This window comes from Lissotriton helveticus, chromosome 7 (genome assembly GCF_964261635.1).
Source record: "Lissotriton helveticus chromosome 7, aLisHel1.1, whole genome shotgun sequence".
Lineage (NCBI taxonomy): Eukaryota > Metazoa > Chordata > Amphibia > Caudata > Salamandridae > Lissotriton > Lissotriton helveticus.
Window position 1 is genome coordinate 35,876,484 of NC_136068.1, and position 70,080 is coordinate 35,946,563.

Genomic DNA, 70,080 nt, shown 5'->3' on the forward strand with positions numbered 1-70,080 from the left:
GCAGTCTTGGGACCCCTGAGCTCAGTCAGTGTGCATCCCTCGGGCCCCTGGAGTGCAGTCTTGGGACCCCTGAGCTCAGTCAGTGTGAATCCCTCGGGCCCCTGGAGTGCAGTCTTGGGACCCCTGAGCTCAGTCAGTGTGAATCCCTCGGGCCCCTGGAGTGCAGTCTTGGGACCCCTGAGCTCAGTCAGTGTGCATCCCTCAGGCCCCTGGGGTGGACTCTTGGGACCCCTGAGCTCAGTCAGTGTGCATCTCTCGGGCCCCTGGAGTGCAGTCTTGGGACCCCTGAGCTCAGTCAGTGTGCATGCCTCGGGCCCCTGGAGTGCAGTCTTGGGAACCCTGAGCTCAGTCAATGTGCATCCCTCGGGCCTCTGGAGCGCAGTCTTGGGACCCCTGAGCTCAGTCAGTGTGCATCCCTCTGGCCCCTGAGCTCAGTCAGTGTGCATCCCTCGGGCCCCTGGAGTGCAGTCTTGGGACCCCTGAGCTCAGTCAGTGTGCATCCCTCTGGCCCCTGAGGCTCAGTCAGTGTTCATCCCTCGGGCCCCTGAGCTCAGTCAGTGTGCATCCCTCGGGCCCCTGGAGTGCAGTCTTGGGACCCCTAAGCTCAGTCAGTGTGCATCTCTCAGGCCCCTGAGCTCAGTCAGTGTGCATCCCTCGGGCCCCTGAGCTCAGTCAGTGTGCATCCCTCGGGCCCCTGGAGTGCAGTCTTGGGACCCCTGAGCTCAGTCAGTGTGCATCCCTCGGGCCCCTGAGCTCAGTCAGTGTGCATCCCTCGGGCCCCCTGGAGTGCAGTCTTGGGACCCCTGAGCTCAGTCAGTGTGCATCCCTCGGGCCCCTGGAGTGCAGTCTTGGGACCCCTGAGCTCAGTCAGTGTGCATCCCTCGGGCCCCTGGAGTGCAGTCTTGGGACCCCTGAGCTCAGTCAGTGTGCATCCCTCGGTCCCCTGGAGTGCAGACTTGGGACCCCTGAGCTCAGTCAGTGTGCATCCCTCGGGCCCCTGGAGTGCAGACTTGGGACCCCTGAGCTCAGTCAGTGTGCATCTCTCGGGCTCCTGGAGTGCAGTCTTGGGACCCCTGAGCTCAGTCAGTGTGCATCCCTCAGGCCCCTGGAGTGCAGACTTGGGACCCCTGAGCTCAGTCAGTGTGCGTCCTTCGGGCCCCTAGAGTGCAGTCTTGGGACCCCTGAGCTCAGTCAGTGTGCATCCCTCGGGCCCCTGGAGTGCAGACTTGGGACCCCTGAGCTCAGTCAGTGTGCATCCTTCGGGCCCCTGGAGTGCAGTCTTGGGACCCCTGAGCTCAGTCAGTGTGCATGCCTCGGACCCCTGAGCTCAGTCAGTGTGCATCCCTCGGGCCCCTGAGCTCAGTCAGTGTGCATCCCTCGGGCCCCTGGAGTGCAGTCTTGGGACCCCTGAGCTCAGTCAGTGTGCATCTCTCGGGCTCCTGGAGTGCAGACTTGGGACCCCTGAGCTCAGTCAGTGTGCATCTCTCGGGCTCCTGGAGTGCAGACTTGGGACCCCTGAGCTCATTCAGTGTGCATCCTTCGGGCCCCTGGAGTGCAGTCTTGGGACCCCTGAGCTCAGTCAGTGTGCATGCCTCGGACCCCTGAGCTCAGTCAGTGTGCATCCCTCGGGCCCCTGAGCTCAGTCAGTGTGCATCCCTCGGGCCCCTGGAGTGCAGTCTTGGGACCCCTGAGCTCAGTCAGTGTGCATCCCTCGGGCCCCTGAGCTCAGTCAGTGTGCATCCCTCAGGCCCCTGGAGTGCAGACTTGGGACCCCTGAGCTCAGTCAGTGTGCATCCCTCAGGCCCCTGAGCTCAGTCAGTATGCATCCCTCGGGCCCCTGGAGTGCAGTCTTGGGACCCCTGAGCTCAGTCAGTGTGCATCCCTCGGGCCCCTGAGCTCAGTCAGTGTGCATCCCTCGGGCCCCTGGAGTGCAGTCTTGGGGCCCCTGAGCTCAGTCAGTGTGCATCCCTCGGGCCCCTGGAGTGCAGTCTTGGGACCCCTGAGCTCAGTCAGTGTGCATCCCTCTGGCCCCTGGAGTGCAGTCTTGGGACCCCTGAGCTCAGTCAGTGTGAATCCCTAGGGCCCCTGGAGTGCAGTCTTGGGACCCCTGAGCTCAGTCAGTGTGAATCCCTCGGGCCCCTGGAGTGCAGTCTTGGGACCCCTGAGCTCAGTCAGTGTGCATCCCTCGGGCCCCCTGGAGTGCAGTCTTGGGCCCTGAGGCTCAGTCAGTGTGCATCCCTCGGGCCCCCTGGAGTGCAGTCTTGGGCCCTGAGGCTCAGTCAGTGTGCATCCCTCGGGCCCCCTGGAGTGCAGTCTTGGGCCCTGAGGCTCAGACAGTGTGCATCCCTCGGGCCCCTGAGCTCCGACAGTGTGCATCCCTCGGGCCCCCTGGAGTGCAGTCTTGGGCCCTGAGGCTCAGTCAGTGTGCATCCCTCGGGCCCCTGGAGTGCAGTCTTGGGACCCCTGCGCTCAGTCAGTGTGCATCCCTCGGGCCCCTGAGCTCAGTCAGCGTGCATCCCTCAGGCCCCTGGAGTGCAGTCTTGGGCCCTGAGCTCAGTCAGTGTGAATCCCTAGGGCCCCTGGAGTGCAGTCTTGGGACCCCTGAGCTCAGTCAGTGTGAATCCCTCGGGCCCCTGGAGTGCAGTCTTGGGACCCCTGAGCTCAGTCAGTGTGCATCCCTCGGGCCCCCTGGAGTGCATTCTTGGGCCCTGAGGCTCAGTCAGTGTGCATCCCTCGGGCCCCCTGGAGTGCAGTCTTGGGCCCTGAGGCTCAGTCAGTGTGCATCCCTCGGGCCCCTGAGCTCAGACAGTGTGCATCCCTCGGGCCCCCTGGAGTGCAGTCTTGGGCCCTGAGGCTCAGACAGTGTGCATCCCTCGGGCCCCTGAGCTCCGACAGTGTGCATCCCTTGGGCCCCCTGGAGTGCAGTCTTGGGCCCTGAGGCTCAGTCAGTGTGCATCCCTCGGGCCCCTGGAGTGCAGTCTTGGGACCCCTGCGCTCAGTCAGTGTGCATCCCTCGGGCCCCTGGAGTGCAGTCTTGGGCACTGAGCTCAGTCAGTGTGCATCCCTCGGGCCCCTGGAGTGCAGTCTTGGGCCCTGAGGCTCAGTCAGTGTGCATCCCTCGGGCCCCTGAGCTCAGTCAGCGTGCATCTTTTGGGCCCCTGGAGCCCAGCTTGTGGTACGTTCATCAGATGACTCCATGTCAATGACATCCTGCTCCAGTCCTGGACTTCCGTTTTACTGATCATTGTTTTCAGGTGTCTTGGTTCAAGTGGGTCATCTGAAGTGAACCACGACTACAACTCCCAGAATGCATTAGGCTGTTCAATGCTGGAGCCCTGCGTCCTTGGTGACATGAAGTCATTTGGCATCCTCTGGAGTCTGAGCGGGCGCTCCCATGCCCCCCGCCTGGCACAGGCCTCTCCTGTGCGCCCAGAGCTGAGGTCAGGGGCCCGTGAAAGGCCCTTTGTGTGGGGCCGGGAGGGAGCACAGCCGGCCGGTTTCCTGTCGTGGGGGGGGGCGCAGCTGGGCACTCTGGGGAGGGCTCCTGCTGTCGGGCGTGACTCCCTCCACACCCCCGGGAGGGCTCTCCACGCAGCAGGTGGGGAGGGCTGCAGACACACACAGAGGCGTAGTTACCGGTGCAGCAGGAGCAGTTGCACCGGGGCCCAGATGTGACCGTCTTTTTCTGCTCGACTGTTGATGGGGCCCACTATGGAAGCCCTCGCCTCACCCCTGCCTGGGAGGGGGCAGCCTGTCCTCTCGGCCAAGCATTGCTCATGGCGTCACCATGGCCTCACTGTTGCTGTGTGTTTCCCTCGTTGTGTTCTGTGTTGTCTGTGTGTTGGTGTTCTGAGGCTGCTGTGAGTGTTTGTTGGGCAGTGTTGTGTCTTTGCTCAGACAGTGGCTTCTGTTCCTCACTGTTGCTGTGTGTTTTCCCTCGTTGTGTTCTGTGTTGTCTGTGTGTTGGTGTTCTGAGGCTGCTGTGAGTGTTTATGTCTGTTGGGCAGTGTTGTTGTGTCTTTGCTCAGGCAGTGGCCTCTGTTCCTCACTGTTGCTGTGTGTTTTCCCTCGTTGTGTTCTGTGTTGTCTGTGTGTTGGTGTTCTGAGGCTGCTGTGAGTGTTTATGTCTGTTGGGCAGTGTTGTTGTGTCTTTGCTCAGGCAGTGGCCTCTGTTCCTCACTGTTGCTGTGTGTTTTCCCTCGTTGTGTTCTGTGTTGTCTGTGTGTTGGTGTTCTGAGGCTGCTGTGAGTGTTTATGTCTGTTGGGCAGTGTTATTGTGTCTTTGCTCAGACAGTGGCCTCTGTTCCTCACTGTTGCTGTGTGTTTTCCCTCCTTGTGTTCTGTGTTGTCTGTGTGTTGCTGTTCTGAGGCTGCTGTGAATGTTTATGTCTGTTGGGCAGTGTTATTGTGTCTTTGCTCAGACAGTGGCCTCTGTTCCTCACTCTTGCTGTGTGTTTTCCCTCCTTGTGTTCTGTGTTGTCTGTGTGCTGCTGTTCTGAGGCTGCTGTGAATGTTTATGTCTGTTGGGCAGTGTTATTGTGTCTTTGCTCAGACAGTGGTCTCTGTTCCTCACTCTTGCTGTGTGTTTTCCCTCCTTGTGTTCTGTGTTGTGTGTGTGTTGCTGTTCTGAGGCTGCTGTGAATGTCTGTTGGGCAGTGTTATTGTGTCTTTGCTCAGACAGTGGTCTCTGTTCCTCACTGTTGCTGTGTGTTTTCCCTCGTTGTGTTCTGGGTTGTGTGTGTGTTGGTGTTCTGAGGCTGCTGTGTTTCATGAAGTATGTCTGTTGTGCAGTGTTATTGTGTCTTTGCTCAGACAGTGGCTTCTGTTCCTCACTGTTGCTGTGTGTTTTCCCTCGTTGTGTTCTGTGTTGTCTGTGTGTTGGTGTTCTGAGGCTGCTGTGAGTGTTTATGTCTGTTGGGCAGTGTTGTTGTGTCTTTGCTCAGACAGTGGCCTCTGTTCCTCACTGTTGCTGTGTGTTTTCCCTCGTTGTGTTCTGTGTTGTCTGTGTGTTGGTGTTCTGAGGCTGCTGTGAGTGTTTATGTCTGTTGTGCAGTGTTATTGTGTCTTTGCTCAGACAGTGGCTTCTGTTCCTCACTGTTGCTGTGTGTTTTCCCTCGTTGTGTTCTGTGTTGTCTGTGTGTTGCTGTTCTGAGGCTGCTGTGAATGTTTATGTCTGTTGGGCAGTGTTGTTGTGTCTTTGCTCAGACTGTGGTCTCTGTTCCTCACTGTTGCTGTGTGTTTTCCCTCGTTGTGTTCTGTGTTGTCTGTGTGTTGGTGTTCTGAGGCTGCTGTGAGTGTTTATGTCTGTTGGGCAGTGTTATTGTGTCTTTGCTGAGGCAGTGGCCTCTGTTCCTCACTGTTGCTGTGTGTTTTCCCTCGTTGTGTTCTGTGTTGTCTGTGTGTTGGTGTTCTGAGGCTGCTGTGAGTGTTTATGTCTGTTGGGCAGTGTTGTTGTGTCTTTGCTCAGGCAGTGGCCTCTGTTCCTCACTGTTGCTGTGTGTTTTCCCTCGTTGTGTTCTGTGTTGTCTGTGTGTTGGTGTTCTGAGGCTGTTGTGAGTGTTTATGTCTGTTGGGCAGTTTTATTGTGTCTTTCTCAGACAGTGGCCTCTGTTCCTCACTCTTGCTGTGTGTTTTCCCTCCTTGTGTTCTGTGTTGTCTGTGTGTTGGTGTTCTGAGGCTGCTGTGAGTGTTTATGTCTGTTGGGCAGTGTTATTGTGTCTTTGCTCAGACAGTGGCCTCTGTTCCTCACTGTTGCTGTGTGTTTTCCCTCGTTGTGTTCTGTGTTGTCTGTGTGTTGGTGTTCGGAGGCTGCTGTGAGTGTTTATGTCTGTTGGGCAGTGTTATTGTGTCTTTGCTCAGACAGTGGCTTCTGTTCCTCACTGTTGCTGTGTGTTTTCCCTCGTAGTGTTCTGTGTTGTCTGTGTGTTGGTGTTCTAAGGCTGCTGTGAGTGTTTATGTCTGTTAGGAAGTGTTGTTGTGTCTTTGCTCAGGCAGTGGCCTCTGTTCCTCACTGTTGCTGTGGGTTTTCCCTCGTTGTGTTCTGTGTTGTCTGTGTGTTGGTGTTCTGAGGCTGCTGTGAGTGTTTATGTCAGTTGGGCAGTGTTGTTGTGTCTTTGCTCAGACAGTGGCCTCTGTTCCTCACTGTTGCTGTGTGTTTTCCCTCGTTGTGTTCTGTGTTGTCTGTGTGTTGGTGTTCTGAGGCTGCTGTGAATGTTTATGTCTGCTGGGCAGTGTTATTGTGTCTTTGCTCAGACAGTGGCCTCTGTTCCTCACTGTTGCTGTGTGTTTTCCCTCGTTGTGTTCTGAGGCTGCTGTGAATGTCTGCTGGGCAGTGTTATTGTGTCTTTGCTCAGACAGTGGTCTCTGTTCCTCACTCTTGCTGTGTGTTTTCCCTCCTTGTGTTCTGTGTTGCCTGTGTGTTGGTGTTCTGAGACTGCTGTGTTTCATGAAGTATGTCTGTTGTGCAGTGTTATTGTGTCTTTGCTCAGACCGTGCTCTCTGTTCCTCACTGTTGCTGTGTGTTTTCCCTCGTTGTGTTCTGTGTTGTCTGTGTGTTGGTGTTCTGAGGCTGCTGTGAGTGTTTATGTCTGTTGGGCAGTGTTATTGTGTCTTTACTCAGACAGTGACCTCTGTTCCTCACTCTTGCTGTGTGTTTTCCCTCGTTGTGTTCTGTGTTGTCTGTGTGTTGGTGTTCTGAGGCTGTTGTGAGTGTTTATGTCTGTTGGGCAGTGTTGTTGTGTCTTTGCTCAGACAGTGGCCTCTGTTCCTCACTGTTGCTGTGTGTTTTCCCTCGTTGTGTTCTGTGTTGTCTGTGTGTTGGTGTTCTGAGGCTGTTGTGAGTGTTTATGTCTGTTGGGCAGTGTTATTGTGTCTTTCTCAGACAGTGGCCTCTGTTCCTCACTCTTGCTGTGTGTTTTCCCTCCTTGTGTTCTGTGTTGTCTGTGTGTTGGTGTTCTGAGGCTGCTGTGAGTGTTTATGTCTGTTGGGCAGTGTTATTGTGTCTTTGCTCAGACAGTGGCCTCTGTTCCTCACTGTTGCTGTGTGTTTTCCCTCGTTGTGTTCTGTGTTGTCTGTGTGTTGGTGTTCTGAGGCTGCTGTGAGTGTTTATGTCTGTTGGGCAGTGTTATTGTGTCTTTGCTCAGACAGTGGCTTCTGTTCCTCACTGTTGCTGTGTGTTTTCCCTCGTTGTGTTCTGTGTTGTCTGTGTGTTGGTGTTCTGAGGCTGCTGTGAGTGTTTATGTCTGTTGGGCAGTGTTGTTGTGTCTTTGCTCAGGCAGTGGCCTCTGTTCCTCACTGTTGCTGTGTGTTTTCCCTCGTTGTGTTCTGTGTTGTCTGTGTGTTGGTGTTCTGAGGCTGCTGTGAGTGTTTATGTCTGTTGGGCAGTGTTGTTGTGTCTTTGCTCAGGCAGTGGCCTCTGTTCATCACTGTTGCTGTGTGTTTTCCCTCGTTGTGTTCTGTGTTGTCTGTGTGTTGGTGTTCTGAGGCTGCTGTGAGTGTTTATGTCTGTTGGGCAGTGTTATTGTGTCTTTGCTCAGACAGTGGCTTCTGTTCCTCACTGTTGCTGTGGGTTTTCCCTCGTTGTGTTCTGTGTTGTCTGTGTGTTGGTGTTCTGAGGCTGCTGTGAGTGTTTATGTCTGTTGGGCAGTGTTGTTGTGTCTTTGCTCAGGCAGTGGCCTCTGTTCCTCACTGTTGCTGTGTGTTTTCCCTCGTTGTGTTCTGTGTTGTCTGTGTGTTGGTGTTCTGAGGCTGCTGTGAGTGTTTATGTCTGTTGGGCAGTGTTGTTGTGTCTTTGCTCAGGCAGTGGCCTCTGTTCCTCACTGTTGCTGTGTGTTTTCCCTCGTTGTGTTCTGTGTTGTCTGTGTGTTGGTGTTCTGAGGCTGCTGTGAGTGTTTATGTCTGTTGGGCAGTGTTGTTGTGTCTTTGCTCAGGCAGTGGCCTCTGTTCCTCACTGTTGCTGTGTGTTTTCCCTCGTTGTGTTCTGTGTTGTCTGTGTGTTGGTGTTCTGAGGCTGCTGTGAGTGTTTATGTCTGTTGGGCAGTGTTATTGTGTCTTTGCTCAGACAGTGGCCTCTGTTCCTCACTGTTGCTGTGTGTTTTCCCTCCTTGTGTTCTGTGTTGTCTGTGTGTTGCTGTTCTGAGGCTGCTGTGAATGTTTATGTCTGTTGGGCAGTGTTATTGTGTCTTTGCTCAGACAGTGGCCTCTGTTCCTCACTCTTGCTGTGTGTTTTCCCTCCTTGTGTTCTGTGTTGTCTGTGTGCTGCTGTTCTGAGGCTGCTGTGAATGTTTATGTCTGTTGGGCAGTGTTATTGTGTCTTTGCTCAGACAGTGGTCTCTGTTCCTCACTCTTGCTGTGTGTTTTCCCTCCTTGTGTTCTGTGTTGTGTGTGTGTTGCTGTTCTGAGGCTGCTGTGAATGTCTGTTGGGCAGTGTTATTGTGTCTTTGCTCAGACAGTGGTCTCTGTTCCTCACTGTTGCTGTGTGTTTTCCCTCGTTGTGTTCTGGGTTGTGTGTGTGTTGGTGTTCTGAGGCTGCTGTGTTTCATGAAGTATGTCTGTTGTGCAGTGTTATTGTGTCTTTGCTCAGACAGTGGCTTCTGTTCCTCACTGTTGCTGTGTGTTTTCCCTCGTTGTGTTCTGTGTTGTCTGTGTGTTGGTGTTCTGAGGCTGCTGTGAGTGTTTATGTCTGTTGGGCAGTGTTGTTGTGTCTTTGCTCAGACAGTGGCCTCTGTTCCTCACTGTTGCTGTGTGTTTTCCCTCGTTGTGTTCTGTGTTGTCTGTGTGTTGGTGTTCTGAGGCTGCTGTGAGTGTTTATGTCTGTTGTGCAGTGTTATTGTGTCTTTGCTCAGACAGTGGCTTCTGTTCCTCACTGTTGCTGTGTGTTTTCCCTCGTTGTGTTCTGTGTTGTCTGTGTGTTGCTGTTCTGAGGCTGCTGTGAATGTTTATGTCTGTTGGGCAGTGTTGTTGTGTCTTTGCTCAGACTGTGGTCTCTGTTCCTCACTGTTGCTGTGTGTTTTCCCTCGTTGTGTTCTGTGTTGTCTGTGTGTTGGTGTTCTGAGGCTGCTGTGAGTGTTTATGTCTGTTGGGCAGTGTTATTGTGTCTTTGCTGAGGCAGTGGCCTCTGTTCCTCACTGTTGCTGTGTGTTTTCCCTCGTTGTGTTCTGTGTTGTCTGTGTGTTGGTGTTCTGAGGCTGCTGTGAGTGTTTATGTCTGTTGGGCAGTGTTGTTGTGTCTTTGCTCAGGCAGTGGCCTCTGTTCCTCACTGTTGCTGTGTGTTTTCCCTCGTTGTGTTCTGTGTTGTCTGTGTGTTGGTGTTCTGAGGCTGTTGTGAGTGTTTATGTCTGTTGGGCAGTTTTATTGTGTCTTTCTCAGACAGTGGCCTCTGTTCCTCACTCTTGCTGTGTGTTTTCCCTCCTTGTGTTCTGTGTTGTCTGTGTGTTGGTGTTCTGAGGCTGCTGTGAGTGTTTATGTCTGTTGGGCAGTGTTATTGTGTCTTTGCTCAGACAGTGGCCTCTGTTCCTCACTGTTGCTGTGTGTTTTCCCTCGTTGTGTTCTGTGTTGTCTGTGTGTTGGTGTTCGGAGGCTGCTGTGAGTGTTTATGTCTGTTGGGCAGTGTTATTGTGTCTTTGCTCAGACAGTGGCTTCTGTTCCTCACTGTTGCTGTGTGTTTTCCCTCGTAGTGTTCTGTGTTGTCTGTGTGTTGGTGTTCTAAGGCTGCTGTGAGTGTTTATGTCTGTTAGGAAGTGTTGTTGTGTCTTTGCTCAGGCAGTGGCCTCTGTTCCTCACTGTTGCTGTGGGTTTTCCCTCGTTGTGTTCTGTGTTGTCTGTGTGTTGGTGTTCTGAGGCTGCTGTGAGTGTTTATGTCAGTTGGGCAGTGTTGTTGTGTCTTTGCTCAGACAGTGGCCTCTGTTCCTCACTGTTGCTGTGTGTTTTCCCTCGTTGTGTTCTGTGTTGTCTGTGTGTTGGTGTTCTGAGGCTGCTGTGAATGTTTATGTCTGCTGGGCAGTGTTATTGTGTCTTTGCTCAGACAGTGGCCTCTGTTCCTCACTGTTGCTGTGTGTTTTCCCTCGTTGTGTTCTGAGGCTGCTGTGAATGTCTGCTGGGCAGTGTTATTGTGTCTTTGCTCAGACAGTGGTCTCTGTTCCTCACTCTTGCTGTGTGTTTTCCCTCCTTGTGTTCTGTGTTGCCTGTGTGTTGGTGTTCTGAGACTGCTGTGTTTCAAGAAGTATGTCTGTTGTGCAGTGTTATTGTGTCTTTGCTCAGACCGTGCTCTCTGTTCCTCACTGTTGCTGTGTGTTTTCCCTCGTTGTGTTCTGTGTTGTCTGTGTGTTGGTGTTCTGAGGCTGCTGTGAGTGTTTATGTCTGTTGGGCAGTGTTATTGTGTCTTTACTCAGACAGTGACCTCTGTTCCTCACTCTTGCTGTGTGTTTTCCCTCGTTGTGTTCTGTGTTGTCTGTGTGTTGGTGTTCTGAGGCTGTTGTGAGTGTTTATGTCTGTTGGGCAGTGTTGTTGTGTCTTTGCTCAGACAGTGGCCTCTGTTCCTCACTGTTGCTGTGTGTTTTCCCTCGTTGTGTTCTGTGTTGTCTGTGTGTTGGTGTTCTGAGGCTGTTGTGAGTGTTTATGTCTGTTGGGCAGTGTTATTGTGTCTTTCTCAGACAGTGGCCTCTGTTCCTCACTCTTGCTGTGTGTTTTCCCTCCTTGTGTTCTGTGTTGTCTGTGTGTTGGTGTTCTGAGGCTGCTGTGAGTGTTTATGTCTGTTGGGCAGTGTTATTGTGTCTTTGCTCAGACAGTGGCCTCTGTTCCTCACTGTTGCTGTGTGTTTTCCCTCGTTGTGTTCTGTGTTGTCTGTGTGTTGGTGTTCTGAGGCTGCTGTGAGTGTTTATGTCTGTTGGGCAGTGTTATTGTGTCTTTGCTCAGACAGTGGCTTCTGTTCCTCACTGTTGCTGTGTGTTTTCCCTCGTTGTGTTCTGTGTTGTCTGTGTGTTGGTGTTCTGAGGCTGCTGTGAGTGTTTATGTCTGTTGGGCAGTGTTGTTGTGTCTTTGCTCAGGCAGTGGCCTCTGTTCCTCACTGTTGCTGTGTGTTTTCCCTCGTTGTGTTCTGTGTTGTCTGTGTGTTGGTGTTCTGAGGCTGCTGTGAGTGTTTATGTCTGCCGGGCAGTGTTGTTGTGTCTTTGCTCAGACAGTGGCCTCTGTTCCTCACTGTTGCTGTGGGTTTTCCCTCGTTGTGTTCTGTGTTGTCTGTGTGTTGGTGTTCTGAGGCTGCTGTGAGTGTTTATGTCTGTTGGGCAGTGTTGTTGTGTCTTTGCTCAGGCAGTGGCCTCTGTTCATCACTGTTGCTGTGTGTTTTCCCTCGTTGTGTTCTGTGTTGTCTGTGTGTTGGTGTTCTGAGGCTGCTGTGAGTGTTTATGTCTGTTGGGCAGTGTTATTGTGTCTTTGCTCAGACAGTGGCTTCTGTTCCTCACTGTTGCTGTGGGTTTTCCCTCGTTGTGTTCTGTGTTGTCTGTGTGTTGGTGTTCTGAGGCTGCTGTGAGTGTTTATGTCTGTTGGGCAGTGTTGTTGTGTCTTTGCTCAGGCAGTGGCCTCTGTTCCTCACTGTTGCTGTGTGTTTTCCCTCGTTGTGTTCTGTGTTGTCTGTGTGTTGGTGTTCTGAGGCTGCTGTGAGTGTTTATGTCTGTTGGGCAGTGTTGTTGTGTCTTTGCTCAGGCAGTGGCCTCTGTTCCTCACTGTTGCTGTGTGTTTTCCCTCGTTGTGTTCTGTGTTGTCTGTGTGTTGGTGTTCTGAGGCTGCTGTGAGTGTTTATGTCTGCCGGGCAGTGTTGTTATGTCTTTGCTCAGACAGTGGCCTCTGTTCCTCACTGTTGCTGTGTGTTTTCCCTCGTTGTGTTCTGTGTTGTCTGTGTGTTGGTGTTCTGAGGCTGTTGTGAGTGTTTATGTCTGTTGGGCAGTGTTATTGTGTCTTTCTCAGACAGTGGCCTCTGTTCCTCACTCTTGCTGTGTGTTTTCCCTCCTTGTGTTCTGTGTTGTCTGTGTGTTGGTGTTCTGAGGCTGCTGTGAGTGTTTATGTCTGTTGGGCAGTGTTATTGTGTCTTTGCTCAGACAGTGGCCTCTGTTCCTCACTGTTGCTGTGTGTTTTCCCTCGTTGTGTTCTGTGTTGTCTGTGTGTTGGTGTTCTGAGGCTGCTGTGAGTGTTTGTTGGGCAGTGTTGTGTCTTTGCTCAGACAGTGGTCTCTGTTCCTCACTGTTGCTGTGTGTTTTCCCTCCTTGTGTTCTGTGTTGTCTGTGTGTTGGTGTTCTGAGGCTGCTGTGAGTGTTTATGTCTGTTGGGCAGTGTTATTGTGTCTTTGCTCAGACAGTGGTCTCTGTTCCTCACTGTTGCTGTGTGTTTTCCCTCCTTGTGTTCTGTGTTGTCTGTGTGTTGCTGTTCTGAGGCTGCTGTGAATGTTTATGTCTGTTGGGCAGTGTTATTGTGTCTTTGCTCAGACAGTGGCCTCTGTTCCTCACTCTTGCTGTGTGTTTTCCCTCCTTGTGTTCTGTGTTGTCTGTGTGTTGCTGTTCTGAGGCTGCTGTGAATGTTTATGTCTGTTGGGCAGTGTTATTGTGTCTTTGCTCAGACAGTGGTCTCTGTTCCTCACTCTTGCTGTGTGTTTTCCCTCCTTGTGTTCTGTGTTGTGTGTGTGTTGCTGTTCTGAGGCTGCTGTGAATGTCTGTTGGGCAGTGTTATTGTGTCTTTGCTCAGACAGTGGTCTCTGTTCCTCACTGTTGCTGTGTGTTTTCCCTCGTTGTGTTCTGGGTTGTGTGTGTGTTGGTGTTCTGAGGCTGCTGTGTTTCATGAAGTATGTCTGTTGTGCAGTGTTATTGTGTCTTTGCTCAGACAGTGGCTTCTGTTCCTCACTGTTGCTGTGTGTTTTCCCTCGTTGTGTTCTGTGTTGTCTGTGTGTTGGTGTTCTGAGGCTGCTGTGAGTGTTTATGTCTGTTGGGCAGTGTTGTTGTGTCTTTGCTCAGACAGTGGCCTCTGTTCCTCACTGTTGCTGTGTGTTTTCCCTCGTTGTGTTCTGTGTTGTCTGTGTGTTGGTGTTCTGAGGCTGCTGTGAGTGTTTATGTCTGTTGTGCAGTCTTATTGTGTCTTTGCTCAGACAGTGGCTTCTGTTCCTCACTGTTGCTGTGTGTTTTCCCTCGTTGTGTTCTGTGTTGTCTGTGTGTTGCTGTTCTGAGGCTGCTGTGAATGTTTATGTCTGTTGGGCAGTGTTGTTGTGTCTTTGCTCAGACTGTGGTCTCTGTTCCTCACTGTTGCTGTGTGTTTTCCCTCGTTGTGTTCTGTGTTGTCTGTGTGTTGGTGTTCTGAGGCTGCTGTGAGTGTTTATGTCTGTTGGGCAGTGTTGTTGTGTCTTTGCTCAGACAGTGGCCTCTGTTCCTCACTGTTGCTGTGTGTTTCCCTCGTTGTGTTCTGTGTTGTCTGTGTGTTGGTGTTCTGAGGCTGCTGTGAGTGTTTGTTGGGCAGTGTTGTGTCTTTGCTCAGACAGTGGTCTCTGTTCCTCACTCTTGCTGTGTGTTTTCCCTCCTTGTGTTCTGTGTTGTCTGTGTGTTGCTGTTCTGAGGCTGCTGTGAATGTTTATGTCTGTTGGGCAGTGTTATTGTGTCTTTGCTCAGACAGTGGTCTCTGTTCCTCACTCTTGCTGTGTGTTTTCCCTCCTTGTGTTCTGTGTTGTCTGTGTGTTGCTGTTCTGAGGCTGCTGTGAATGTTTATGTCTGTTGGGCAGTGTTATTGTGTCTTTGCTCAGACAGTGGTCTCTGTTCCTCACTCTAGCTGTGTGTTTTCCCTCCTTGTGTTCTGTGTTGTGTGTGTGTTGCTGTTCTGAGGCTGCTGTGAATGTCTGTTGGGCAGTGTTATTGTGTCTTTGCTCAGACAGTGGTCTCTGTTCCTCACTGTTGCTGTGTGTTTTCCCTCGTTGTGTTCTGGGTTGTGTGTGTGTTGGTGTTCTGAGGCTGCTGTGTTTCATGAAGTATGTCTGTTGTGCAGTGTTATTGTGTCTTTCCTCAGACAGTGGCTTCTGTTCCTCACTGTTGCTGTGTGTTTTCCCTCGTTGTGTTCTGTGTTGTCTGTGTGTTGGTGTTCTGAGGCTGCTGTGAGTGTTTATGTCTGTTGGGCAGTGTTGTTGTGTCTTTGCTCAGACAGTGGCCTCTGTTCCTCACTGTTGCTGTGTGTTTTCCCTCGTTGTGTTCTGTGTTGTCTGTGTGTTGGTGTTCTGAGGCTGCTGTGAGTGTTTATGTCTGTTGTGCAGTGTTATTGTGTCTTTGCTCAGACAGTGGCTTCTGTTCCTCACTGTTGCTGTGTGTTTTCCCTCGTTGTGTTCTGTGTTGTCTGTGTGTTGCTGTTCTGAGGCTGCTGTGAATGTTTATGTCTGTTGGGCAGTGTTGTTGTGTCTTTGCTCAGACTGTGGTCTCTGTTCCTCACTGTTGCTGTGTGTTTTACCTCGTTGTGTTCTGTGTTGTCTGTGTGTTGGTGTTCTGAGGCTGCTGTGAGTGTTTATGTCTGTTGGGCAGTGTTATTGTGTCTTTGCTCAGGCAGTGGCCTCTGTTCCTCACTGTTGCTGTGTGTTTTCCCTCGTTGTGTTCTGTGTTGTCTGTGTGTTGGTGTTCTGAGGCTGCTGTGAGTGTTTATGTCTGTTGGGCAGTGTTGTTGTGTCTTTGCTCAGGCAGTGGCCTCTGTTCCTCACTGTTGCTGTGTGTTTTCCCTCGTTGTGTTCTGTGTTGTCTGTGTGTTGGTGTTCTGAGGCTGTTGTGAGTGTTTATGTCTGTTGGGCAGTGTTATTGTGTCTTTCTCAGACAGTGGCCTCTGTTCCTCACTCTTGCTGTGTGTTTTCCCTCCTTGTGTTCTGTGTTGTCTGTGTGTTGGTGTTCTGAGGCTGCTGTGAGTGTTTATGTCTGTTGGGCAGTGTTATTGTGTCTTTGCTCAGACAGTGGCCTCTGTTCCTCACTGTTGCTGTGTGTTTTCCCTCGTTGTGTTCTGTGTTGTCTGTGTGTTGGTGTTCGGAGGCTGCTGTGAGTGTTTATGTCTGTTGGGCAGTGTTATTGTGTCTTTGCTCAGACAGTGGCTTCTGTTCCTCACTGTTGCTGTGTGTTTTCCCTCGTAGTGTTCTGTGTTGTCTGTGTGTTGGTGTTCTAAGGCTGCTGTGAGTGTTTATGTCTGTTGGGAAGTGTTGTTGTGTCTTTGCTCAGGCAGTGGCCTCTGTTCCTCACTGTTGCTGTGGGTTTTCCCTCGTTGTGTTCTGTGTTGTCTGTGTGTTGGTGTTCTGAGGCTGCTGTGAGTGTTTATGTCTGTTGGGCAGTGTTGTTGTGTCTTTGCTCAGACAGTGGCCTCTGTTCCTCACTGTTGCTGTGTGTTTTCCCTCGTTGTGTTCTGTGTTGTCTGTGTGTTGGTGTTCTGAGGCTGCTGTGAATGTTTATGTCTGCTGGGCAGTGTTATTGTGTCTTTGCTCAGACAGTGGCCTCTGTTCCTCACTGTTGCTGTGTGTTTTCCCTCGTTGTGTTCTGAGGCTGCTGTGAATGTCTGCTGGGCAGTGTTATTGTGTCTTTGCTCAGACAGTGGTCTCTGTTCCTCACTCTTGCTGTGTGTTTTCCCTCCTTGTGTTCTGTGTTGTCTGTGTGTTGGTGTTCTGAGACTGCTGTGTTTCATGAAGTATGTCTGTTGTGCAGTGTTATTGTGTCTTTGCTCAGACCGTGCTCTCTGTTCCTCACTGTTGCTGTGTGTTTTCCCTCGTTGTGTTCTGTGTTGTCTGTGTGTTGGTGTTCTGAGGCTGCTGTGAGTGTTTATGTCTGTTGGGCAGTGTTATTGTGTCTTTACTCAGACAGTGACCTCTGTTCCTCACTCTTGCTGTGTGTTTTCCCTCGTTGTGTTCTGTGTTGTCTGTGTGTTGGTGTTCTGAGGCTGTTGTGAGTGTTTATGTCTGTTGGGCAGTGTTGTTGTGTCTTTGCTCAGACAGTGGCCTCTGTTCCTCACTGTTGCTGTGTGTTTTCCCTCGTTGTGTTCTGTGTTGTCTGTGTGTTGGTGTTCTGAGGCTGTTGTGAGTGTTTATGTCTCTTGGGCAGTGTTATTGTGTCTTTCTCAGACAGTGGCCTCTGTTCCTCACTCTTGCTGTGTGTTTTCCCTCCTTGTGTTCTGTGTTGTCTGTGTGTTGGTGTTCTGAGGCTGCTGTGAGTGTTTATGTCGGTTGGGCAGTGTTATTGTGTCTTTGCTCAGACAGTGGCCTCTGTTCCTCACTATTGCTGTGTGTTTTCCCTCGTTGTGTTCTGTGTTGTCTGTGTGTTGGTGTTCTGAGGCTGCTGTGAGTGTTTATGTCTGTTGGGCAGTGTTATTGTGTCTTTGCTCAGACAGTGGCTTCTGTTCCTCACTGTTGCTGTGTGTTTTCCCTCGTTGTGTTCTGTGTTGTCTGTGTGTTGGTGTTCTGAGGCTGCTGTGAGTGTTTATGTCTGTTGGGCAGTGTTGTTGTGTCTTTGCTCAGGCAGTGGCCTCTGTTCATCACTGTTGCTGTGTGTTTTCCCTCGTTGTGTTCTGTGTTGTCTGTGTGTTGGTGTTCTGAGGCTGCTGTGAGTGTTTATGTCTGTTGGGCAGTGTTATTGTGTCTTTGCTCAGACAGTGGCTTCTGTTCCTCACTGTTGCTGTGGGTTTTCCCTCGTTGTGTTCTGTGTTGTCTGTGTGTTGGTGTTCTGAGGCTGCTGTGAGTGTTTATGTCTGTTGGGCAGTGTTGTTGTGTCTTTGCTCAGGCAGTGGCCTCTGTTCCTCACTGTTGCTGTGTGTTTTCCCTCGTTGTGTTCTGTGTTGTCTGTGTGTTGGTGTTCTGAGGCTGCTGTGAGTGTTTATGTCTGTTGGGCAGTGTTGTTGTGTCTTTGCTCAGGCAGTGGCCTCTGTTCCTCACTGTTGCTGTGTGTTTTCCCTCGTTGTGTTCTGTGTTGTCTGTGTGTTGGTGTTCTGAGGCTGCTGTGAGTGTTTATGTCTGCCGGGCAGTGTTGTTGTGTCTTTGCTCAGACAGTGGCCTCTGTTCCTCACTGTTGCTGTGTGTTTTCCCTCGTTGTGTTCTGTGTTGTCTGTGTGTTGGTGTTCTGAGGCTGTTGTGAGTGTTTATGTCTGTTGGGCAGTGTTATTGTGTCTTTCTCAGACAGTGGCCTCTGTTCCTCACTCTTGCTGTGTGTTTTCCCTCCTTGTGTTCTGTGTTGTCTGTGTGTTGGTGTTCTGAGGCTGCTGTGAGTGTTTATGTCTGTTGGGCAGTGTTATTGTGTCTTTGCTCAGACAGTGGCCTCTGTTCCTCACTGTTGCTGTGTGTTTTCCCTCGTTGTGTTCTGTGTTGTCTGTGTGTTGGTGTTCTGAGGCTGCTGTGAGTGTTTATGTCTGTTGGGCAGTGTTATTGTGTCTTTGCTCAGACAGTGGCTTCTGTTCCTCACTGTTGCTGTGTGTTTTCCCTCGTTGTGTTCTGTGTTGTCTGTGTGTTGATGTTCTGAGGCTGCTGTGAGTGTTTATGTCTGTTGGGCAGTGTTGTTGTGTCTTTGCTCAGGCAGTGGCCGCTGTTCCTCACTGTTGCTGTGTGTTTTCCCTCGTTGTATTCTGTGTTGTCTGTGTGTTGGTGTTCTGAGGCTGCTGTGAGTGTTCATGTCTGCCGGGCAGTGTTGTTGTGTCTTTGCTCAGGCAGTGGCCTCTGTTCCTCACTGTTGCTGTGGGTTTTCCCTCGTTGTGTTCTGTGTTGTCTGTGTGTTGGTGTTCTGAGGCTGCTGTGAGTGTTTATGTCTGTTGGGCAGTGTTGTTGTGTCTTTGCTCAGGCAGTGGCCTCTGTTCCTCACTGTTGCTGTGTGTTTTCCCTCGTTGTGTTCTGTGTTGTCTGTGTGTTGGTGTTCTGAGGCTGCTGTGAGTGTTTATGTCTGCTGGGCAGTGTTATTGTGTCTTTGCCTAGACAGTGGCCTCTGTTCCTCACTCTTGCTGTGTGTTTTCCCTCGTTGTGTTCTGGGTTGTCTATGTGTTGGTGTTCTGAGGCTGCTGTGAGTGTTTATGTCTGTTGGGCAGTGTTGTTGTGTCTTTGCTCAGACCGTGCTCTCTGTTCCTCACTGTTGCTGTGTGTTTTCCCTCGTTGTGTTCTGTTCTGTGTTGTCTGTGTGTTGGTGTTCTGAGGCTGCTGTGAGTGTTTATGTCTGTTGGGCAGTGTTGTTGTGTCTTTGCTCAGACAGTGGCCTCTGTTCCTCACTGTTGCTGTGTGTTTTCCCTCGTTGTGTTCTGTGTTGTCTGTGTGTTGGTGTTCTGAGGCTGCTGTGAGTGTTTATGTCTGTTGGGCAGTGTTGTTGTGTCTTTGCTCAGACAGTGGCCTCTGTTCCTCACTGTTGCTGTGTGTTTTCCCTCGCTGTGTTCTGTGTTGTCTGTGTGTTGGTGTTCTGAGGCTGCTGTGAGTGTTTATGTTTTGGGCAGTGTTATTGTGTCTTTGCTCAGACAGTGGCTTCTGTTCCTCACTGTTGCTGTGTGTTTTCCCTCGTTGTGTTCTGTGTTGTCTGTGTGTTGGTGTTCTGAGGCTGCTGTGTTTATGTCTGTTGGGCAGTGTTGTTGTGTCTTTGCTCAGACCGTGCTCTCTGTTCCTCACTGTTGCTGTGTGTTTTCCCTCGTTGTGTTCTGGGTTGTCTATGTGTTGGTGTTCTGAGGCTGCTGTGAGTGTTTATGTCTGTTGGGCAGTGTTATTGTGTCTTTGCTCAGACAGTGACCTCTGTTCCTCACTCTTGCTGTGTGTTTTCCCTCGTTGTGTTCTGTTCTGTGTTGTCTGTGTGTTGGTGTTCTGAGGCTGCTGTGAATGTTTATGTCTGCTGGGCAGTGTTATGTCTTTGTCCAGACAGTGGCCTCTGTGCTGCTCTGAGTGCCTGGGTTTTCGCATTGACATTTGTGTCTGTGTTTTTCATCAGCGTGCTTCTCTGTTTCTCTGTGACTTGGTGTGTCTGGAATACTGTCTGCTATTTGTTTTAATGTTATACAGTGTATATGCGCGGCAGTCTCAGGCTGTGCCTTCTTTTCTCAGTGTTTGGTATTTTAAACTGTGTTTCTGTGTCTCCATGCGTCAGTTTGTTTCTGTTTGTCTGTGACGGAGAGTGCCACTGTCTATGTTTGTGTTGTTCTGTGTTGCTGTAGGGGTGTTTGTTCTCCGCTTGTTCTGTTTGTGTCTGTGTCCGTGAGTGCTTCTGTTTCTAGTTTACTCTGTCTGTCTTCATGTTGCTGTGTGTTTCTCTGCTTCTTTATGATTATTTTAGTATTTCTCTTTGAGCATGTGCTGCTACTTTTATTTGCGTGTATTCCTCCACTTGTTTCTGAATGTTGTACTGTTTCTCTTCATGCAAGTGTTGTTCCTTGGGTTTGATTTTCTGTGTGTTTTTTCCACTTGTCTCTGACTTCCTGTGTTTTCCTTTGTGCAAGTGTGTTTCCTTGCGTTTTAGTTTGTATGTGTTTTTCCTCTTGTCTACGACTGTTTCTGTGTTTTCCTTTGTGCAAGTGAGTTTCCTTGTGTTTGATTTTCTGTGTTTTTCCCACTTGTCTCTGATTTCCTGTGTTTTCCTTTGTTCAAGTGTGTTTCCTTGTGTTTGAGTTTCTATGTTTTTCCACGTGTCTCCGCCTGTTTCTGTTTTCTTTGTGCAAGTGTGTTTCCTTGTGTTTTAGTTTCTGTGTTTTTCCACTTGTCTCTGACTGTTTCTGTGTTTTCCTTTGTGCAAGTGAGTTCCCTTGTGTTTGATTTTCTGTGTTTTTCCTCTTGTCTCTGACTGTTTCATTGTTTCTCTTGGTGCAATTGTTGTTTCTTTGTTTGAGGTTGTGTGTTTTCCTCCTGTCTGGCTGTTTGGGTGTTTCCCTTTGTGCAAGTGTTGTTCCTTGAGTAGAGGTTTCTCTGTGCGTTTTTCTGCGTGGTTGGTATCTCTGTAAGCTTCTCTGTTTGCTGATGTGTTCTCCTCTGCCCCTGCACTTCCCTGTGAGCCCTTGTCTGCTCTGTCAGGGTTGCCAGGCATGTCTGCTGCTGGTGTGAGCGCTCAGACCACACATGAGGCTGGAGAGGCCCCTTAGGATGACATCTCCCAGCTGCAAGCACTTACACGCCCCAGTGCCAGACACACCAGCCAGTGGGCCGGGAGCCCAGTGCCAGACACACCAGCCAGTGGGCCCGGAGCCCCGCGCCTCTCAGCCCGCCCTGCACCAGACTCCTATTACCAGTTGCTCGGAATGTTCCGATCCTGTGTAAACCCCCGTCTGTGCCGGAGTCCCACTCTGAGCGGCTTGTGTTTATTACATCTGAAGGCGTGGAATATCTCACTCTTTGTTACATGTGGGCAGGTCGAGCCTGCCAGGAAGGGCCCGTTAAAGTGTACGGGGTGTACAGTGCCAGGGGGTTGTACTGTGGCCAGCGCAAAGGAATGCAGATATTATGAACAAAATACTCATAGTGGCTGCTACTGATCTCAACTGATGAATGACGGCGCCCGGGGGACTGTCAATTATCAGGTGAGATAAACAACAACAGCAGGGTGACAACCGGAATCAGGGGCTCACTGAGAGGGGTGTGTCACTGCCGAGGGGGGGGGGCATCTCTGCCTACTCAGGATGGACCCCCCGAGTCTGTAACTGCCGAGGGGTATCATCTATGCCTACTGAGGACCCCTTGTGGGACACCCCCGCGCCGCACGGCCACCAGCTGCTGCGTGTGCCCCCCTGCTGTGCCCTCTGCCTCGCTGCCAGCCGCGCTGCCGGCTGACCCTGCTGTCGTTGCTCTGTTCTGTTTTTACAATCATTTGTGCTTGTTTTCCCTCGTTGTTTTTGCCCGTGTTAAGTGTTGTTTTGACCATCTTTTGTGCCTGTATCTCGTAGTTCTGCCCGTGTTAGCGTGTTATTGATTGTCATTTGTGCTTGTTTCCCTCGTAGTCGCTGCCCGCTCTCCTTCGTGTTTCCCGCCTTCCTCGCCGCCCCCCGCTTCCCGCCACCACCGCCGACCCCGCCCCTTTTTTCCTTCTGTTCCCTCCCCGCTCCCGCCTCCCAGCTGCTCCGCCCACCCGCGCACTTGGCCTTAAAAGGCGACCGTGCGACACAGGTGAGTGTGACCCACTTGTGGGACACCCCCGCGCCGCACGGCCACCAGCTGCTGCGTGTGCCCCCCTGCTGTGCCCTCTGCCTCGCTGCCAGCCGCGCTGCCGGCTGACCCTGCTGTCGTTGCTCTGTTCTGTTTTTACAATCATTTGTGCTTGTTTTCCCTCGTTGTTTTTGCCCGTGTTAAGTGTTGTTTTGACCATCTTTTGTGCCTGTATCTCGTAGTTCTGCCCGTGTTAGCGTGTTATTGATTGTCATTTGTGCTTGTTTCCCTCGTAGTCGCTGCCCGCTCTCCTTCGTGTTTCCCGCCTTCCTCGCCGCCCCCCGCTTCCCGCCACCACCGCCGACCCCGCCCCTTTTTTCCTTCTGTTCCCTCCCCGCTCCCGCCTCCCAGCTGCTCCGCCCACCCGCGCACTTGGCCTTAAAAGGCGACCGTGCGACACAGGTGAGTGTGACCCACTTGTGGGACACCCCCGCGCCGCACGGCCACCAGCTGCTGCGTGTGCCCCCCTGCTGTGCCCTCTGCCTCGCTGCCAGCCGCGCTGCCGGCTGACCCTGCTGTCGTTGCTCTGTTCTGTTTTTACAATCATTTGTGCTTGTTTTTCCCTCGTTGTTTTTGCCCGTGTTAAGTGTTGTTTTGACCATCTTTTGTGCCTGTATCTCGTAGTTCTGCCCGTGTTAGCGTGTTATTGATTGTCATTTGTGCTTGTTTCCCTCGTAGTCGCTGCCCGCTCTCCTTCGTGTTTCCCGCCTTCCTCGCCGCCCCCCGCTTCCCGCCACCACCGCCGACCCCGCCCCTTTTTTCCTTCTGTTCCCTCCCCGCTCCCGCCTCCCAGCTGCTCCGCCCACCCGCGCACTTGGCCTTAAAAGGCGACCGTGCGACACAGGTGAGTGTGACCCACTTGTGGGACACCCCCGCGCCGCACGGCCACCAGCTGCTGCGTGTGCCCCCCTGCTGTGCCCTCTGCCTCGCTGCCAGCCGCGCTGCCGGCTGACCCTGCTGTCGTTGCTCTGTTCTGTTTTTACAATCATTTGTGCTTGTTTTTCCCTCGTTGTTTTTGCCCGTGTTAAGTGTTGTTTTGACCATCTTTTGTGCCTGTATCTCGTAGTTCTGCCCGTGTTAGCGTGTTATTGATTGTCATTTGTGCTTGTTTCCCTCGTAGTCGCTGCTCGCTCTCCTTCGTGTTTCCCGCCTTCCTCGCCGCCCCCCGCTTCCCGCCACCACCGCCGACCCCGCCCCTTTTTTCCTTCTGTTCCCTCCCCGCTCCCGCCTCCCAGCTGCTCCGCCCACCCGCGCACTTGGCCTTAAAAGGCGACCGTGCGACACAGGTGAGTGTGACCCACTTGTGGGACACCCCCGCGCCGCACGGCCACCAGCTGCTGCGTGTGCCCCCCTGCTGTGCCCTCTGCCTCGCTGCCAGCCGCGCTGCCGGCTGACCCTGCTGTCGTTGCTCTGTTCTGTTTTTACAATCATTTGTGCTTGTTTTTCCCTCGTTGTTTTTGCCCGTGTTAAGTGTTGTTTTGACCATCTTTTGTGCCTGTATCTCGTAGTTCTGCCCGTGTTAGCGTGTCATTGATTGTCATTTGTGCTTGTTTCCCTCGTAGTCGCTGCCCGCTCTCCTTCGTGTTTCCCGCCTTCCTCGCCGCCCCCCGCTTCCCGCCACCACCGCCGACCCCGCCCCTTTTTTCCTTCTGTTCCCTCCCCGCTCCCGCCTCCCAGCTGCTCCGCCCACCCGCGCACTTGGCCTTAAAAGGCGACCGTGCGACACAGGTGAGTGTGACCCACTTGTGGGACACCCCCGCGCCGCACGGCCACCAGCTGCTGCGTGTGCCCCCCTGCTGTGCCCTCTGCCTCGCTGCCAGCCGCGCTGCCGGCTGACCCTGCTGTCGTTGCTCTGTTCTGTTTTTACAATCATTTGTGCTTGTTTTTCCCTCGTTGTTTTTGCCCGTGTTAAGTGTTGTTTTGACCATCTTTTGTGCCTGTATCTCGTAGTTCTGCCCGTGTTAGCGTGTTATTGATTGTCATTTGTGCTTGTTTCCCTCGTAGTCGCTGCCCGCTCTCCTTCGTGTTTCCCGCCTTCCTCGCCGCCCCCCGCTTCCCGCCACCACCGCCGACCCCGCCCCTTTTTTCCTTCTGTTCCCTCCCCGCTCCCGCCTCCCAGCTGCTCCGCCCACCCGCGCACTTTGCCTTAAATGACGACCGTGCGAACGCGCAGCGGGCGCGCCGATTGTGCGCCGAAGGCGCGCCAAAGGTAAGCCCGTCTGCGCCCGTCCGTGACCGGATCGCGACCAGCGCCAGGACCCCTGGCCCCCACCGACGGAAGCCGACCCGACGAACCTACAACGCCGCCGATCTCATCGCACTCAACACCGGCCGCATCCCAGGATGTAATCGAGCCGTCCCGAAGCACACCCACGGACCCTTCAGCTGCCACGCCTGCAAGTTCACCTGCATCCGGACTCACCCGGCACCAGCACTCGCCAAGCCGAACATCAGCAGCAACCACCTCAAGTGCATCCTGCTCAACACCCGCTCCGTCCACAGACACGCCGTAGAACTCTGGAACCTCCTCGACACCACTGCCCCCGACGTTGCCTTCCTCACCGAGACCTGGATGAACGCCTCCTCAGCCCCAGACATCGCCATCGCCATCCCGGAGGGCTACAAGATCATCCGGAGGGACCGCACCGCCAACCTGACGGGAGGAGGCATTGCCATCATCCACAGAGACACCATCCGCATCACGACCAACACCGACGACACCCTAACCACCGCTGAACACCTGCACTTCCAGATCCACACCAACCCGAAGACCACCCTCAGAGGCACCCTGATCTACCGACCCCCGGGTCCACGCACACGATTCAGCGAGGACATCGCCGACTTCGTCAGCCCGCATGCCCTCCCCTCCGCCGACTACATCCTCCTGGGGGACCTCAACTTCCACCTGGAGAACAACAGCGACCGCAACACCATCAGCCTGCTCGACAACCTCGCCAACCTCGGACTCAAGCAACTGGTGACCACCCCCACCCACCTCGCCGGACACACACTCGACGCCGTCTTCTCATCCAGCAAAGACGTCACCTTCAGCCACGCAACAGGACTCCACTGGACGGACCACAGCTGCGTCCACTTCAGCTTCAGAAGAACGACGATCCACCACCACCAGCAACAGGTTGCCCGAAGAAGCTGGAACAAGATCACAGCCGACCAGCTCACCGCTTCCCTGAGCCAGCACCCCCCCGCCAGCTCAGCGAACCCCAGCCAGGCCGCCGACAACCTCACGAAGTGGATCAACAACGGCGCGGACGAACTCGCCCCTCTGAGAACCCCGCCCAGCAGACCCTGCAGCAGAAAAACACCATGGTTCACCGACGAACTCAAGAGCTCCAAGAAGAACTGTCGAGCCCTCGAGAAAGTCTGGAGAAGGGAACCAACGACGGACAACATGACCACCCTCAAGCTCGCCACCCGAAAACACCACCAACTGATCCGCGCCACCAAGAAAAACACATACAAGGACCGGCTGGACAACAACGCACACAACTGCAAGGAACTCTTCAACATCGTGAAAGAGCTCTCCAACCCCAACGCCGGAAACAATGACATCACCCCGTCGCAAGACCTCTGCAACTCCCTCGCATCCTACTTCCACAACAAGATCGCGGACATACACAACAGCTTCAGCAACCAACCAACGCAAGCCACAACCGCAACAACGCCACCCACCACCACCCTCCGCACCTGGACTCCGATCAGCACCCAAGACACCATCCGCACAATGAACTCCATCCATTCCGGATCTCCGACTGACCCCTGCCCTCACCACGTCTTCAACAAGGCCGACGCTGTCATCGCACCCCACCTGCGGAACATCATCAACACCTCCTTCGACACCGCCACCTTCCCTGAGAGCTGGAAGCACGCCGAACTCAGCGCTCTTCTCAAAAAACCCACAGCAGACCCCACCGACCTCAAGAACTACCGTCCCATCTCGCTCCTCCCGTTCCCGGCCAAAGTCATCGAGAAGACCGTCAACAAACAGCTGGCCGCCTTCCTCGAGACGAATGGATCCCTCGACCCCTCACAGTCTGGCTTCCGTGCGAACCACAGCACCGAGACCGCCCTCATCGCTGCCACCGATGACATACGAACTCTGATGGACAACGGAGAAACAGCGGCCCTCATCCTCCTGGACCTCTCCGCGGCTTTCGACACTGTCTGCCACCGCACCCTAGTACAGCGCCTCGGCAACATCGGAATCTAGGACAAGGCACTGGAATGGATCACCTCCTTCCTCGACGGAAGAACACAGAGAGTCCGCCTACCACCGTACAAGTCAGAGGCCACCAAAGTCATCTGCGGCGTCCCTCAAGGATCCTCACTGAGCCCCACCCTCTTCAACGTCTACATGAGCCCCCTCGCGGCCATCGCACGCCAACACAACCTCAACATAATCTCCTACGCCGACGACACCCAGCTGATCCTCTCCCTGACCAACGACCCCGCCACCGCCAGAGCCAACCTGCACGAAGGGATGAGAGAGGTAGCCGAATGGATGACGACCAGCCGCCTGAAACTGAACTCGGACAAGACGGAGGTCCTCATCCTGGGCTCGTCGCCCTCCGCCTGGGACGACTCCTGGTGGCCCCCCGCCCTGGGAACCGCACCCAAACCAACGGACCACGCACGCAACCTGGGCTTCATCCTGGACTCCTCCCTCTCCATGACCAGACAAGTTAACGCCGTCTCCTCGTCTTGCTTCAACATCCTGCGCATGCTACGTAAGATCTTCCGGTGGATCCCCACCGAGACGAGGAAGACGGTCACCCAGGCCCTCGTCACCAGCCGACTGGACTACGGCAACGCCCTCTACGCCGGAACCACCGCCAAGCTCCAGAAGAGACTCCAGCGGATCCAGAACGCCTCGGCCAGACTCATCCTCGACATCCCCCGACGCAGCCACATCTCCGGACACCTGAGAGATCTGCATTGGCTCCCGGTCAACAAGAGAATCACCTTCCGTCTCCTCACCCACGCGCACAAAGCCCTACACGATCAAGGCCCGAGCTACCTCAACAACCGGATCAACTTCTACACCCCCAAGCGCCTCCTCAGATCAACCAGCCACGCCCTCGCCGCCGTCCCCCGCATCCGAAGAGCGACAACAGGAGGAAGGTCCTTCTCCTACCTGGCCGCCAAGACCTGGAACTCACTCCCAACCGACCTGCGCCTGACCCAAGACCACCTCTCCTTCAGGAAGAAGCTCAAGACCTGGCTGTTCGAGCAGTAACGGCACCCCCCCCCAACCCAGCGCCTTGAGACCCTACGGGTGAGTAGTGCGCTCTATAAATGACCTGATTGATTGATTGATTGAGTCTGCACTGCTGAGGGGTGCCATCTCTGCCTACTGAGGATGGATGCCCCCTGAGTCTGTCCCTGCCGAGGGGGTACCATCTATGCCTACTGAGGATGGACCCCCCGAGTCTGTCGCTGCTGAGGGGTACCATCTATGCCTACTGAGGATGGACCCCCTGAGTCTGTCACTGCCGAGGGGGTACCATCTATGCCTACTGAGGACCCCTGAGTCTGTCCCTGCTGAGGGGGTACCATCTATGCCTACTGAGGATGGACCCCCTGAGTCTGTCACTGCCAAGGGGGTACCATCTATGCCTACTGAGGACCCATGAGTCTGTCCCTGCTGAGGGGGTACCATCTATGCTTACTGAGGATGGACCCCCTGAGTCTGTCACTGCCGAGGGGGTACCATCTATGCCTACTGAGGATGGACCACCCGAGTCTGTCACTGCCGAGGGGGTACCATCTATGCCTACTGAGGATGGACCCCCTGAGTCTGTCACTGCCAAGGGTGTACCATCTATGCCTACTGAGGGTGGACCCCCTGAGTCTGTCACTGCCGAGGGGGTGCCATCTATGCCTACTGAGGATGGACCCCCTGAGTCTGTCACTGCTGAGGGGTACCATCTATGCCTACTGAGGACCCCTGAGTCTGTCCCTGCTGAGGGGGTACCATCTATGCCTACTGAGGATGGACCCCCTGAGTCTGTCACTGCCGAGGGGGTACCATCTATGCCTACTGAGGATGGACCCTGAGTCTGTCACTGCTGAGGGGGTACCATCTATGCCTACTGAGGATGGACCCCCCTGAGTCTGTCACTGCTGAGGGGGTACCATCTATGCCTACTGAGGATGGACCCCCCTGAGTCTGTCACTGCCGAGGGGGTACCATCTATGCCTACTGAGGATGGACCCCCTGAGTCTGTCACTGCCAAGGGTGTACCATCTATGCCTACTGAGGGTGGACCCCCTGAGTCTGTCACTGCCGAGGGGGTGCCATCTATGCCTACTGAGGATGGACCCCCTGAGTCTGTCACTGCTGAGGGGTACCATCTATGCCTACTGAGGATGGACCCCCCCGAGTCTGTCACTGCTGAGGGGGTGCCATCTATGCCTACTGAGGATGGACCCCCGGAGTCTGTCACTGCCGAGGGGGTACCATCTATGCCTACTGAGGACCCCTGAGTCTGTCCCTGCTGAGGGGGTACCATCTATGCCTACTGAGGATGGACCCCCGGAGTCTGTCACTGCCGAGGGGTACCATCTATGCCTACTGAGGACCCCTGAGTCTGTCCCTGCCGAGGGGGTACCATCTATGCCTACTGAGGATGGACCCTGAGTCTGTCACTGCTGAGGGGGTACCATCTATGCCTACTGAGGATGGACCCCCCTGAGTCTGTCACTGCCGAGGGGGTACTATCTATGCCTACTGAGGATGGACCCCCCGAGTCTGTCACTGCCAAGGGTGTACCATCTATGCCTACTGAGGATGGACCCCCCGAGTCTGTCACTGCTGAGGGGTACCATCTATGCCTACTGAGGATGGACCCCCTGAGTCTGTCACTGCTGAGGGGTACCATCTATGCCTACTGAGGATGGACCCCCCCGAGTCTGTCACTGCTGAGGGGGTGCCATCTATGCCTACTGAGGATGGACCCCCGGAGTCTGTCACTGCCGAGGGGGTACCATCTATGCCTACTGAGGATGAACCCCCCGGAGTCTGTCACTGCCGAGGGGGTACCATCTATGCCTACTGAGGATGAACCCCCCGAGTCTGTCACTGCTGAGGGGTACCATCTATGCCTACTGAGGATGGACCCCCGGAGTCTGTCACTGACGAGGGGGTACCATCTATGCCTACTGAGGATGGACCCCCTGAGTCTGTCACTGCTGAGGGGATACCATCTATGCCTACTGAGGATGGACCCCCGGAGTCTGTCACTGCCGAGGGGGTACCATCTATGCCTACTGAGGATGGACCCCCCTGAGTCTGTCACTGCTGAGGGGGTGCCATCTATGCATACTGAGGATGGACCCCCTGAGTCTGTCACTGCCGAGGGGGTGCCATCTATGCCTGAGGATGAACCCCCCGAGTCTGTCACTGCTGAGGGGGTACCATCTATGCCTACTGAGGATGAACCCCCCTGAGTCTGTCACTGCCGAGGGGGTGCCATCTATGCCTACTGAGGATGGACCCCCTGAGTCTGTCACTACCGAGGGGGTGCCATCTATGCCTACAGAGGATGGACCCCCCTGAGTCTGTCACTGCCGAGGGGGGGGCATCAATGCCTACTGAGGATGAATCCCCTGAGTCTGTCACTGCTGAGGGGTACCATCTATGCCTACTGAGGAAGGACCCCGAGTCTGTCACTGCCGAGGGGTACCATCTATGCCTACTGAGGATGGACCCTGAGTCTGTCACTGCTGAGGGGGTACCATCTATGTCTACTGAGGATGGACCCCCCTGAGTCTGTCACTGCCAAGGGTGTACCATCTATGCCTACTGAGGGTGGACCCCCTGAGTCTGTCACTGTCGAGGGGGTACCATCTATGAATACTGAGGATGGACCCCCCGAGTCTGTCACTGCTGAGGGGTACCATCTATGCCTACTGAGGATGGACCCCCTGAGTCTGTCACTGCTGAGGGGTACCATCTATGCCTACTGAGGATGGACCCCCCCGAGTCTGTCACTGCTGAGGGGGTGCCATCTATGCCTACTGAGGATGGACCCCCGGAGTCTGTCACTGCCGAGGGGGTACCATCTATGCCTACTGAGGATGAACCCCCCGGAGTCTGTCACTGCCGAGGGGGTACCATCTATGCCTACTGAGGATGAACCCCCCGAGTCTGTCACTGCTGAGGGGTACCATCTATGCCTACTGAGGATGGACCCCCGGAGTCTGTCACTGCCGAGGGGGTACCATCTATGCCTACTGAGGATGGACCCCCTGAGTCTGTCACTGCTGAGGGGATACCATCTATGCCTACTGAGGATGGACCCCCGGAGTCTGTCACTGCCGAGGGGGTACCATCTATGCCTACTGAGGATGGACCCCCCTGAGTCTGTCACTGCTGAGGGGGTGCCATCTATGCATACTGAGGATGGACCCCCTGAGTCTGTCACTGCCGAGGGGGTGCCATCTATGCCTGAGGATGAACCCCCCGAGTCTGTCACTGCTGAGGGGGTACCATCTATGCCTACTGAGGATGAACCCCCCTGAGTCTGTCACTGCCGAGGGGGTGCCATCTATGTCTACTGAGGATGGACCCCCTGAGTCTGTCACTACCGAGGGGGTGCCATCTATGCCTACAGAGGATGGACCCCCCTGAGTCTGTCACTGCCGAGGGGGGGGCATCAATGCCTACTGAGGATGAATCCCCTGAGTCTGTCACTGCTGAGGGGTACCATCTATGCCTACTGAGGAAGGACCCCGAGTCTGTCACTGCCGAGGGGTACCATCTATGCCTACTGAGGATGGACCCTGAGTCTGTCACTGCTGAGGGGGTACCATCTATGTCTACTGAGGATGGACCCCCCTGAGTCTGTCACTGCCAAGGGTGTACCATCTATGCCTACTGAGGGTGGACCCCCTGAGTCTGTCACTGTCGAGGGGGTACCATCTATGAATACTGAGGATGGACCCCCCGAGTCTGTCACTGCTGAGGGGGTGCCATCAATGCCTACTGAGGATGAACCCCCTGAGTCTGTCACTGCTGAGGGGTACCATCTATGCCTACTGAGGATGGACCCCCCTGAGTCTGTCACTGCCGAGGGGGTGCCATCTATGCCTACTGAGGATGGACCCCCCCTGAGTCTGTCACTGCCGAGGGGGTGCCATCTATGCCTACTGAGGATGGACCCCCTGAGTCTGTCACTGCTGAGGGAGTGCCATCTATGCCTACTGAGGATGGACCCCCTGAGTCTGTCACTGCTGAGAGGTACCATCTATGCCTACTGAGGATGGACCCCCTGAGTCTGTCACTGCCGAGGGGGGGCCATCAATGCCTACTGAGGATGGACCCCCCGAGTCTGTCACTGCAGAGGGGGTGCCATCTATGCCTACTGAGGATGGACCCCCTGAGTCTGTCACTGCTGAGGGGTACCATCTGTGCCTACTGAGGATGAACCCCCCTGAGTCTGTCCCTGCCAAGGGGGTACCATCTATGCCTACTGAGGATGGACCCCCTGAGTCTGTCACTGCCGAGGGGGTGCCATCAATGCCTACTGAGGACCCCTGAGTCTGTCACTGCCGAGGGGGTACCATCTATGCCTACTGAGGATGGACCCCCTGAGTCTGTCAATGCTGAGGGGGTACCATCTATGCCTACTGAGGATGGACCCCCGGAGTCTGTCACTGCTGAGGGGTACCATCTATGCCTACTGAGGATGGACCCCCCGAGTCTGTCACTGCTGAGGGGGTGCCATCTATGCCTACTGAGGATGGACCCCCGGAGTCTGTCACTGCCGAGGGGGTACCATCTATGCCTACTGAGGACCCCTGAGTCTGTCCCTGCTGAGGGGGTACCATCTATGCCTACTGAGGATGGACCCCCTGAGTCTGTCACTGCCGAGGGGGTACCATCTATGCCTACTGAGGATGGACCCTGAGTCTGTCACTGCTGAGGGGGTACCATCTATGCCTACTGAGGATGGACCCCCGGAGTCTGTCACTGCCGAGGGGGTACCATCTATGCCTACTGAGGATGAACCCCCCGGAGTCTGTCACTGCCGAGGGGGTACCATCTATGCCTACTGAGGATGAACCCCCCGAGTCTGTCACTGCTGAGGGGTACCATCTATGCCTACTGAGGATGGACCCCCGGAGTCTGTCACTGACGAGGGGGTACCATCTATGCCTACTGAGGATGGACCCCCTGAGTCTGTCACTGCTGAGGGGATACCATCTATGCCTACTGAGGATGGACCCCCGGAGTCTGTCACTGCCGAGGGGGTACCATCTATGCCTACTGAGGATGGACCCCCCTGAGTCTGTCACTGCTGAGGGGGTGCCATCTATGCATACTGAGGATGGACCCCCTGAGTCTGTCACTGCCGAGGGGGTGCCATCTATGCCTGAGGATGAACCCCCCGAGTCTGTCACTGCTGAGGGGGTACCATCTATGCCTACTGAGGATGAACCCCCCTGAGTCTGTCACTGCCGAGGGGGTGCCATCTATGCCTACTGAGGATGGACCCCCTGAGTCTGTCACTACCGAGGGGGTGCCATCTATGCCTACAGAGGATGGACCCCCCTGAGTCTGTCACTGCCGAGGGGGGGGCATCAATGCCTACTGAGGATGAATCCCCTTAGTCTGTCACTGCTGAGGGGTACCATCTATGCCTACTGAGGAAGGACCCCGAGTCTGTCACTGCCGAGGGGTACCATCTATGCCTACTGAGGATGGACCCTGAGTCTGTCACTGCTGAGGGGGTACCATCTATGTCTACTGAGGATGGACCCCCCTGAGTCTGTCACTGCCAAGGGTGTACCATCTATGCCTACTGAGGGTGGACCCCCTGAGTCTGTCACTGTCGAGGGGGTACCATCTATGAATACTGAGGATGGACCCCCCGAGTCTGTCACTGCTGAGGGGTACCATCTATGCCTACTGAGGATGGACCCCCTGAGTCTGTCACTGCTGAGGGGTACCATCTATGCCTACTGAGGATGGACCCCCCCGAGTCTGTCACTGCTGAGGGGGTGCCATCTATGCCTACTGAGGATGGACCCCCGGAGTCTGTCACTGCCGAGGGGGTACCATCTATGCCTACTGAGGATGAACCCCCCGGAGTCTGTCACTGCCGAGGGGGTACCATCTATGCCTACTGAGGATGAACCCCCCGAGTCTGTCACTGCTGAGGGGTACCATCTATGCCTACTGAGGATGGACCCCCGGAGTCTGTCACTGCCGAGGGGGTACCATCTATGCCTACTGAGGATGGACCCCCTGAGTCTGTCACTGCTGAGGGGATACCATCTATGCCTACTGAGGATGGACCCCCGGAGTCTGTCACTGCCGAGGGGGTACCATCTATGCCTACTGAGGATGGACCCCCCTGAGTCTGTCACTGCTGAGGGGGTGCCATCTATGCATACTGAGGATGGACCCCCTGAGTCTGTCACTGCCGAGGGGGTGCCATCTATGCCTGAGGATGAACCCCCCGAGTCTGTCACTGCTGAGGGGGTACCATCTATGCCTACTGAGGATGAACCCCCCTGAGTCTGTCACTGCCGAGGGGGTGCCGTCTATGTCTACTGAGGATGGACCCCCTGAGTCTGTCACTACCGAGGGGGTGCCATCTATGCCTACAGAGGATGGACCCCCCTGAGTCTGTCACTGCCGAGGGGGGGGCATCAATGCCTACTGAGGATGAATCCCCTGAGTCTGTCACTGCTGAGGGGTACCATCTATGCCTACTGAGGAAGGACCCCGAGTCTGTCACTGCCGAGGGGTACCATCTATGCCTACTGAGGATGGACCCTGAGTCTGTCACTGCTGAGGGGGTACCATCTATGTCTACTGAGGATGGACCCCCCTGAGTCTGTCACTGCCAAGGGTGTACCATCTATGCCTACTGAGGGTGGACCCCCTGAGTCTGTCACTGTCGAGGGGGTACCATCTATGAATACTGAGGATGGACCCCCCGAGTCTGTCACTGCTGAGGGGGTGCCATCAATGCCTACTGAGGATGAACCCCCTGAGTCTGTCACTGCTGAGGGGTACCATCTATGCCTACTGAGGATGGACCCCCCTGAGTCTGTCACTGCCGAGGGGGTGCCATCTATGCCTACTGAGGATGGACCCCCCCTGAGTCTGTCACTGCCGAGGGGGTGCCATCTATGCCTACTGAGGATGGACCCCCTGAGTCTGTCACTGCTGAGGGAGTGCCATCTATGCCTACTGAGGATGGACCCCCTGAGTCTGTCACTGCTGAGAGGTACCATCTATGCCTACTGAGGATGGACCCCCTGAGTCTGTCACTGCCGAGGGGGGGCCATCAATGCCTACTGAGGATGGACCCCCCGAGTCTGTCACTGCAGAGGGGGTGCCATCTATGCCTACTGAGGATGGACCCCCTGAGTCTGTCACTGCTGAGGGGTACCATCTGTGCCTACTGAGGATGAACCCCCCTGAGTCTGTCCCTGCCAAGGGGGTACCATCTATGCCTACTGAGGATGGACCCCCTGAGTCTGTCACTGCCGAGGGGGTGCCATCAATGCCTACTGAGGACCCCTGAGTCTGTCACTGCCGAGGGGGTACCATCTATGCCTACTGAGGATGGACCCCCTGAGTCTGTCAATGCTGAGGGGGTACCATCTATGCCTACTGAGGATGGACCCCCGGAGTCTGTCACTGCTGAGGGGTACCATCTATGCCTACTGAGGATGGACCCCCCGAGTCTGTCACTGCTGAGGGGGTGCCATCTATGCCTACTGAGGATGGACCCCCGGAGTCTGTCACTGCCGAGGGGGTACCATCTATGCCTACTGAGGACCCCTGAGTCTGTCCCTGCTGAGGGGGTACCATCTATGCCTACTGAGGATGGACCCCCGGAGTCTGTCACTGCCGAGGGGGTACCATCTATGCCTACTGAGGACCCCTGAGTCTGTCCCTGCCGAGGGGGTACCATCTATGCCTACTGAGGATGGACCCTGAGTCTGTCACTGCTGAGGGGGTACCATCTATGCCTACTGAGGATGGACCCCCCTGAGTCTGTCACTGCCGAGGGGGTACTATCTATGCCTACTGAGGATGGACCCCCTGAGTCTGTCACTGCCAAGGGTGTACCATCTATGCCTACTGAGGATGGACCCCCCGAGTCTGTCACTGCTGAGGGGTACCATCTATGCCTACTGAGGATGGACCCCCTGAGTCTGTCACTGCTGAGGGGTACCATCTATGCCTACTGAGGATGGACCCCCCCGAGTCTGTCACTGCTGAGGGGGTGCCATCTATGCCTACTGAGGATGGACCCCCGGAGTCTGTCACTGCCGAGGGGGTACCATCTATGCCTACTGAGGATGAACCCCCCGGAGTCTGTCACTGCCGAGGGGGTACCATCTATGCCTACTGAGGATGAACCCCCCGAGTCTGTCACTGCTGAGGGGTACCATCTATGCCTACTGAGGATGGACCCCCGGAGTCTGTCACTGCCGAGGGGGTACCATCTATGCCTACTGAGGACGGACCCCCTGAGTCTGTCACTGCTGAGGGGGTACCATCTATGCCTACTGAGGATGGACCCCCGGAGTCTGTCACTGCCGAGGGGGTACCATCTATGCCTACTGAGGATGGACCCCCCTGAGTCTGTCACTGCTGAGGGGGTGCCATCTATGCATACTGAGGATGGACCCCCTGAGTCTGTCACTGCCGAGGGGGTGCCATCTATGCCTGAGGATGAACCCCCCGAGTCTGTCACTGCTGAGGGGGTACCATCTATGCCTACTGAGGATGAACCCCCCTGAGTCTGTCACTGCCGAGGGGGTGCCATCTATGCCTACTGAGGATGGACCCCCTGAGTCTGTCACTACCGAGGGGGTGCCATCTATGCCTACAGAGGATGGACCCCCCTGAGTCTGTCACTGCCGAGGGGGGGGCATCAATGCCTACTGAGGATGAATCCCCTGAGTCTGTCACTGCTGAGGGGTACCATCTATGCCTACTGAGGAAGGACCCCGAGTCTGTCACTGCCGAGGGGGTACCATCTATGTCTACTGAGGATGGACCCCCCTGAGTCTGTCACTGCCAAGGGTGTACCATCTATGCCTACTGAGGGTGGACCCCCTGAGTCTGTCACTGTCGAGGGGGTACCATCTATGAATACTGAGGATGGACCCCCCCGAGTCTGTCACTGCTGAGGGGGTGCCATCAATGCCTACTGAGGATGAACCCCCTGAGTCTGTCACTGCTGACGGGTACCATCTATGCCTACTGAGGATGGACCCCCCTGAGTCTGTCACTGCTGAGGGGGTGCCATCTATGCCTACTGAGGATGGACCCCCCCTGAGTCTGTCACTGCCGAGGGGGTACCATCTATGCCTACTGAGGATGGACCCCCCTGAGTCTGTCACTGCTGAGGGGGTGCCATCTATGCCTACTGAGGATGGACCCCCCTGAGTCTGTCACTGCCGAGGGGGTACCATCTATGCCTACTGAGGATGGACCCCCGGAGTCTGTCACTGCTGAGAGGTACCATCTATGCCTACTGAGGATGGACCCCCCGAGTCTGTCACTGCAGAGGGGGTGCCATCTATGCCTACTGAGGATGGACCCCCTGAGTCTGTCACTGCTGAGGGGTACCATCTGTGCCTACTGAGGATGAACCCCCCTGAGTCTGTCCCTGCCGAGGGGGTACCATCTATGCCTACTGAGGATGGACCCCCTGAGTCTGTCACTGCCGAGGGGGTGCCATCAATGCCTACTGAGGACCCCTGAGTCTGTCACTGCCGAGGGGGTACCATCTATGCCTACTGAGGATGGACCCCCTGAGTCTGTCAATGCTGAGGGGGTACCATCTATGCCTACTGAGGATGGACCCCCGGAGTCTGTCACTGCCGAGGGGGTACCATCTATGCCTACTGAGGATGGACCACCCGAGTCTGTCACTGCCGAGGGGGTACCATCTATGCCTACTGAGGATGGACCACCCGAGTCTGTCACTGCTGAGGGGGTACCATCTATGCCTACTGAGGATGGACCCCCTGAGTCTGTCACTGCCAAGGGGTACCATCTATGCCTACTGAGGATGGACCACCCGAGTCTGTCACTGCCGAGGGGGTACCATCTCTGCCTAATCAGGATGGACCCCCCCGAGTCTGTCACTGCTGAGGGGGTACCATCTATGCCTACTGAGGATGGACCCCCTGAGTCTGTCACTGCCAAGGGGTACCATCTATACCTACTGAGGATGGACCCCCTGAGTCTGTCACTGCTGAGGGGGTACCATCTATGCCTACTGAGGATGGACCCCCTGAGTCTGTCACTGCTGAGGGGGTACCATCTCTGCCTACTGAGGATGGACCCCCTGAGTCTGTCACTGCTGAGGGGGTACCATCTATGCCTACTGAGGATGGACCCCCTGAGTCTGTCACTGCTGAGGGGGTACCATCAATGCCTACTGAGGATGGACCCCGAGTCTGTCACTGCTGAGGGGTACCATCTATGCCTACTGAGGATGGACCCCCTGAGTCTGTCACTGCTGAGGGGTACCATCTATGCCTACTGAGGATGGACCCCCTGAGTCTGTCACTGCTGAGGGGGTACCATCTATGCCTACTGAGGATAGACCCCCCTGAGTCTGTCACTGCTGAGGGGGTGCCATCTATGCCTACTGAGGATGGACCCCCGAGTCTGTCACTGCCGAGGGGTACCATCTATGCCTACTGAGGATGGACCCCCTGAGGCTGTCACTGCCGAGGGGGTGCCATCTATGCCTGAGGATGAACCCCCCGAGTCTGTCACTGCGGAGGGGGTGCCATCTATGCCTACTGAGGATGGACCCCCCTGAGTCTGTCACTGCTGAGGGGGTACCATCTATGCCTACTGAGGATGGACCCCCGGAGTCTGTCACTGCCGAGGGGGTACCATCAATGCCTACTGAGGATGGACCCCCTGAGTCTGTCACTGCTGAGGGGGTACCATCTATGCCTACTGAGGATGGCCCCCCTGAGTCTTTCACTGCCGAGGGGGTACCATCTATGGCTACTGAGGATGGACCCCCCTGAGTCTGTCACTGCTGAGGGGGTGCCATCTATGCCTACTGAGGATGAACCCCCCTGAGTCTGTCACTGCCGAGGGGGTACCATCTATGCCTACTGAGGATGGACCCCCGGAGTCTGTCACTGCTGAGGGGGTGCCATCTATGCCTACTGAGGATGAACCCCCCTGAGTCTGTCACTGCCGAGGGGGTACCATCTCTGCCTACTGAGGATGAACCCCCCTGAGTCTGTCACTGCCGAGGGGGTGCCATCTATGCCTTCTGAAGATGGACCCCCTGAGTCTGTCACTACCGAGGGTGGATCATCTATGCCTACAGAGGATGGACCCCCCTGAGTCTGTCACTGCCGAGGGGGCACCATCTATGCCTACTGAGGATGGACCCCCTGAGTCTGTCACTGCCGAGGGGGCACCATCTATGCCTACTGAGGATGGACCCCCCTGAGTCGGTCACCACTGAGGGTGCACTACTCCTGAGTCTGTCACTACTGTGGGTGTCCCATATATCACTGAGGTGAACCCCCTCCCCACCCTCCAATAAGGTCCCCCATGTGCCTGTCACTGCTGGGTGTGTACAGCCCCTGAGTCTGTCACTGCTGTGCGTGTGCTGTCGCTGTCTGCTGTGGGTGAGCGTGTTCTCTCTCAGAGCCTGTCACTGCTGTGGGTGAGCGCGTGTTCTTCCAGAGCCTGTCACTGCTGTGCTTGTGCTCTCCCTGAGCCTGTCACTGCTGTGCTTGTGCTCTCCCTGAGCCTTTCACTGCTGTGTGTGTGCTCTCCCTGAGCCTGTCACTGCTGTGCTTGTGCTCTCCCTGAGCCTGTCACTGCTGTGCGTGTGCTCTCCCCGAGCCTGTGACTGCTGTGCCTTTGCTCTCCCTCAGCTTGTCACGGATGTGCGTGTTCTGTTTCTGATCTTGTCACTGCTGTGCCTGTGCTCTGCTTGAGCATGTCACTGCTGTGCCTGTGCACTCCCTGAGCCTGTCAGTGCTGTGTGTGTGCTCTCCCTGAGCCTGGCACTGCTGTGTTCTCCCTGAGCCTGTCACTGCTGTAGGTGAGTGTGTGCTTACCCAGTGCCTGTCACTGCTGTGTCTGTGCTCTCCCTGAGCCTGTCACTGCTGTGCCTGTGCTTTCCCTGACCCTGTCACTGCTGTGCCTGTGCTCTCTCTGAGCCTGTCACTTCTCTGTCTGTGCTCTCCCTGAACCTGTCACTGCTGTGTCTGTGCTCTCCCTGAGCCTATCATTGCTGTAGGTAAGCGTGTGCTCTCCCTGACCCTGTCACTGCTGTGCCTGTGCTCTCCCTAACCCTGTCACTGCTGTGCGTGTGCTCTCCCTGAGCCTGTCACTGCTGTGCCTGTGCTCTACCTGGCCCTGTCACTGCTGTGCCTGTGTTCTCCCTGAGCCTTTCACTGCTGTGCGTGTGCTCACCCTGTGCCTGTCACTGCTGTGCAAGTGCTCTCCCTGACCCTGTCACTGCTGTGCCTGTGCTGTCCCTGAGCCGGTCACTGCTGAAGGTGAGCGTGTGCTCTCCCTGAGCCTGTCACTGCTGTGCTCTCCCTGAGCCTGTCACTGCTATGCATGTGCTCTCCCTGAGCCTGTCACTGCTCAACCTGTGCTCTCCCTGAACCTGTCACTGCTGCGGTTGAGCGTGTGTTCTCCCTGAGCCTGTCACTGCTGTGCCTGTGCTCTCCCTGACCCTGTCACTTCTATGCCTGCGCTCTCCCTGAGCCTGTCACTGTTTTGCGTGTGCTCACCCTGAGCCAGTCACTGCCTCAGGGTGTGCTCCTCCCTGAGCCAGTCACTGCTGCAAGGTGTGCTCCTCCCTGAGCCAATCACTGCTTCAGGGTGTTCTCTTCCCCGAGCCAGTCACTGCCTCAGGGTGTGCTCCTCACTGAGCCAACTGCCGCAGAATCTTCCCCCTCCAGTCACTGCTGCAGGGCGTGCTCCTCCCTGAGCCAGTCACTGCTGCAGAATCTTCCCCTCCCCAGTCACTGCTGCAAGGTGTGCTGAGGGATTGAAATTGATTTATTTATATCTATCATAGTCTTTTGTGTTAGCATGATGTATCTATATTTATATATATATATATATATATACGTTTAATTGGTTGCATAATACAGGGCCTCTTTCTCCGCTCTTACATTAGATTCTTCGCACTCGAATTAGGGAACCAAACAGACTCCATTTTGTTGTACATGTATCAGACTCGGACGATGGTCACATGTTACCCTCTAGCAGTCAAGCAGGCCCCAGTTAGTTGGGTTATACAAGACAGCTGAATTCATCTTCTTCCTCCCTGTACTGAGACCCAAGGTCGCATCTGGCTTTAGAGGTGATAAGCGTATTCCTGGGGGCACCGTACCCGTGCTTCCAGGCACCGAGGCGAAAGGGAGTCACCCCTCCTGACCCTCCCCAATAATAGCGAAAGCAGACTTCTAAACGAGCTTTGTGTGCCATATAAGGTCTTTCCTCTAAGCTACTGTGCCTACCAGTATAATTCCATGTACGGTGATCTCATGTAATGTCATGAAAGTATATATGCCATGTATTGAGTGTGAATCGTCAGTCTTCTCCACGCACTGGCTGGGTGACGTTCGGAGAGGCTCCTCTATAGAGTATTGATTGTTAATAAACGATTGACTTTTCTTCACTGCCAACTGACTGATTTATTTGGTAAGATAATACTTGGTGCTACTTGGTAGGTATAGCTCCAAAGACTATTTTTCTAATACGACAGTTGGCGACTGTGGCGGGACTCCGTGTTTGGGGTCGTCCTCCCCTAAGAGGGGCAAGAAAGGACAAAATAGGGGAGCTCTGGTCGAGGGGGTGGACTGACTAATGATTCTGGCTGAACTCCGCTCTCGTGATCAGAGGGCCCCAGTTGCTAGTGACCCCTCGCCAGAGTCCTACGGGCAAAACCCAGGAGCTGACTGTGTTGGTCTTCGGAGGTGGGCAGTGGAGAATACGCAATCGTACCTGTGCGCGCCAGGTGAGTGTATTGATTTGGTGTCTTTTGTATTACGCTGTTGAGCGGCGTCTTGGAAACAGTTAACTGTATTTGGTTTTGGTGGTCGGTGTACCATGGAGAATTTTGGAGGTCTGACGGGGTGGCATTGAGGTTGCACGGGCAGATGCTCCACAGGCTTGTTTAGTGAATAATAGAGGTTTCAATCTGACGCCTAGGTGTGACACGTGTGGTGTGCACCCGGCCGGACTGTTCTCGGAAAGGCCAGCGGTTGCAACTGGTTAGCCTTTTGGACACATCTAAAGCGACGCTAAGGCAGCGGGCTCAGTCAGTATAGTCCTGAAGGTGAACCAGGGAGATCGCGGGATGGTCTCTAGGCCGGTCTGTGTGGTTAATCCCTGTCTGATGGCCTCTTGGTAGTCTTGGGACTGCCAGTTTCTGGTATCTGTTTGGTCTGGTGGTCGAAATCTACGAGTTCTCCACGAACGGGAGTCGACGGGCTCCGTTCTTTGGCTGTTTTGGTTCTGGAAGAAGACATGTCAATGTAAAATATTGTATGTTTTGTTCGTTTCTTGAGTATGTTGGATTTTTGTTGCATGAAAGATTGAACATGAGAAAACATGGCCATGTTTGAGAGATTGTGAGCGGGTGTATTGTTGATAAACAGAATGTCGTGTTTTAGCAAAATATGTTTTGGATGTTGTTGCCGCCGTAAGAGCGGACGATTGGATGAAAGCCAGCCTGCTCCGCCAGAGGGCAGCCCAAATTTTGATATGTATGTAAAACATGGCCTTACGCCTATTTTGTTTAGTAATTTATGGTACAAATATACAAAGGATAATGTGGAATTGCAATGGCCTTTAACTGGATCATTCGATGAGAAAAAGATACAGTATTTACAGGATCGATTGTTCGACAAGGGTAGCCGGGAGGCAATGTTCAATTCTTTAAAGCTGTGGCAGAAAGAGGCAAAACGCCATCGTATAAGGGAGGAGAAGTTGCTCAAAGCTCAAAGTAAAAAATGGTCAGACCATAACTCAGAAAGCTGTAGCGTATGATAGGGAACAAACTGAGAAAAATATTCAATGTATAGATAGACAGTTTAGGTTACAGGCGGATAAAAGTTACGCAGCCGGAACCGAGCCAGAAGATGAAATTGATCTTGCAATGGCCCCCGCCTCAGCCGTCCCACAAGCTACAGCCCCGGCTGTTACTACAGCCATTACCCCTATGGGGCCAACTTTCACTCCCGTTTCCCCAGTACCAGCCACGGCTACATTATTGACTGGCGGCCCGTGACCTCCCATTATGTCCCCTGTAACGTTAGTTTCACCGGCCTCGGCTTGGCCTTCTTTGTCAGCCACATCGACGCCCGCAATGATTGACTCAACCCTCTCCCATGCCTCCGGGACTTTGGGCGCCCAACGGTTGTATACCCACGCTACGGTGGGATCAAGGGAGAAACAGATGGTAATAGATCAAGCATCCCAATGGGTGCGGAATGCCATTTATACAATTACAGATATATGGGGGACCATGAAGGATTATGAACCAGTTATGCAGCAATATGCTTTAGAAACTATGGCTAATCGTTTAATTTCCCTATGGGAACAATGTTTCGCAGATGGAAGAGCCCCACAGGTCCTATATGACATTCTGGATCGGGCACATAAATTTTAACTAGGATTAGAAGATGTCTATGGGAATCTGGTGACCATAATGAAGTATCGGGAAAGACTGGTCACTAAATGCCCGAGTTGGGACTCTCAGCATCCCATGCGGAAAGTTCATCCCATCTATCACCCCGAAATCCCCGAGGTTAGGAACAATGGTAATCAAATCATTCAAGCTCGCGTTGAAGCCCGATTTCAAGAGCAATGGGTCTATACCCCTTGGAAAAGAAGCGAGGTTCTTTCCCTGAAATCCCAGCTACCCGACCCTCGGAAAAATCCTACTGCTTATTATAAGGAACTCACTGAGGCCGCTTCGTCGGCCGTGATGACCTTAGCTGACATAGAATTATTCTTCGGGTTACTGTTCCCTGTCGATGTATGGCGACAGGTGCATGACCACCCTCATGCTAACGAGTTGGGAGGAACTTGGGATCAAATCAAGGATTGGGACAAGGATCGGAAACCTGGAGATAAACCACGACCGGAAATTCTAGCTTTGCCGGGTCGGATTATTACCTATATGCATTCTTTAATCCCTCCTCGGAAAGTGGACTGGGATAAACTGACTGCTTGCAAACAGAAGAAGGATGAGAGTGTGTCTGATTTCTTTACTCGATTTATTTTTTATTTATTTTTTATTTACCATATTTATAGAGCGCACAGCTACTCAGAAGAGTGTCCCGGTGCTAGCGAAAAAACAAAACGATAGAGGGAGGCGCAGGTACGGAGGAGACAGAATTACTGCTGAAACAACCATGTCTTCAGTAGTTTCCTGAAGTGCAGAATGTTTGGCGCTTGTCTGATTGTTATAGGGAGTTCATTCCAAAGGTGAGCAACCCGGACTTGGAAGGAGCACCCTCCCAAGCGGGCGCGATCGAATTTGGGCAAACTCACCCGATGTTGGTGAGATGATCTGAGGACTCTACCAGGTGTGTAGTAGCGCACTCTTTTCGTAATATAGGTGGCCCCAATACCATGTAAGGCCTTAAAGGCGATGGACAGGGCTTTGAACTGGATTCTGTGGCAGATGGGAAGCCAGTGCAGCTTCTTAAGGTGGGGCGAGATGTGGACTCTGGGTCCCAACATAAGGATCGCTCTTGCGGCCGTATTCTGCACGACCTGGAGTTTACTGAGGAGGCATTCTGGGAGACCCAGATAGAGGACATTGGCGTAGTCCAGCCTGAAAGTGATAAGGGCCTGGACCACAGTCCTTCTGTGGGAGTGGGACAGAAGGGGAAGAAATCTCCGGAGCATTTTCAGGGTTCCGTAACAGGTGCCGACCACTGATCGAACTTGGTCCTTCATGTTCAGTGAGTTGTCTAGTTTGACCCCTAAGTTTTTGGCTACTCCCACAGAGGTCTGCGGGGGGGACATATCAGGCGGCCACCACTGTCTCCAAACATCCTGGTCCGAAGCTCCGAAAATAATTACTTCTGATTTAGCGGAGTTGCACTGAAGCTGATTGTGACCAAACCAGGAAAAGACCTGTCTTAAACAGTTCCTGATTTTGTCGCCATCCAAAGCCTCTCCCTTTTTACAGGTGAACAGAAGCTGGGTGTCGTCCGCCTAAGATATAATCATGGCTCCAGCCGCTTCAGCCAAAAGGGCGAGGGGAGCCATGTAAAGATTAAATAATAATGGGCTCAAGATAGAGCCCTGAGGAACACCCACCTCCATAGGAGGCATGAGGGAGGAGAAAGGTGGGTTCCAGACTTGAGGGGGTGTTTATCGATTTTAGTGGGCAAGATTTGTCAGCGGAAGTGGGGATAAGATTATTCGTTAATCGTTTCGTGACTAATCTGTTGCCCGAAATATCTGCTCAACTCCAGGCAGCCGAAAGTACTTGGACCACCTCTACTCCTTCTGTTATCTTGAGTATGGCCCAATATTATGAACATAGGGAAAACAAAAGCAAAGATAGATCGGACAAGAAAACAAAGGATCTTAAGACTCGAGTGTTATTACAGCAAGTAGCCCGAGGACGGGGTAGAGATAGAGGGGGAAGAGGATTTGTTCCAAGAGGGGCGGGAACAGGACGAGGTCCAGCTGTTACTTTGGGAGCAAACCAATGTGCTTCCTGTAAACAGGAAGGACATTGGCGAGCTCAGTGTCCTTTCCTCTTAGCACAAAACGGAGCCGTGAGAGGCAGAGGAAGAGGACGAGGAGGAGTTGATCGGAGTGACATGAGAAGAGAAGAGACGGTATAAGGTGAGGCAGGGGGAAACTGTTTTGATAATCCAAAGGGGAAACAGTACTATAACGAAAATTATGGAACTGACAGGCCAGATGGGTATAGTTATGCGTAGGACAGCCAAGGACAGAGTAGGGGCCAAGTGGCAGTACCCGTCGACCAGAAGGGGCCCTATGTTAAAGGGCAATTAATGGGGACTGTTGAGGATTTTCTAGTGGACACAGGTGCAATGAATAGTTCGATCACTTGTTCATTGGTCCCAGGGGCTGCTCTGTCCGGGCAAAATAATGTTTCAGTCGGGTTTTCTGGAATCCCGGTAGTATGCCCCATTTCTAAGCCCCTCCCGTTGACTATAGGTCCCGTCACGGTGGATTCTCCATTCTTGTTGACATCACATTTTGGGGAAAATTTATTGGGATTGCACCTATTGAAGAAATTGCATGGGAAGATTTATTGCTCTCCGGATGGAGTGTATTTAACTATTCAAACGCCTGATCAGCACGCTCGGCAGAATTTCGCGAAAAATGAACTCCTCCCACCGGAGTTTTCTGTTATTCCATCTACATTGTGGGCGACTGGTGATACGGACGTTGGCCTTTTAAATATTCCACCAGTCTCTATCACTTTAAAACCAAGTGCTTGTTTGCCCCGTATTCCGCAGTATAAGATCTCGCCGGCTGGTGAGAAAGCATTATTGACAATCATACAGGATTTAATTGACAAAGGTGTAGTGGAAGAGACGGTTTCCAATACCTGTAATAGCCCTATATTACCAATTTTGAAAAAGGCCCCCACTGGTAGTGGTCCTGATTATGCTGATACTTATCGTTTTGTAATTGACCTGCGCGAGATTAATAAAGTAGTAGTACCTCAGTACCCAGTGGTATCAGACATTACAACAATTCTTACTATGATTCCAACAGCTAAATTTTTCCACGTCATAGACCAGAAGAATGCTTTCTTTAGCATTCCAATACACCCAGATAGCTGACATATTTTTGGCTTCTCGTTATCTAGGCGCAGTTTTAGATTTTGTCGCGGTCCTCAAGGCTATACAGAGAGCCCTAGTATTTATAGTCAGGCTTTGAAAGTACTGTTAGATGAATTGACTTTGCCCCCAGGGAACGTCCCCTTGCAATACGTGGACGATTTATTAGTAGCATCAGACACTGAAGAAGGCTGTAAGGAAGCTATGATCAAATTATTATCACATTTAGCAGCCAATGGAATAAAGTATCCTTTCTAAGTTTCAATATTGTCGACAGGAGGTGACCTATCTCGGTCATCTACTGTGGCAAGAGGGGAGGAGACTAACTCCTGAACGTGTATCTACTATTTTTAACATGCCTGTCCCTCGTACTAAACGTGATGTTCGTGCATTTCTGGGCATAACCTCTTACTGTCGCCAGTGGATTCCTAACTTTTCTCTTCTTACTAAACCTCTTTTGTATCTAACCACTATGGATGTGCATGAACCCTTACCCTGGACTGATGAATGCCAGAAAGCTTTTGATTCTCTGAAAACTGCTCTTTGCTCGGCTCCTGTCCTAGGCACTCCTGACTACCGAAAGCCTTTTGTGCTTTATGTACACAAGGTGGACGGTTGTTCACTTTCTGTGTTAACACAAGCATTTGGTGGTAAACAAAGGCCTTGTGCTTATTTTTCGGCAGTATTAGATTATGTTGCCAGAGAACTTCCTAGCTGTTTGAGGGCTACTGCTGCAGTGGCGGTGGCCATTCGACAGTCGGAAGGACTAGTTTTAAATTCTGACCTCACAGTGATGGTACCGCACGCTGTGGATACACTCTTGAATAAAACTAAGACTCAGCATCTTAGGAGTGCACGTCTTACTGGATATGAATTGACTTTATTTGCCCCCCATATCACTATTAGAAGGTGTGCCACTCTGAATCCTGCCACGTTACTACCCCTCCCTTCGGACGAGAAAAATAATGACATACACGATTGTATATTTCGGACTGAGGAAGAAACTAAGGGACGGGTAGACCTCACAGACACGCCCCTATCTGACCCCTAGGGGAGTTGTATGTGGATGGCTCCTGTTTTAAGGTACCAGATGGCACAACGACAGCTGCTTATGCAATCACCGCCCTTCGCACTGTAGTTGAGACTTCTCGAGTTCCCTATCATTCTGCACAAGCAGCTGAGTTAATAGCACTGTTGCGAGCCTGTGAATTAAGTGAAGGACTAAGGGTAAACATTTACACCGATAGCCAGTACCCCTTTGGCATGGCTCACAGTTTCGGAAAATTGTGGGCGGAAAGAGGTTTCCTTACTTTACATGGCCAACGAATACAACATGGCCCTTTAATCTTAAGGTTGTTAACTGCTTTGACTCTGCCCCGACAGGTAGCGATTGTAAAATGCAGTGCACACAAGGCAATAGTGGATACTGTGGGAGAAGGGAATGCTTTTGCGGATCAAATAGCGAAGGAAACTGCTAGATCTTAAGTATTTCCTATGTATGTGAGTTCAGCCAGGTGGGTTGAGTAATCTGATCTGTTTGATAATACCATGGAAAGTGTCCGAGAAATACAAAAGGAAGCTACCCCTGCTGAACTGTCTCGTTGGGAAAATCAGGTGGGGAGGTTGGATGATAATGGTTGTTGGATTGATTTAAGTGAAAAACAAAGATGGATGCTTCCCAATGCATTTGTTAATGCTGTAGTAACTATGGCCCATGGAGCAGCGCATGTTGGGGCCAAAGGCATTTGTGCTTTGTTAGACCCAGTTTGGAATAACCCTAATATTGTCAAAACTGCAGCCAATGTAGTTCAGCATTGTATGGTTTGTTTACGACATAATCCAGGAGGGCGGGAACCTGTCCTAAGTGGCAGTTTTGCACCTCCGTCCCTACCTTTTGAAGTACTCCAGATGGATTATATCCAGTTTGAAAGAGTGAACAATTTGAAATACGTTCTGGTGGTAGTTTGTGCTTTCAGTAAATGGGTGGAGGCCTATCCCACCAAGGAAAACACTGCCCTAGCAACAGCCAAAGCTTTGATAAAGGAGTTTTTCCCTAGATACAGATTACCTAGAGTGATCTGGTCAGATAACGGGGGGCACTTTAATGCAGATCCTATCAAACATATCTGTAATGGATTACACATCAAACAGAAATTCCATGCTGCTCGGCATCCCCAGTCTGCGGGGTTGGTTGAAAAATATAATGGAAGTTTAAAGTTGAAAATGGCCAAAGTACAGGAAAGCACTGGGTTAAAGTGGCCTGACGCTTTGCCCTTAGCTTTAATGTCCTTACGCATCATCCCCCATTCTCGATCAGGATTATCGCTCTACAAGGTCATTTTTGGGTGGCCAGCTAATGTTTGGGGTGTTCCACGACCAAGAAACTTTAGAGAGATTGAGTATCCAATGATGACAGATTACTTGTATGCCTTGACTAAAGACCTTTGTTCTGTTCATCAACAGGTGTCAGATACGCTGCTGCCCCTGCCAGAGGGTCCCGGATATCGTTTGGAGCCCGGCCAGTGGGTGCTGGTGAGGAATTATCTAGGTGGTCGGAGCCAGTTCAAATTCTGCTGGCCACCCGGACGGCGGTGAAGGTGAACGGTCGGAAACACTGGATACATGTTTCCCATCTGAAGAAAATATATTTTCCGCTTCCTTTTGATCAACAGAACACGGAAGGAGTTTTGTCCCAGGAAAGTGAGAGAGCTCATTGTGTTGTTCCTTTCTCTGACGCCCAGGGAATTGAAAGGCAAGAGGAAGGAGTGTTGGGCACGGAAGGGGTCCCATCATCAGTAGTGGAATCGGCCCCGGAATCAGTTGCCCCTGTTGTGGAACAAGGAGTCCATGATAAGTTGATCACTACTAATGCCACTTCACCTGTCTTGTTCGCCGACCAAAGTCACCTGGTCATGTTCGCTACCACCTGCGGCCCAGAAAGCAACACGGTACCCCCGACGAACATGGCAGGAGACAGGGAAAGACTTGAGTACTAGGGTAACTTGTTAGAATAGTTCAGGGGTGCTGAGCAAGACGCTGGACTGAACACGTTGAGAGCTGGAGTATTGTATTGCTCTGTTCAGAAAGAAAGACTAAGAAGCTCAAGAGGGCCACAGGTTGCAACTGTATATTAAATCATCGTAAGGATCTGTGTACTTCTTGATGAACGATAGGAGCCTGCCTGTGAGGCTTTAGACGGACACAGGAAAGAAGTACCCTAAGGCAGGTTGGACTGCGTCCCTTAGTGTAGTTTGGACTTTTAGCTAGAATATATCCCTTTGGTCGCTTTATTCCTGAGGAGGAACGTCCCCTCGCTCCTCGGTACAAGCATACTTATGTACCTATATTTTCTTCATGGACAACAAGTGTAAAAATTGCTTTTGTGATCACCATTGCAGCATTCTTTATCGTAATAATGGGTGTATTTTTATATTTAGAATTCCATCAACCTATGCATACTGTGTTCGGAACTTCCACACCACCGACTGAGCATTATTTCTTTACTTTGGCTCCTCATAAAGAAAGGCACCGTCAGACTTATGTTAAAAATGTATTTGTAGAAATGTTGCATCAAATGCATAGTGTCACTAATAAGACAAATTATTGGATTTGTGGTCTGTTGCCCTCAGTCATGCATCGACATGATCTTTTTATTTCATTGACTTTATCTTATTTGGGAAGTTGTGAGGCCTGGTTTAAATTGCTGTCGATGATGTCCCTGCATTATGTGGCAGATTCATCTCAATACTCTGAATGAGACTATGAAATGATCCTGGCCTATATAGAGGTACACCAGGGTTTTGACCCTCAGGGTAATAATGGGGAAGGATCACTCGACCCAAATGCTTGCATGAACTTGTATAACGAATATGAAAATGTTGCATGGCTTAAGAATGAGATTCTTGATTTTGCAGAATTTAATTTCACTCAGTACTAATTTCAGGATCGTAATGTTACTGATGACAAAGCTATTCCAGCACCTATATTAAATAGTACCTCTGCAGTCTGCGTACAGGGAACAGGGCACATTCCAGTGGGGGACAGTCGTTGTAATGATACCTATCAACTACGAACCTTTAGTAGCCCTCCGTTGTTAACCCCTCCAAATGTTTATTTTGTCTGTGGCGAAAATGCCTACACATGGCTTCCTCGGGGATGGACAGGTCGTTGTTATTTATCTTTTCTGTATCCACCCGTCTATATAGCGCCCTCTAATTATCATAAGGATCATCGGTTAGATGGACCAGGTTTGCCTGTAATTCCAGATAGACGAGAACTAGACACATCGGAAATAGATCAAACCGATACTCCCGAACAGCACTTTATCGACATTGTTATGGGGGTATTCCCTATTTGGGGGCTTATCCTCACTAGCAAAGAAGTAAGGCGCCTGTCCAGGGTGGTTGAAAGAGTTATAAATACCACAGCGGGTATACTAACAAATTTGACAGTAGAGCTTCGGGCTACGAGACTCGTCTCTCTTCAAAACCGCATGGTGCTAGACGTTATCTTGGCAGATCGAGGAGGAGCCTGCCGCGTGATCGGCAGCTCCTCTTGTGTGTATATCCCTAACTCCGCCCCCTCTGTCAATTTGGCTATTCAAAAGTTACATAGATTAGCGTCTGAAATCCATGCAGATACTGGTACCTGGTCCCTTTAGGGATGGTTCTGGAGTTTATTGTCTGCCTGGGGTTGGAAAATTCTGATGGTATTACCTGGCATTATCTTTGCTTGTTGTCTCTGCATACATTGTGGACCCGCTTGTTGTTCTTATTGTACATCAAAGTTAACTTCCTCTATGACCGTGCCATCCCCAACAAAATCTAGACCCCAAATGGTCCAACAAGAAATACAAGAGCTGATGCAGATTGACGAGGGTATTTTCGAAAACTGATTTTTTCAATTAGCTACATCATGCTAAAAGGGTGGTTCTGATAGATTGAAATTGATTTCTTTATATCTATCATAGTCTTTTGTGTTAGCATGATGTATCTATATTTATATATATATATATATACGTTTAATTGGTTGCATAATACAGGGCCTCTTTCTGCGCTCTTACATTAGATTCTTCGCACTCGAATTAGGGAACCAAACAGACTCCATTTTGTTGTACATGTATCAGACTCGGACGATGGTCACGTGTTACTCTCTAGCAGTCAAGCAGGCCTCCGTTAGTTGAGTTATACAAGACAGCTTAATTCATCCTCTTCCTCCCTGTACTGAGACCCAAGGTCGCATCTGGCTTTAGAGGTGATAAGCGCATTCCTGGAGGCGCCGTACCCGTGCTCCCAGGCACCGAGACGAAAGGGAGTCACCCCTCCTGACCCTCCCCAATAATAGCGAAAGCAGACTTCTAAACAAGCTTTGGGTGCCATATAAGGTCTTTCCTCTAAGTTACTGTGCCTACTAGTAAATTTCCATGTACGGTGATCTCATGTAATGTCATGCCATGTATTGAGTGTGAATCGTCAGTCTTCTCAACACACTGGCTGGGTGACGTTTGGAGAGGCTGCTCTATAGAGTATTGATTGTTAATAAACAATTGACTTTTCTTCACTGCCAACTGACTGATTTATTTGGTAAGATGATACTTGGTGCTACTTGGTAGGTCTAGCTCCAAAAACTATTTCTCTAATACGAAAGTGCTCCTCCCTGAGCCAGTCACTGCTGCAGGGCATGCTCCTCCCTGAGACAGTCACTGCCTCAGGGTGTGCTCCTCCCTGAGCCAGTCACTGCTGTAGGGCATGCTCCTCCCTGAGACAGTCACTGCCTCAGGGCGTGCTCCTCCCCGAGCCAGTCACTGCAGCAGAATCTTCCCCTCCCCAGTCACTGCTGCAGGGCATGCTCCTGCCTGAGCCAGTCACTGCTGCAGGGTGTGCTCCTCCCTGAGCCAGTCACTGCTGCAAGGTGTGCTCCTCCCTGAGCCAGTCACTGCTGCAAGGTGTGCTCCTCCCTGAGCCAGTCACTGCTTCAGGGCGTGCTCCTCCCTGAGCAAGTCACTGCTGCAAGGTGTGCTCCTCTCTGAGCCAGTCACTGCTGCAGAATCTTCCCCTCCCCAGTCACTGCTGCGGGGCATGCTCCACCCTGAGCCAATCACTGCAGCAAGGTGTGCTCCTCCCTGAGCCAGTCACTGCCGCAGAATCTTCCCCTCCCCAGTCACTGCTGCAGGACGTGCTCCTCCCTGAGCCAGTCACTGCGGCAGGACGTGCTCCTCCCTGAGCCAGTCCCTGCTGCAAGGTGTGCTCCTCCCTGAGCCAGTCGCTGATGCAACGTGTGCTCCTCCCTGAGCCAGTTACTGCCTCAGGGTGTGCTCCTCCCCGAGCCAGTCACTGCCGCAGAATCTTCCCCTCCCCAGTCACTGCTGCAGGGCATGATCCTCCCTGAGCCAGTCACTGCTGCAAGGTGTGCTCCTCTTCACTTGTGTCTGGCTGTGCGGCGTGTCACCTCACCTTTGTCTAAGTAGAGGGAGGGGCGGGGTGGATGCACTGGGCCTTCACCTGTGTCTGGCAGTGGCGGTGTGTCACCTGTGTCTGTGTAGAGGGAGGGGCGGGGTGGGGTCGCGGGGCCTTCACCTGTGTCTGGCAGTGGAGGTGTGTCACCTGTGTCTGAATGGAGGAAGGGGCAGGGTGGGGTCGTGGGGCCTTCACCTGTGTCTGGCAGTGGCGGTGTGTCACCTGCGTCTGTGTAGAGGGAGGGCGGGATGGGGTCGCGGGGCCTTCACCTGTGTCTGGCAGTGGCGGTGTGTCACCTGCGTCTGTGTAGAGGGAGGGCGGGATGGGGTCGCGGGCCCTTCACCTGTGTCTGGCAGTGGCGGTGTGACACCTGCGTCTGTGTAGAGGGAGGAGCGGGGTGGGGTCGCGGGGCCTTTCACCTGTGTCTGGCAGTGGCGGTGTGTCACCTGTGTCTGAATGGAGTAGGCAGGGTGGAGGCACTGGGCCTTCACCTGTGTCTGGCAGTGGCGGTGTGTCACCTGCGTCTGTGTAGAGGGAGGAGCGGGGTGGGGTCGCGGGGCCTTTCACCTGTGTCTGGCAGTGGCGGTGTGTCACCTGTGTCTGAATGGAGGAGGCGGGTGGAGGCACTGGGCCTTCACCTGTGTCTGGCAGTGGCGGTGTGTCACCTCACCTGTGTCTGAGTTAGAGGGAGGAGCAGGGTGGGTTCGCTGGGCCTTCACCTGTGTCTGGCAGTGGGGGGGGTGTCACCTGTGTCTGTGTAGAGGGGGTGGGTGGGGTTGCTGGGCCTTCACCTGTGTCTGGCAGTGGCTGTGTGTCAGCTCACCTGTGTGTGTGTGTAGAGGGAGGGGCGGGGTGGGGTCGCGGGGCCTTCACCTGTGTCTTGTAGTGGCAGTGTGTCACCTGTGTCTGTGTAGAGGGAGGGGCGGGGTGGGGTCGCGGGGCCTTCACCTGTGTCTTGTAGTGGCGGTGTGTCACCTGTGTCTGTGTGGAGGGAGGGGCGGGTGAGGTCGCGGGGCCTTCACCTGTGTCTGGCAGTGGCGGTGTGTCACCTGTGTCTGTGTAGAGGGAGGGGCGGGGTGGGGTCGCGGGGCCATTCACCTGTGTCTGGCAGTGGCGGTGTGTCACTTGTGTCTGTGTAGAGGGAGAGGCGGGTGGGGTCGCGGGGCCTTCACCTGTGTCTGGCAGTGGCGGTGTGTCACCTGTGTCTGAATGGAGGAAGGGGCAGGGTGGGGTCGTGGGGCCTTCACCTGTGTCTGGCAGTGGCGGTGTGTCACCTGCGTCTGTGTAGAGGGAGGGCGGGGTGGGGTTGCTGGGCCTTTCACCTGTGTCTGGCAGTGGCGGTGTGTCACCTCACCTGTGTCTGAGTTAAAGGGAGGAGCGGGGTGGGGTCGCGGGGCCTTCAGCTGTGTCTGGCAGTGGCGGTGTGTCACCTGTGTCTGTGTAGAGGGAGGGGCGGGTGGGGTCGCGGGGCCTTCACCTGTGTCTGGCAGTGGGGGGGTGTCACCTGTGTCTGTGTAGAGGGAGGGGTGGGTGGTGTCGCGGGGCCTTCACCTTTATCTGGCAGTGGCGGTGTGTCAGCTCACCTGTGTCTGTGTAGAGGGAGGGGCGGGTGGGGTCACGGTGCCTTCACCTGTGTCTTGCAGTGGTGGTGTGTCACGAGTGCCTGTGTAGAGGGAGGGGCGGGGTCGGGTCGCAGGGCATTCACCTGTGTCTGGCAGTGGCGGTGTGTCACCTGTGTCTGTGTAGAGGGAGGGGCGGGGTGGGGTCGGGGGGCCTTCACCTGTGTCTGGCAGTGGCGGTGTGTCACCTGTGTCTGAATGGAGGAGGCGGGGTGGAGGCACTGGGCCTTCACCTGTGACTGGCAGTGGCGGTGTGTCACTCTGTCTGTGTAGAGGGAGGGGCGGGGTGGGGTCGCGGGCCCTTCACCTGTGACTGGCAGTGGCGGTGTGTCACCTGTGTCTGTGTAGAGGGAGAGGCGGGTGGGGTCGCGGGGCCTTCACCTGTGTCTGGCAGAGGCGGTGTGTCACCTCACCTGTGTCTGAGTTAGAGGGAGGAGCAGGGTGGGTTCGCTGAGCCTTCACCTGTGTCTGGCAGTGGCGGTGTGTCACTTGTGTCTGTGTAGAGGGAGAGGCGGGAGTGGTCGCGGGGCCTTCACCTGTGTCTGGCAGTGGCGGTGTGTCACCTGTGTCTGAATGGAGGAAGGGGCAGGGTGGGGTTGTGGGGCCTTCACCTGTGTCTGGCAGTGGTGGTGTGTCACTTGTGTCTGTGTAGAGGGAGAGGTGGGTGGGGTCGCGGGGCCTTCACCTGTGTCTGGCAGTGGCGGTGTGTCACCTGTGTCTGAATGGAGGAAGGGGCAGGGTGGGGTCGTGGGGCCTTCACCTGTGTCTGGCAGTGGCGGTGTGTCACCTGCGTCTGTGTAGAGGGAGGGCGGGGTGGGGTGGGGTTGCTGGGCCTTTCACCTGTGTCTGGCAGTGGGGGGGGTGTCACCTGTGTCTGTGTAGAGGGGGTGGGTGGGGTTGCTGGGCCTTCACCTGTGTCTGGCAGTGGCTGTGTGTCAGCTCACCTGTGTGTGTGTGTAGAGGGAGGGGCGGGGTGGGGTCGCGGGGCCTTCACCTGTGTCTTGTAGTGGCAGTGTGTCACCTGTGTCTGTGTAGAGGGAGGGGCGGGGTGGGGTCGCGGGGCCTTCACCTGTGTCTTGTAGTGGCGGTGTGTCACCTGTGTCTGTGTGGAGGGAGGGGCGGGTGAGGTCGCGGGGCCTTCACCTGTGTCTGGCAGTGGCAGTGTGTCACCTGTGTCTGTGTAGAGGGAGGGGCGGGGTGGGGTCGCGGGGCCATTCACCTGTGTCTGGCAGTGGCGGTGTGTCACTTGTGTCTGTGTAGAGGGAGAGGCGGGTGGGGTCGCGGGGCCTTCACCTGTGTCTGGCAGTGGCGGTGTGTCACCTCACCTGTGTCTGAATGGAGGAAGGGGCAGGGTGGGGTCGTGGGGCCTTCACCTGTGTCTGGCAGTGGCGGTGTGTCACCTGCGTCTGTGTAGAGGGAGGGCGGGGTGGGGTTGCTGGGCCTTTCACCTGTGTCTGGCAGTGGCGGTGTGTCACCTCACCTGTGTCTGAGTTAAAGGGAGGAGCGGGGTGGGGTCGCGGGGCCTTCAGCTGTGTCTGGCAGTGGCGGTGTGTCACCTGTGTCTGTGTAGAGGGAGGGGCGGGTGTGGTCGCGGGGCCTTCACCAGTGTCTGGCAGTGGGGGGGTGTCACCTGTGTCTGTGTAGAGGGAGGGGCGGGTGGGGTCACGGTGCCTTCACCTGTGTCTTGCAGTGGTGGTGTGTCACGAGTGCCTGTGTAGAGGGAGGGGTGGGGTCGGGTCGCAGGGCATTCACCTGTGTCTGGCAGTGGCGGTGTGTCACCTGTGTCTGTGTAGAGGGGGGGCCGGGTGGGGTCGGGGGGCCTTCACCTGTGTCTGGCAGTGGCAGTGTGTCACCTGTGTCTGTGTAGAGGGAGGGGCGGGGTGGGGTCGCGGGGCCATTCACCTGTGTCTGGCAGTGGCGGTGTGTCACTTGTGTCTGTGTAGAGGGAGAGGCGGGTGGGGTCGCGGGGCCTTCACCTGTGTCTGGCAGTGGCGGTGTGTCACCTCACCTGTGTCTGAATGGAGGAAGGGGCAGGGTGGGGTCGTGGGGCCTTCACCTGTGTCTGGCAGTGGCGGTGTGTCACCTGCGTCTGTGTAGAGGGAGGGCGGGGTGGGGTTGCTGGGCCTTTCACCTGTGTCTGGCAGTGGCGGTGTGTCACCTCACCTGTGTCTGAGTTAAAGGGAGGAGCGGGGTGGGGTCGCGGGGCCTTCAGCTGTGTCTGGCAGTGGCGGTGTGTCACCTGTGTCTGTGTAGAGGGAGGGGCGGGTGGGGTCGCGGGGCCTTCACCAGTGTCTGGCAGTGGGGGGGTGTCACCTGTGTCTGTGTAGAGGGAGGGGCGGGTGGGGTCACGGTGCCTTCACCTGTGTCTTGCAGTGGTGGTGTGTCACGAGTGCCTGTGTAGAGGGAGGGGCGGGGTCGGGTCGCAGGGCATTCACCTGTGTCTGGCAGTGGGGGTGTGTCACCTGTGTCTGTGTAGAGGGGGGGCCGGGTGGGGTCGGGGGGCCTTCACCTGTGTCTGGCAGAGGCGGTGTGTCACCTCACCTGTGTCTGAGTTAGAGGGAGGAGCAGGGTGGGTTCGCTGAGCCTTCACCTGTGTCTGGCAGTGGCGGTGTGTCACTTGTGTCTGTGTAGAGGGAGAGGCGGGAGTGGTCGCGGGGCCTTCACCTGTGTCTGGCAGTGGCGGTGTGTCACCTGTGTCTGAATGGAGGAAGGGGCAGGGTGGGGTTGTGGGGCCTTCACCTGTGTCTGGCAGTGGTGGTGTGTCACTTGTGTCTGTGTAGAGGGAGAGGTGGGTGGGGTCGCGGGGCCTTCACCTGTGTCTGGCAGTGGCGGTGTGTCACCTGTGTCTGAATGGAGGAAGGGGCAGGGTGGGGTCGTGGGGCCTTCACCTTTGTCTGGCAGTGGCGGTGTGTCACCTGCGTCTGTGTAGAGGGAGGGCGGGGTGGGGTGGGGTTGCTGGGCCTTTCACCTGTGTCTGGCAGTGGCGGTGTGTCACCTCACCTGTGTCTGAGTTAGAGGGAGGAGCGGGGTGGGGTAGCGGGGCCTTCAGCAGTGTCTGGCAGTGGCAGTGTGTCACCTGTGTCTGTGTAGAGGGAGGGGCGGGTGGGGGCGCGGGGCCTTCACCTGTGTCTGGCAGTGGGGGGGGGTGTCACCTGTGTCTGTGTAGAGGGAGGGCAGGGTGGGGTCGCGGGGCCTTCACCTGTATCTGGCAGTGGCGGTGTGTCAGCTCACCTGTGTCTGTGTAGAGGGAGGGGCGGGAGGGGTCGCGGGCACTTCACCTGTGTCTGGCAGTGGGGGGGAGTCACCTGTGTCTGTGTAGAGGGAGGGGCGGGTGGGGTCGCGGTGCCTTCACCTGTATCTGGCAGTGGCGGTGTGTCAGCTCACCTATGTCTGTGTAGAGGGAGGGGCGGGGTGGGGTCGCGGTGCCTTCACCTATGTCTGGCAGTGGCGGAGTGTCACCTGTGTCTGTGTAGAGGAAGGGGCAGGGTGGGGTCGCGGGGCCTTCACCTGTGTCTGGCTGTGGCGGTGTGTCACCTGTGTCTGTGTAGAGGGAGGGGCGGTATGGGGTCGCGGGGCCTTCACCTGTGTCTGGCAGTGGGGGGCTGTCACCTGTGTCTGTGTAGAGGGAGGGGCGGGTGGGGTCGCGGGGCCTTCAGCTGTGTCTGGCAGTGGTGGTGTGTCAGCTCACCTGTGTCTGTGTAGAGGGAGGGGCGGGTGGGGTGGCGGGCCTTTGCCTGTGTCTGGCAGTAGTGGTGTGTCAGCTCACCTGTGTCTGTGTAGAGGGTGGGGCGGCTGGGGTGGAGGGGCCTTCACCTGTCTCTGGCAGTGGGGGGGTGTCACCTGTGTGTGTAGAGGGAGGGGCGGGTGGGGTCGCGGGGCCTTTACCTGTGTCTGGCAGTAGGGGGGTGTCACCTGCGTCTGTGTAGAGGGAGGGCGGGTTGGGGTCGCTGGGCCTTTCACCTGTGTCTGGCAGTGGCGGTGTGTCACCTGTGTCTGTGTAGAGGGAGGGGCGGGGTGGGGTCGGGGGGCCTTCACCTGTGTCTGGCAGTGGCGGTGTGTCACCTGTGTCTGAATGGAGGAGGCGGGGTGGAGGCACTGGGCCTTCACCTGTGACTGGCAGTGGCGGTGTGTCACTCTGTCTGTGTAGAGGGAGGGGCGGGGTGGGGTCGCGGGCCCTTCACCTGTGACTGGCAGTGGCGGTGTGTCACCTGTGTCTGTGTAGAGGGAGAGGCGGGTGGGGTCGCGGGGCCTTCACCTGTGTCTGGCAGAGGCGGTGTGTCACCTCACCTGTGTCTGAGTTAGAGGGAGGAGCAGGGTGGGTTCGCTGAGCCTTCACCTGTGTCTGGCAGTGGCGGTGTGTCACTTGTGTCTGTGTACAGGGAGAGACGGGAGTGGTCGCGGGGCCTTCACCTGTGTCTGGCAGTGGCGGTGTGTCACCTGTGTCTGAATGGAGGAAGGGGCAGGGTGGGGTTGTGGGGCCTTCACCTGTGTCTGGCAGTGGTGGTGTGTCACTTGTGTCTGTGTAGAGGGAGAGGTGGGTGGGGTCGCGGGGCCTTCACCTGTGTCTGGCAGTGGCGGTGTGTCACCTGTGTCTGAATGGAGGAAGGGGCAGGGTGGGGTCGTGGGGCCTTCACCTGTGTCTGGCAGGGGCGGTGTGTCACCTGCGTCTGTGTAGAGGGAGGGCGGGGTGGGGTGGGGTTGCTGGGCCTTTCACCTGTGTCTGGCAGTGGCGGTGTGTCACCTCACCTGTGTCTGAGTTAGAGGGAGGAGCGGGGTGGGGTAGCGGGGCCTTCAGCAGTGTCTGGCAGTGGCAGTGTGTCACCTGTGTCTGTGTAGAGGGAGGGGCGGGTGGGGTCGCGGGGCCTTCACCTGTGTCTGGCAGTGGGGGGGGTGTCACCTGTGTCTGTGTAGAGGGAGGGGCGGGTGGGGTCGCGGTGCCTTCACCTGTATCTGGCAGTGGCGGTGTGTCAGCTCACCTGTGTCTGTGTAGAGGGAGGGGCGGGGTGGGGTCGCGGTGCCTTCACCTATGTCTGGCAGTGGCGGTGTGTCACCTGTGTCTGTGTAGAGGAAGGGGCAGGGTGGGGTCGCGGGGCCTTCACATGTGTCTGGCTGTGGCGGTGTGTCACCTGTGTCTGTGTAGAGGGAGGGGCGGGATGGGGTCGCGGGGCCTTCACCTGTGTCTGGCAGTGGGGGGGTGTCACCTGTGTCTGTGTAGAGGGAGGGGCGGGTGGGGTCGCGGGGCCTTCAGCTGTGTCTGGCAGTGGTGGTGTGTCAGCTCACCTGTGTCTGTGTAGAGGGAGGGGCGGGTGGGGTGGCGGGCCTTTGCCTGTGTCTGGCAGTAGTGGTGTGTCAGCTCACCTGTGTCTGTGTAGAGGGTGCGGCGGCTGGGGTGGAGGGGCCTTCACCTGTCTCTGGCAGTGGGGGAGTGTCACCTGTGTGTGTAGAGGGAGGGGCGGGTGGGGTCGCGGGGCCTTTACCTGTGTCTGGCAGTAGGGGGGTGTCACCTGCGTCTGTGTAGAGGGAGGGCGGGTTGGGGTCGCTGGGCCTTTCACCTGTGTCTGGCAGTGGCGGTGTGTCACCTCACCTGTATCTGAGTTAGAGGGAGGAGCGGGGTGGGGTCGCGGGGCCTTCAGCTTTGTCTGGCAGTGGCGGTGTGTCACCTGTGTCTGTGTAGAGGAAGGGGCAGGGTGGGGTCGCGGGGCCTTCACCTGTGTCTGGCTGTGGCGGTGTGTCACCTGTGTCTGTGTAGAGGGAGGGGCGGGGTGGGGTCGCGGGGCCTTCACCTGTGTCTTGCAGTGGCGGTGTATCACCTGTGTCTGTGTAGAGGGAGGGGCGGGGGGGTCGCGGGACATTCACTTGTGTCTGGCAGTGGCGGTGTGTCACCTGTGTCTGTGTAGAGGGAGGGGCGGGGGGGTCGCGGGACATTCACTTGTGTCTGGCAGTGGCGGTGTGTCACCTGTGTCTGTGTAGAGGAAGGGGCGGGGGGGTCGCGGGACATTCACTTGTGTCTGGCAGTGGCGGTGTGTCACTGTGTCTGTGTAGAGGGAGGGGCGGGGTGGGGTTGCGGGCCCTTCACCTGTGTCTGGCAGTGGCGGTGTGTCACTGTGTCTGTGTAGAGGGAGGGGCGGGGTGGGGTCGCGGGCCCTTCACCTGTGTCTGGCAGTGGCGGTGTGTCACTGTGTCTGTGTAGAGGGAGGGGCGGGGTGGGGTCGCGGGGCCTTCACCTGTGTCTGGCAGTGGCGGTGTGTCACCTGTGTCTGGGTAGAGGGAGAGGCGGGGTGGGGTCGCGGGGCCTTCACCTGTGTCTGGCAGTGGCGGTGTGTCACCTGTGTCTGTGTAGAGGGAGGGGCGGGTGGGGTCGCGGGGCCTTCACCTGTGTCTGGCAGTGGCGGTGTGTCACTGTGTCTGTGTAGAGGGAGGGGCGGGGTGGGGTCGCGGGGCCTTCACCTGTGTCTGGCAGTGGCGGTGTGTCACTGTGTCTGTGTAGAGGGAGGGGCGGGGTGGGGTCGCGGGGCCTTCACCTGTGTCTGGCAGTGGCGGTGTGTCACCTGTGTCTGGGTAGAGGGAGGGGCGGGGTGGGGTCTCTGGGCCTTCACCTGTATCTGGCAGTGGCTGTGTGTCACATCACCTGTGTCTGTGTAGAGGGAGGGGCGGGGTGGGGTCGCGGGGCCTTCACCTGTGTCTGGCAGTGGTGGTGTGTCACCTGTGTCTGTGTAGAGGGAGGGGCGGGGTGGGGTCTCTGGGCCTTCACCTGTATCTGGCAGTGGCTGTGTGTCACATCACCTGTGTCTGTGTAGAGGGAGGGGCGGGGTGGGGTCGCGGGGCCTTCACCTGTGTCTGGCAGTGGCGGTGTGTCACCTGTGTCTGTGTAGAGGGAGGGGCGGGTGGGGTCTCTGGGCCTTCACCTGTATCTGGCAGTGGCTGTGTGTCACATCACCTGTGTCTGTGTAGAGGGAGGGGCGGGGTGGGGTGGGGTCGCGGGGCCTTCACCTGTGTCTGGCAGTGGCGGTGTGTCACCTGTGTCTGAATGGAGGAAGGGGCAGGGTGGGGTCGTGGGGCCTTCACCTGTGTCTGGCAGTGGCGGTGTGTCACTGTGTCTGTGTAGAGGGAGGGGCGGGGTGGGGTCGCGGGGCCTTCACCTGTGTCTGGCAGTGGCGGTGTGTCACCTGTGTCTGTGTAGAGGGAGGGGCGGGTGGGGTCGCGGGGCCTTCACCTGTGTCTGGCAGTGGCGGTGTGTCACCTCACCTGTGTCTGTGTAGAGGGAGGGGCGGGGTGGGGTCGCGGGGCCTTCACCTGTGTCTGGCAGTGGCGGTGTGTCACCTGTGTCTGAATGGAGGAAGGGGCAGGGTGGGGTCGTGGGGCCTTCACCTGTGTCTGGCAGTGGCGGTGTGTCACTGTGTCTGTGTAGAGGGAGGGGCGGGGTGGGGTCGCGGGGCCTTCACCTGTGTCTGGCAGTGGCGGTGTGTCACTGTGTCTGTGTAGAGGGAGGGGCGGGGTGGGGTCGCGGGGTCTTCACCTGTGTCTGGCAGTGGTGGTGTGTCACCTGTGTCTGTGTAGAGGGAGGGGCAGGGTGGGGTCGCGGGGCCTTCACCTGTGTCTGGCAGTGGTGGTGTGTCACCTGTGTCTGTGTAGAGGGAGGGGCAGGGTGGGGTCGCGGGGTCTTCACCTGTGTCTGGCAGTGGTGGTGTGTCACCTGTGTCTGTGTAGAGGGAGGGGCGGGTGGGGTCGCGGGGCCTTCACCTGTGTCTGGCAGTGGCGGCGTGTCAGCTCTCCTGTGTCTGTGTAGAGGGAGGGGCGGGTGGGGTCGCGGGGTCTTCACCTGTGTCTGGCAGTGGCGGTGTATCACCTGTGTGTGTGTAGAGGGAGGGGCAGGGTGGGGTCGCGGGGTCTTCACCTGTGTCTGGCAGTGGCGGTGTATCACCTGTGTGTGTGTAGAGGGAGGGGCAGGGTGGGGTCGCGGGGTCTTCACCTGTGTCTGGCAGTGGTGGTGTGTCACCTGTGTCTGTGTAGAGGGAGGGGCAGGGTGGGGTCGCGGGGTCTTCACCTGTGTCTGGCAGTGGCGGTGTGTCACCTGTGTCTGTGTAGAGGGAGGGGCGGGTGGGGTCGCGGGGCCTTCACCTGTGTCTGGCAGTGGCGGTGTGTCACCTGTGTCTGGGTAGAGGGAGGGGCGGGGTGGGGTCTCTGGGCCTTCACCTGTGTCTGGCAGTGGTGGTGTGTCACCTGTGTCTGTGTAGAGGGAGGGGCAGGGTGGGGTCGCGGGGTCTTCACCTGTGTCTGGCAGTGGCGGTGTGTCACCTGTGTGTGTGTAGAGGGAGGGGCAGGGTGGGGTCGCGGGGTCTTCACCTGTGTCTGGCAGTGGCGGTGTGTCACCTGTGTGTGTGTAGAGGGAGGGGCAGGGTGGGGTCGCGGGGCCTTCAGCTGTGTCTGGCAGTGTTGGGGGTGTGTCACCTGTGTGTGTGTAGAGGGAGGGGCAGGGTGGGGTCGCGGGGCCTTCAGCTGTGTCTGGCAGTGTTGGGGGTGTGTCACCTGTGTCTGTGTAGAGGGAGGGGCAGGGTGGGGTCGCGGGGTCTTCACCTGTGTCTGGCAGTGGCGGTGTATCACCTGTGTGTGTGTAGAGGGAGGGGTGGGGTGGGGTTGCGGGGTCTTCACCTGTGTCTGGCAGTGGCGGTGTATCACCTGTGTCTGTGTAGAGGGAGGGGTGTGGTGGGGTCGCGGGGTCTTCACCTGTGTCTGGCAGTGGCGGTGTGTCACCTGTGTGTGTGTAGAGGGAGGGGCAGGGTGGGGTCGCGGGGTCTTCACCTGTGTCTGGCAGTGGCGGTGTGTCACCTGTGTCTGTGTAGAGGGAGGGGTGGGGTGGGGTCGCGGGGTCTTCACCTGTGTCTGGCAGTGGCGGTGTATCACCTGTGTGTGTGTAGAGGGAGGGGTGGGGTGGGGTCGCGGGGTCTTCACCTGTGTCTGGCAGTGGCGGTGTGTCACCTGTGTCTGTGTAGAGGGAGGGGCAGGGTGGGGTCGCGGGGCCTTCAGCTGTGTCTGGCAGTGTTGGGGGTGTGTCACCTGTGTGTGTGTAGAGGGAGGGGCAGGGTGGGGTCGCGGGGCCTTCAGCTGTGTCTGGCAGTGTTGGGGGTGTGTCACCTGTGTGTGTGTAGAGGGAGGGGCAGGGTGGGGTCGCGGGGCCTTCAGCTGTGTCTGGCAGTGTTGGGGGTGTGTCACCTGTGTCTGTGTAGAGGGTGGGGCAGGGTGGGGTCGCGGGGTCTTCACCTGTGTCTGGCAGTGGCGGTGTATCACCTGTGTGTGTGTAGAGGGAGGGGCAGGGTGGGGTCGCGGGGTCTTCACCTGTGTCTGGCAGTGGCGGTGTGTCACCTGTGTGTGTGTAGAGGGAGGGGCAGGGTGGGGTCGCGGGGTCTTCACCTGTGTCTGGCAGTGGCGGTGTGACACCTGTGTGTGTGTAGAGGGAGGGGCGGGTGGGGTCGCGGGGCCTTCACCTGTGTCTGGCAGTGGCGGTGTGTCACCTGTGTCTGGCAGCGGGGGGTGTCACCTCACCTGTGTCTGGCAGCGGGGGGTGTCACCTCACCTGTGTCTGGCAGCGGAGGGGGGGTGTCACCTCACCTGTGCCTTAGAAGGTGGAAGTGGCGAGGTGTCAGTCCTCCTGTGTCTGAACGGTGATGGGGTTGGGGGTGATGTGAGTTTGCCCGTCTCTCAGCCTGTGGGTGGGGTTGTGAGTGGTGATACGTGCCGGCTCGCCTGTGTCTGAGCAGTAATGGTTGTGGGGTTGACTTTGCTGCCTGTGTGTGTGTGCGTAGGGGGGGGGGGGTGATGTGCCAGCTCACCTGTGCCCGCTGCTCCCCGCCTCCCCTCAGCCGGTGCCAGAGCAGGCTGTCCCCCGGGGGTGCCACACATGAGACCGGTGTTATTTTCGAGTCAGTTCTGGCACCGGGTGCTCCTTGCATCAGACACGGCTGCAGCACATTCCCGCAGAGTTTCACGCGAACACCTGCTCATGCCCCCCCCCCTCCCCCGCCGACGGCTGCAGCCAAGATGACAATTATTGTACTTTTCTTGCTTAAGGCTATCGCATCTAGGCGCTACAGCGCTCCTCGGTCGGTAGCTCAGAGGGTTAAGTGATCGCTGTTGCAATGATGTAGGCGCCTCCCAGTCCTGTGCATTGGTGGGCGCTGAAGGGGTGCCGCGCCCGCAGACGGGTACCCCAAGGTTTCCTTCTCGGTGCCAGGCTGCATGTGTGTGCCCGGCTGAGCAGCCCCTGGGGGGCGAGGCACAGCTCGGACCCCACAGACCAGGTGCCTTATGATGCGTTCATGGAGCCCAGAATCAGAGGCCTTCCTTCCACTCAGGCGGGCAGAGAGGGCGGTGCCACGCTCGGCACTTCAAGGCCCGCAGGCCATGCCACAAGCAATGCCCACGGGGGAGGGCAGGAGGTCAGCTTTGCCCCTGGGTTCCGGGTGAGGGTGTTGTTGCTCTCATCGGGGACAAATGAGGGCGAAGTGCCAGCGCCTCAAATCCAAGTGGGAAAAAGACATGGGAGGGAGTTTAATGACCAGGAAAGGCCCAAGACCTACACACAATCTCCTGCAATGCCAGGCTCACTCGAATTCAAGGCAGCCTGTACTCGGGGAAGGGGATTCCTTCCTGGAACGGTATTCCTGGCTCTACACTCTTTGATAAAATGTCCCCCTTTGCCGCAATACAGACAAAGTTTAAGTCTCCGTCTCCTATCCTTTTCTTCCATGGTAAGAGGACCACGAATCCCTCCGATCTGCATGGGTTCAGGTCCTTCAGGAGCCTTGGTTTTATCCTCACCCCCCTGTCGGGGTCTGGCCATGGGGTAGAAAATCCGATTGTCTCCTCTGTTCCGATCCCCTTTCCGTTCCATCAACCGGTGATCCAGTTGGACAGTTAAGTCAATGAGTTCCTCACAGGTAGAAGGCAGTTGCACCACCTGTGCTCACACGTCCTTCAATTTCCCCCTCAGGCCCTGATAAAACAATGAAATCTTTTTCGGAACAGGCCAGTCTGTTTCTACAATCAGGCGATTAAACGTGGTAATGTAGGTCAATAAGTCTTGCGATCCTTGTCGCAGAGTCATTAACTCGTGAGCTAGAGTCATCATGTGTGATTTTCTATCAAATAATTTCCTTAACTCACAACAGAAATCGGAAAAATTATGTAGCACAGGGTCATTTCTTTCCAATAAGGGGATGGTCCAACTGGAAGCATTCCCTCCCATATAGGACATAAGAAAGGCTGTTTTGGACGCCTCGTCCTGAAAGACCATAGGCTTACATAGGAAGTGAAGACAGCATTGATTCAGGAATGTCTCAAATTTTTTAGGGTCTCCGTAAAACCTTTCGGGAGGGGCGAGAGGAATACCCTGGTTTTGGATTATGTGTACTGTTGGATTAGCATCGGTAGAGGTGGATGGAGCCACAAATGACCCCCCTGGTTGGAAAGAAGGAGGCGGGGGCAAAGTGGCCGGTCTAATCAATGGTTTCACTACGGGATCCTTATGCGCAAGATCAGACATCTCTCTGCGCAAGTCGGATACCTCTTTATATAAGGCTTGATTCTCTGCGCGAGAGGTCTGGACTTCTTGTTGCAATTCCGAAAAGCTCTCCAGTAAGGAGGTAAGGATGGTGTTAGTATCCATCGTCTAGGCTGGACGGTATTCTTGGGCTTGTCAATCTGTCGGGATTGAAAGCAGCACAAGAACACGCATGCGCCACTAACCTGAATCCGATGGCCAGCAGAGACGATATGATGATAGTCCTCCCAACTCCCCTCGGCACAATACCCAATAATGGAGTGGTCACCAATATCGGAGTATGTACGGAAGGGAGCCGTGAGGTGTACTGGCAATGGGGTGTCTGATGCTCCATTTGTATTCTGATCGGGATATACCCACGAAGGCACTGGTATCGATATACTGCAGGGGGAGGAGAAGACAGAGAGGAGAAGATAAGTACAATAACCTGTGATTGCCTGAACTCCCTTCCCCTCTGTCGCTAGACTCACCGACTTCTCCACACCTGGTGCCGTGAATAAACAAAGATAATGTTTGTGACACGGTATGGGGAATCTTGCCAAAAGTACTGAGAAGTTAATCTACACTTCTCTGTCTTAGTACACCTCCGTTGCAAATAGTAGGTTCTGTTGCACTCTTCACACGAGGCGTTAGATATACACGCTTCGTATAACCACAATGCTTCTTGTGGGTAGAATGTTCTAGAAGACTAAGGGGTTCTATTCCACTTAAGTCTGTTAGTAGATAGACCAAGTAACCTCAAAGTAAAACAAACAAAAAGATGTGCACTCCGCACTTGATAGACAAAAAGGTTTGACAGGGCAACAAAGGAAAACACTGGAGGCGAGCCCGCACTCCACTGGTATACTTGCAATAGTTGAAAACACAGAACAACAACAGGATACGGCTTGTATCTCACGAACCCACAGGAACTCTGACCTCGCAGGCTCTTCGTCGGCGATGCGGTGACACAGGAACTCTGACCACGCTGGCTCTTCGTCAGCGAAGCTAGGAAACAGGAACTCTGACCACGCTGGCTCTTCGTCGGCGATGAGCATAGATGCAACGAACCCCGACAGGGACACACCATCCGGCTCGATGGAGTACCCAGAAACGAATTGACAAGCATCGTACCGTTCTCTGGGAGGAGCTTAAATAGAGTCCTCCCATTTTCCCGATCTCCAGCGCCGCATGGCCTTCTGGGACATGTAGTATTTCCTTAAAGGACGCTCAACACGGAGTCTTTTTCTCCCTGCTACGCCGGCATTGGCGATCGCTACAGTACTCCCTCTCGAGGACAGCCGTCCCGGCGGTCGACCCGGTTTCCCAGGGTTTCTCTCGTGGAATTGAGCCACCAAGTCAGGACAATGAAGATTATCCACCGGTTCCCAGGTCCGGTCCTCATGTCCGTAACCTTTCCAATCAACCAGGTACTAAATCCTGCCACGCACCATGCGAGAATCCAGGATAGACAAGACCTCATATTCTTCCTGACCTTCAATCTCCATCGGTCGAGGGCGGTCCGGTAAACGAACGCCCGGAAGGCAAGGACGTAAGAGTGACACGTGAAACACAGGATGTATTGACCATGACACAGGTAGAGAGAGTTTCATGGCCACGGAATTCACCACCTCACATATACCATAGGGACCAACAAACTTAGGTTTCAATTTACTAATCCCTTTCAGATGTAGGTTACGTGTGGAGAGCCAGACCTAATCCCCAACCTTATACTCTGGTTCTGGGGACCTTCTCCTGTCAGCAAACAGCTTTTGGGCTGCTTGGGCCTTTTCCAAACAGTTCCGAGCATCTATCAGGATTGCCCTATGATGAGCATGATGTTCATGAATGGTAGGGACCAAGGATTCAGCCGGCCACTCAAAGGGAAGCATGTTTGGGTGAAAACCATAAAGGCAAAAAAAAGGAGAACATCCCAAGGTGGCATGTACAGCATTGTTGTAAGCGAATTCCGCCAACCACAAGAGGGTGGTCCATTCCGTGGTGTTTTGCAATGAAAAACAGCGAAGATATTGTTCAAGCGTTTGATTCAAACGTTCCGTTTTACCATCCGTTTGCGGATGATAGCTGGATGATAGGCGTGCGTCGATCTGGAGGATGGTACAGAGAGCTTTCCAAAAACGTGACGTGAATTGTGTCCCGCGATCCATTATCAACACACTCGGTAATCCATGCGCTCGTACAACGTGTTGTAGAAAAACCCTAGCCAGCTCCAAAGAGGAAGGCAGACCAGGCAAAGATATAAAATGTCCCATTTTCGTAAGATGGTCAACTACCACTAGAACAACTGTTTGATTTTCGCAGGGGGGCATCTCCACAATAAAATCCATGGACAAGGTATGCCATGGTTTGGGTGGAATCGGTAACGGATGCAGCAGACCCGGTGGTTTAGCGTGACTGGATTTTCCTTGAGCACAAATCGCACAATTTTTTACGTATTCCTTCACGTCAGCTCGGACACCAGGCCACCAAAACGACCTTTCCACGGTAGCGGTGGTCTTGTAAATGCCCATATGTCCACCCAATACAGAATCGTGGGCTCAGTCCAACACCTGGAGCTGTAACTCGGTCCGGGGTATGTACAATGCATGAAAATGGTATGCTAGCTGGTCCTTTTCGCATCGGTGTGCTGGCTCTTCTTGGACCCAGGGCGGTATGTCCAGGTCGGACAGGGCAACTCTGACGTCTTCTAGGAAGTCTTCGGAAGTTATCAAGGCAATAGAGTTTTCCTTAAGAATTGAAGGGGGTTCAGAGGGAGCGATCACCTCCCCTTCCCCTAACCTGGAGAGTGCATCTGCTTTTCCGTTACGTGTTCCAGGTCTATATTTGATCACGAAGTCGGAAAAGAAAAGTGTCCACCTCAGTTGACGGGGAGTCAATGCCTTTGCCGTTTTCAGAAACAACAAATTACGGTGATCCGTAATTATTTCCACTCTATGGAGTGCCCCTAGGAGATAATGTCTCCACTCCTCACACGCTCTTTTGATGGCAAGGAGTTCTTTGTCCGTGATGGTATAATTGACTTCACAGGGCGTGAGCTTCTTTGAATAATACGCCACTGGATGGAGCTGCCCTGTGGAAGGGTGACGTTGTGACAAGACTCCACTGAGGGCATACTGGGATGCGTCTGTTTCAAGAATGAATGGCAGCTGAGGGTCCGGGTGTCTCAGAATGGGTGCTTGGGTGAACCTCTCCTTAAGAAGTTGGAACGACCTCTCTGCCTCTCCTCCCCATGTAAAAGGAACGTTCTTTCGCAAGAGGGACGTGATAGGATGAATGATCTTGGAGAAATCCTGAACGAATCGCCGATAATAATTGGCAAAGCCAAGAAAGCTTTGCACTGACTTGACGTTCTGCGGCGTTTTCCAGGTCAGTATGGCATCGACCTTCCTCATGTCCATCCTGAAACCTTGAGCGTCAATCACATAACCCAGAAAGGCTACCTCCTGAACATGAAAGAGACATTTCTCTAACTTGGCGTACAGCGAATTATGTTGTAGCCTTCCCAACACGGTCTTTACATGTGTGATGTGTTCCAAAAGAGATGCTGAATAAATCAGAATATCATCAATGTACACCACACAAAAAGATTCCAAACACCCCCTTAACACCTCATCCATGAAAAACTGGAAGGCAGCCGGGGCGTTGCAGAGGCCAAAAGGCATCACCCGGTATTCGTAGAGGCCGAATTTGGTCCTGAATGCAGTTTTCCACTCGTCCCCCTTTTTTACACGAACAAGATGGTATGCTCCACCGAGATCGAGTTTGGTGAAATATCGAGCTCCTTTCAATTGATACATCAAAACGGGGATCAGGGGTAGAGGATACCGGTTCTTAATGGTCACTCTATTGATGGCTCTGTAGTCAATACAGGGTCTTAACTCTTCGCAGTCCTTTTTGGTATAAAGAACATGGGCGAAGAGGCAGGAGAGGTGGAATGTCGTATAAACCCAGTAGCCAAATTGTCCTCAATATAGGTCTTCAGATACAGGGTCTCTTTTTCCGTTAAAGCATAGACCCTACTGCAAGGAATATCCGCACCCGGGACAAGATCTACACGGCAATCATATGCACGATGAGGAGGTAATTGGGTGGCCTTTTTCTTGTCGAACAAGGCATGAAACTCACGGTACTCAACCGGCAGGACCGTGGCACAGCAAAACAAGTCCACGGTACGTGCACTAGCCAAATAAGTAGCGGGTGAGGGTTCAGGTATGGAGTTACAGATCACCTTGTTCTGACAATGCTCCTTACAATATTCGGAGGACATACTAACTGTTCGTGAGGACCAGCTCACGAAAGGATCATGTAACGTGAGCCAGGGCATACCCAGGATAAGACGGAATTGCGGGGCGTCAATGAGATCGAACTGGATATATTCGTGGTGATCCAACCCGAAGTCCATCAATAAAGCGAGGGTGTGGTACACTACAGGGCTCGACGAAAGGACTGTTCCGTCCACTGCCTTAACGGTCTCGGGCGTCCGCTTCTTTTCACAAGGGATACCCATCCCGAAAGCGTAGTCTTGGTCTATATAGTTTCCCGTGGCCCCTGAGTCCAACAGGGCATCGACTTGTAAAGGGTTATGGGCCGTTATCCATAGTGACACCCTCACGTTCATATGGGCGACTGTAGGCTGAAGGGTGTTTGCAACAAAAGGGGAGACCATATTAGGTGGGTATCTCGAATCAGAGGTCTCATTCTGATCCGAGACCTTCAGTTTCCCGACGGCTCACTCGAATTCAAGGCAGCCTGTACTCGGGGAAGGGGATTCCTTCCTGGAACGGTATTCCTGGCTCTACACTCTTTGATAAAATGTCCCCATTTGCCGCAATACAGACAAAGTTTAAGTCTCCGTCTCCTATCCTTTTCTTCCATGGTAAGAGGACCACGAATCCCTCCGATCTGCATGGGTTCAGGTCCTTCAGGAGCCTTGGTTTTATCCTCACCCCCCTGTCGGGGTCTGGCCATGGGGTAGAAAATCCGATTGTCTCCTCTGTTCCGATCCCCTTTCCGTTCCATCAACCGGTGATCCAGTTGGACAGTTAAGTCAATGAGTTCCTCACAGGTAGAAGGCAGTTGCACCACCTGTGCTAACACGTCCTTCAATTCCCCCCTCAGGCCCTGATAAAACAATGAAATCTTTTTCGGAACAGGCCAGTCTGTTTCTACAATCAGGCGATTAAGCGTGGTAATGTAGGTCAATAAGTCTTGCGATCCTTGTCGCAGAATCATTAACTCGTGATCTAGAGTCATCATGTGTGATTTTCTGTCAAATAATTTCCTTAACTCACAACAGAAATCGGAAAAATTATGTAGCACAGGGTCATTTCTTTCCAATAAGGGGATGGTCCAACTGGAAGCATTCCCTCCCATATAGGACATAAGAAAGGCTGTTTTGGACGCCTCGTCCTGAAAGACCATAGGCTTACATAGGAAGTGAAGACGGCATTGATTCAGGAATGTGTCAAATTTTTTAGGGTC